The sequence below is a fragment of the Corvus hawaiiensis genome, chromosome 4 (genome assembly GCF_020740725.1).
Source record: "Corvus hawaiiensis isolate bCorHaw1 chromosome 4, bCorHaw1.pri.cur, whole genome shotgun sequence".
NCBI lineage: Eukaryota > Metazoa > Chordata > Aves > Passeriformes > Corvidae > Corvus > Corvus hawaiiensis.
In genome coordinates this window covers 18281041-18351818 of record NC_063216.1, presented here as the reverse complement: position 1 = coordinate 18351818, position 70778 = coordinate 18281041, and the positions used below count along the sequence as shown (strand labels likewise).

Below are 70778 nucleotides of genomic sequence, written 5' to 3'. Positions count from 1 at the left end.
TTAGAGAATTTGTCATCTTTTTCTGTTGTTCTTGCCATAATCTATTTCATCTGGAAAGCATAGGAAACTGGGCTCTTTAAGATTTATTTATTTTTAATCTGGAAATTTACCCTTTCATGTATGTTTAATATACAGCCTTAATATCTTATAGAAACTTAAGTAGATCTCTTCTGTTCCTTTTCCCTCTTCCTCCCTTGCAGCTGGCTATAGCCAGAGCTTTTATCCACACCCTGGTTTGCTTCTCTTTTCTTTAACTTGGAAACCAGATAATAGAATCAAATATCTGAGATTAATTTAAGACAGCACCCATTCTGAGTGAACTTTCCCAGGCCCAGGCTGGAGAATTACTTCTCACAGGCAGCTGGTGCCCCTCATAAACCTCATCATCTTTCACCTACATGCAATTTCTTTTTTGCCTTTCTCTTCTCTTCCTATAAGGGTGAATATGCAGTTGTGTAGGAGGGATCATGTGTACATACAGACAGTCATAACAAAGCATTCCTGGTGCCCCTCAGCCCTGAAGGAGATGAGCAGTTGGGATGTGAAGGAAAGGCTGCAGATTTCACGAGGCACTCTGCCTCTGCAAGACTGTTTCCTGTGTACCTGAACCCTTAAATCTCAGGAGGATAAGCCCCAGCTACCCACTTGCTGTGTGTTTGTGATACATACATTCTCAGTGTGATAGAAATGTTGAAATACAAGACCACAGCTGTATTGACTGTTCTCCCCTAAACCAGTCTGATATGGCACAGTGGTAAAGCTTTCCCTTCTCAGTTTTCCTTATTACCACACTGGGGATTAGGTGTTCCCATTATGGTTCCTTTATGAGATAATGCTTCATTCTCCACCTTTGGTACTGATGACTGGGGCTGCGGATGATTTGGTGGTAAGAGTATGGCTCAGCTCCATCCCCACTATTCCAAATCTGCTTCCCAGCTTCAGGCACCAGGAGGGTGGTACCATGTGCTCTTCTCTTACGTCAAGAAACCACACACATCTCTTTATCTCTGGGCCTCACCGAGTTAGTCTGCTTTGTGTGCCAACAGCTGTCTGCTGCTCCAAGAATCCCAGTTTAAGGAATGAAGTGCTGTAGTGGGATTTGAGCGGGCAAACATCTGTTCTCCAGTGTTGCGTACCCTGACAACAGGCACTACCTGCAATTACAGTTTTGCAGGGCCAGAGGGATCTGTTGTGCTCATTAACCCTGACTGGAGGCACTGCACAGGCCATGGCCGGGCACTGATGTTCTGCATCTCATTTAGCAGTCAGCTCCTTTGCTGGCACAGACTTATCATGTGTAATTACTTAATTTGATTGATACGATCTAAAAAGAGCCCGGCAAGAGTCAGGGATTTGAACATACATCAGTGAAAAAAAAAAAGCAAACTTGGTGCCTTCTTCTCCAGCATTCTTAAATGCAAGAGTCCCTCCTAATTCCCAAGGAGAATGGGAATTCTCCTAGGCTCCTTAGGAAGTAGAAGGGCTCTACAAAATACCTAAAATGTAAGAGTAGAACTTCTTGGATGACATCTGAAAATGTAATACAGTTTCCTTGAAACTTTATACTGGTGCTGTGTTAGAAGCTTCTTTGCTTCTGTCCTAACTTGTGTCTCTTGGTCACAAAAGACTTAGAGAAATTCCCTGTGATTGAATGTTACCTTTGGACAGTTGTACATGTTTAGAGTGGGACATATTTTTCATTGGACCTGAGTAGGACTTTATCCAGAAAACTAATAACTGTGGAGGAAGCAGATTTATGATTGTTGACCTTGCTCTGTTTGTAATTATTTCATGATCTAAAACATTGCAGCAAGATATTTAGCACGGGCTTTTTTTATGTCAGTTAATTTAACAGGTCTTAAACCAATGTTTTCTTAAGCCTGGATGCAAGTACTTGCTCAAAGCTGTGAAAATGCTGAAGTGCACAGGAATGCAATTACTCCAGTAAATAGAAGAGCTTCCTGTTTTTAGACACTTCTGAGATGACAAAGATTTGCAGCACTGTGAAACTTGGGGAGAGCCAGGAGAAAGGACCAGATACAAGTGAGCTGAAGCAAGCTGTGAAATGCTGTTTCACTGCAGAGCATTGTTGGCTTTCCAGCAAGCTACTGATTTCTCTTGTCCCCAGGAAATTAAAATGCACCCAGTGTTAAACACTGGAAGAAAGGAGTGGCTGCTTGGGACTGCAGGTCTGGTTCCCTCAACATGTCTCATGCTTCATTTAGTCATCCACAGTGTTGTCCTGAGCTGACCTCCCACTTGGAGCATTCCTTGGAAGACATCAGCATGTGGCGGTACCAGCACCTCTGTTCCCTTCCTGTGCCTGGCTCTAGCCCTCCATCCTTGCTGGTGGAACAGAAGTACAAGCACCGTGTGTCCCCTCTCTCTGTGAGGTTGGTGTGGGTGGGGGAGTCCTGCATGGTGAGGCAATTTCAGTGGGTACTGCTAAACCCCAATGGTTGGATTGCCTTAAGAAGTAAAGAAAATAAAATGAGTTATTTGAAAGAACTGAGCTCAGGAAGGTTTTGGTAAGTCATTACATGTCCTTCCATTCTGAGTGAGTGGTTTAGATAGGGAATATCTCCAAATGTGCCCCTCACTTTGGAACAGAGCTATTGACAGTCGAGCGTAAAGCATGTAATGGTATCACCAAAGGCTGAGGCAAGTGGAGCTCAGATGGAAGTGACCTTATTAGTGGATTTGCTTTTCTAAACTTTAGATGACCAGTCTCCCACTGTTTGTGGAAGCCAAGGTTACAACATTTGGATCAAAAGTTTATTTGCTATTTGAAATGGACAAAAGATTGATTCTTAACAGTTTTTGTATCTTACATAGGTGTAGGTAGACTTACTTTATGTATATATTCCCCTGTATACTCTTGTATACCCATACATTGTTCCAGCCTGTACCTTTTCCTGTCGGGGAAATGAATTTGCGCTTGCCGCTCGTCAAAAGCGGCAGAGAGCTGAACCTCGGCCACTGTTCATGGGAGACTTCTGCTGCTCAGCTGTGTTGAATAGCAGGAAATCCTGGAGTGCAGCACAACTCCAATATTCAGTTTTTATTCCATATTAGGAAATATTTCCTTATCATTACTGCGGGTGTGTTGGAATGATTTCCGAGATTAATTTCTGCGAGCCAAATTAAAAGACGAGGAGGCCTGGCCCGCTTATTTCCCGCTTTCAGACAGACTCTGTGGGAAGGGCTGAGCAGGCTCAGCCTGGGGCAGGGCAGCCATTGTCAATCCCTGCAGGTGAAACCAGCCTCACCCAAACTATTTTTAAAAGAATTAATTTCAGCCTGGTAATGGTTCCTCAGCGTGGGTCGTACAGCTTCTTGTGCTGGCACAAAGCACGGAGCGGCAGCGGGAGGGAAACAAACAGATGGTTGGATGGAAAATGGGATGGCTCCTTTCAGAGACAGTCCTGGCTCATGCCAGCTTATGGCATGCACACAGCCTGGGCTGGGAGGGCTTCCTGCTGTCTGGCAGAGGGTTTTTTTGCCTGCTCTAATCAGAGCCCCACACTGACATTTTGGGATGTTTTTAGCTTTAGGAATCTACCCCAAGGCAGGAAAGTACCTTCCTTCATCTTGAAAGCATCTTTTTTGGGTGCATTAAACTCTTCTGGAGTTTAGGGAGCGTGTTGGAGCTGGCTGCTGACATCCCAAAATGCTTTCTGGGTCTCATTGTCCCCTGGGTTTCCCTGGTGTCATCAGCAGCAGCAGCATCACCACCGTGGCTGCAGGACTCGTGCAGTGTTTGCATTCAAAGTCCTGTGTGCCTGGGAGTGTCTCCCCAGGGTTTTCTCACAGCCCTGGGGATCAGGCACTGGGAGTGTCCACTCCTTTTGGTTCACGAGTCACGGAGCACTTTCTGCTTTTAGCTGTGACTGTAATGGGTGCCTCACCCAGATGCCCCATGGGGAAAGAATGACTGAAAATGGCTAAAACATTTGAACATCTTTGGCTTTTAAATAGCAAAGCCTGTTCCAATGGGGCTAATTTTACTCGGTTTCTTAGTGGTACTTTAAATAGAACAAATATAATTAATTTTGTAACTTCAAAGTAGCAATGCATGTTGGGGAAGGAAAGCTAAAGGAGATGAAGTAAATAAACAAAGTAAATGAAATGCTGGAGTGTCCATGATGCCGTGTTGCAGTCTTATTTTGTTCCCCCTTTCCAAAGGGGGACTGTTGTAAACACTGAAGGGTATCAGAAGGATCTGGTCATGGCACTAATGTTGAAGAAGAATCTGCACGTGAAATACCCGATTTGTTTTATCTGGCAGGGAGTGTTGCCTCCTTTAGGTAGCAGATTAGATTAAACAGGGGCTTGTGAATGGTGGAACTACTGAAAATAGGAATTATGGAGGAACTAAATGTTTTATTTTTCTGTCTGAAATGTACCCCAGAGCGGTGCCTGGCAAACATGCTGATCTGATAATTAGGAACCTCAGTTACGGCAGGAAGCATCGTCCTGAAGCTGGAATGGGAATATTAGGTCAAAACCTATTGAGCTGAAGGCTTTTTTTGTTGACATGAGTGAACTTTGGACAAGGTTCTGTTCTAAGTACAAAAAGCTGTATTTAGAAATAACACAAATATTAAGATCACACCCCAAGAGTTGAAAAGTACTGGCCCATGATTGACATAGATGGGACTAGTGGGGTTTTCTTGTCAGCCTGCTGCTTGGAGACTTCAGAGTCCTGTAGAGTTTTGGGTGTTTCTGGAGGTTAATCAAAAGCTTCGGAATTGGATTTAAAGTGGGTTATAGAAAAATAAGACAGAACCCCCCTGAGCTGGGCTGAGCCCCAGCGTGGGCAGCAGGGGAGGGGGGGGGTTCTGTCCCTCTGCCCCGCTCTGCTGAGACCCCCCTGCAGGGCTGCATCCAGCCCTGGGATCCCAGCACAGGAAGGACAGGGAGCTGCTGGAGCCAGTCCAGAGCAGGGACACCAAGGGGAGCAGAGGGATGGAGCAGCTCTGCTGGGAGGAAAGGCTGAGGGAACTGGGATTGTTCAGCCTGGAGAAGAGAAGGCTTTGGGGTGACCTCATTGTGGCCTTGCAGTGCCTGAAGGGAGCCCACAGGAAAGATGAAGAGAGACTCTTGACAAGGGCCTGGAGTGACAGGACAAGGGGAATGGCTTCACACTGACAGAGAGCAGGTTTAGATTGGATGTGAGGCAGAAATTGTTTCCTTTGAGGTTGCTGAAGCCCTGGCACAGGTTGCCCAGAGAAGCTGTAGCTGCTCCATCCCTGGCAGTGTCCAAGGCCAGATTGGACAGGGCTCTGAGCAAGCTGGGATAGTGGAAGGTGTCCCTGCCCATGGCAGGGGGGTTGAAACTGGATGATCTTTAGGGTCCCTTCCAGCCCAGGCCATTCTGTGATCCTCAGCAGGAGGAGGTTCAGTATAAACAATTGGGTGGTGAAAATACGCACAGCACAGTTGCCAAATCTGTGCTAGCAGAAACTGTAGTGCAAAAAGTAATTTTCCCTCTGGGTTGATGGTACTTTCTCTTTCTGTTCCCTCACTGGAACTATCAGCTGTTGTACAGCATTTTTATCTTTGCTCTTTGCTCACCCTATGTACAGCTGCAAGTCTCAGAAGCTGCTCAGGGTATGTCCCACCACATCATCCTGCTGAGCCTTGGGCTGTTTTTTTCATTTGTCTGGCCCTGCCCACTGCCCCTTGGTGTGAATCATGCTGTTATTTGTGTATGGTGGGTTGGTTTTTTTCAGTTTTATATATATCCTGTCTCTCTTTAGGAGAATTCAAACAATTTGGAGACAGCAGGGCTGGCGCTCGTGCTCGAAGCTTTGCCGTGTCTGTGCTGCTTTCCTAGATAGCACCTCATTTTTTAAATATAATCCTTGTCATTTTTTTAATATAACCCCTTGTCAGCCGTGGGTTTCAGTGTCCAGCTTGGTGAATTGCTGGGCTGTGTTGTTTGGAAGGAGCCAAGCAGAGTCTGCTCTCACTTCTCACCCAGAAGAGCCCCAGCACTGGGCACAGTGGTGACAGCTGGAGTTTCTGAAGGTACCCACTTTATTGTGCTCTATGTGTTTGCTTCATCTTTCCTTTCTCTTTCACTTCCTAATTCTTGGAAAATGCCATTTGTATACCTCATTTCAGGAGCAAGTTCAGTGTCATGCTGAAAAAAAACGGGAATTTTGAAAGGCAGAAATATGTTTCGGTATCTGCCTTTTCCAGAGGCTTTCATTCAAGAGGCAAATTTCCTTGGAACGCTAAATGGAAACTTCATAAACTTGGCAGTTTTTACTGTAACAGCAAACTGCTTTCCTAACTGCTGGGCTTTAGGGGTGTGCTTGGGTGGATAAATGAAAATTATTATCAGTGTTTCTGTGATGTCATTTTGGAGGGAGGGTTACTCTTCCCTGTCCTGCTGAACATGTGTGTAGCTTGACATTGTAAATCCAAATCGGAGGCCCAGCAGCATCCTTCTGTCGTGTGGGAAAAGGGTGTTTTTCTCTCTGGCAGAATTGTATGTGGGGTTTGCTCCCCAACTTAAATATTCACTGAGTCCTGAGTAAATCTATTCTAAGGCTACTGTATAACTATTACACACGTGGCTTCAAAAAGAAAATTGTGTGACATAGGTCCAGATTAGTTTGATAGTATAGATCCAGCCCGATTTGATACATCCTGTGGCTTGTCTTAGTGACACAGCTGTGCAGGAGACCTGCCTGTGCAGGAGGCTTGGATTCTATCATCTTATCCCTTCCTGATTAGAAAGCCATCCCACAAAGCACTGTGTTTCAGGGCAGAGCAGTTTCCATTTGCTTTGATTTCTTCCATCTCTCCTCTTTGGAGCTGCTGCAGCAGGTGGGATTGGATGCCTCAGTGATTTTTGCACTCATTTAACAGGAGACTTAATCCAGTAGTCTAATGAAAACATTAATGACAGGCTGTGGGACCTGCCAAGAGGTGCCCCAGAGAGGATGTGGGGTTTGGAGTTACCAGTGGTGTAGCAGAATCTGGGTGTGGGGGTTTAAATGGTGGAAACTCCAGGAAAACAGATGCAGAGTTTGATTTAGAGCTGTTGTGACAAATGGGAGTGCAGATTGAAGTTGTAGTCTGTGCTGCTTGGCTTTTTGCTGCTTCCCAGTCAGGAAAGATCTAAGAATAAAAAGGTCAAACGCATGCTTTGATTAGGCAACATTTTTCTACCAGGAAGGAGAGGACCCTTCCAACTGAAATATTGTATTCAATGATGGATCAGGAGAGACTTGCTTGGAGACATCTCTTCAAAACTCCAGTTCAGTAGCATTTGGCTGCTCTCGCCTTTCTGTAGCTGTTCCCTGCTCTCCCTCATCCTTCGGGAACGCCCCCCCTCTCCTCCCCCCTGTGCTGTTCTCCCTCCTGCCTCTGGTGGCAAGATTTTCCTCTGTTGCTGCCCATCCATAACTGCTTATCCCCATGCTGCAGGTGCCGAGCAGGCATCAGGAGAGCTCACGCTGGGAGTTCAGCCATCCCTGCGGGAAGCACGGGCTCATTTTCTGGGCCAGGCAGCACATATGGCATCCCCACTCCTGGCAGCTCCTAGCCCTGGTCCTGCGGGCTCCGCGGCTCCTGTCGACTACATCCATTTGATGTCTTTCTTCCTCACGCTTGGGGATGTTCCAGGCCCTTCAGAAAGATCCCTGTCAGCCGGAGGAGTTTTGGCTAAATGTGGCCAGCTGGTTGAATATGACCTTCTTCGTGGTCCAGGGAGCCAAAAGTAATTCTGGTGATGCAGCAGGAGTGGAATGGTTCCATTATGGAAGTGGCATGAATTTGGGTGAGCTAGTAGGCTTGTGAGGGCATTTCCAAGAATTATGGGTGGCACCTTTTCAAAGCATTCCCGTTAATGTGGTGAGGTCAGTACAAGTAGTGTGCTGTCAATAAAAGGTCCTATTTTGAAGCTCCTTCCTTCCCGCCCCCATCCCTCTGCATCATTTGTTTATAAAGGTCATGCTTAAGGACTGTACTTGGTGACTCCCAGCTGAATATTTTGTCTGGGATGTGGATTTGTGCTGTGTTTGGGGGCTCCTTAGTGGAAGCAGACACAGGAGGAAAAAGGCTGAAGAGGTTTTCTGAGCTGTGAGTTCACATAGGATTTTGTGGGATATCTTGTGCCTCCTGCCAGGTCTGTTTTCATTTACTTTGAGGATGCTGGAGAGCTGAAGGCGTCTCTTGGTTTTACAGATATTTTCTTTGTGGTGGTTCTGGGTTGTTTTTTCCCCCACAGTGGCAGAGCTAACTGGGGACACTCATCTGTATTTCCCTCCTGTGAAGCACATGAGGGTCAGTCCTGCTGTTCATAGTGTGGGGTGCCAGTGCTGGCATTGGGATCTCCTTTTTACAAGTTTAACAAAGCCCAGTGACATGGATTTGCTGTCTGGCAGTGCCTGCACTTGTGAGTGTAGAGCATGGGGAAAACAAATGAACAGGAAATCAAGTTGCAGTGTTGTTTTATCCTACCAGGAATACAAGACGTGCAAAAGAGAAATATCCGGTGCAAGAGCGTGCCCGCTATGCCTTAAGTAAAGGTTAATCCATTTCAAGCCTGGGTTAATGCTGCTCTATCCTGATGTTCCAAAACGATCAGAAGGAAGGTTTTTACTCTGTTAGGTCATTTCTTGAAATAGCTTAATCACAGATACCAGCGTGTGGTCAGCAGTTGCTCTGTTTGATTTGCTCTTACCAACTTTTTTGTATTTATCTTTTCCCACCTATTGAGGGAAAAAATGTAAAATTGTACAATAAACACAACAGTGAGACCAGTGCTAAGTTCTCAGATTTTGGAGATGTGTCCAGCATGGAGGATGTCTCTGTGTGAAGAATAGAACTGCCTACTTTTTAGTAAACACTACTCAGAATTGACAGATCTCATCTTTCTTTAGTAGAAAACTGAAGGGGATAAAAAATTGATTAAAAAATAGAAATATTGGCATCACTTTGAAGCAGCTGTAGTGCTATTAAAACCTCTTTGTGCCTTTATGGAGAGACATATTTTTAATTCTCAGAATTCTGGTGTCTTGTGCACTTCCAAATAAACAGCTAAAATAATATCTACATGATGCTATAAAACGCCTTTATTTGGGACACAGCAGCTGCGTTTCTGGCAACAAATATCCTATTGTCACATCAGATGCCATGAAAAATCCACAGGGTAAAATCCCACCCTCTGAGTGCAGCAGGCAGAATCAAAACAAAGAGCCTGGAGCAGAGTTCAGCAATCCTCCTGCCCCAGTGTGGAGGTGCAAGTTTTCTTCTGTATGAAACTCCTAATCAGTTCGCCTTAAAAGCTGTTAGGATCTGCTTAAATTAAGCCTAATTCGGGATTTGTCTTCTGCACAATCCCCTGGTGAAATAGAAGGATTAAGTAAATAATAAAAAGGAAGCCCAGTGCCTGAAGGGAGCCCACAGGAAAGATGGAGAGAGACTCTTGACAAGGGCCTGGAGTGACAGGGCAAGCGGGAATGGCTTCACACTGACAGAGAGCAGGTTTAGATTGGATATGAGGAAGAAATTCTTTACTCTGGAGTGGTGAGACCCTGGCACAGGTTGCCCAGAGAAGCTGTGGCTGCCCCATCCCTGGCAGTGTCCAAGGCCAGGCTGGATGGGGCTCTGAGCAAGCTGGGATAGTGGAAGGTGTCCCTGCCCATGGCAGGGGATGGAACAAGATATTTGAGGTCCCTTCCAACCCAGGCCATTCCATGGTTCTGTGATGTGTACTTCTGTGTAATTTTCCAAAACTAACCTCTAAACAACCTGACCAAATGAGATTGGGGCTGAGATGCTGCTCTTCGTGCTTTTCTTCCAAGAGGCTCTGCTAAAGTGCCTCAGCCCACTTCCAGGCAGGGCATGAATCTTAGAACAAACTGTGCTGGTTTTTGGTTTTTTTTTAATCTCCCCTGGCTTTCCTGGATCAGCTGCAGGGCACTTGGAGCTGCCCTGAGATGTCTTTTTCCAACATTAAAAAGTGTTGTTCCAGTACATCCAAATTCTTTGGGTTCAGGATGAAAGCTCTCAAGGAGAGCAGACTTTCTTCTTTCTTCTTTCTTTCTTCTTTCTTCCCAGTTTTTAGGTGCCCAGTGACCATGTACCTTAAGCCAAAAGTACCACCTGGACAGATGTAGTTTTGTGGAGCAGCTTTAAAATTCAAATATATTTGATGGTTATCTTTATCCTTGAAATAACTTTCCCTCTGGACTGGGGTTAGGGATTTGGTCCATTCGCTGTCTCATTTTATCCCATCCTTTTTTTTAGCATCAAGAATTTTTGGAGTTTGAAATTGTCATAGAGTTGTGACAAGTCCAGCTCTGGGAGCTGCCTGATCCTTCCCCCTCCTTCCCCTTTTCGTTTTCCCTCCCCCAGGCTGGGCCCAGGTCTGCCAGAGGGACCTTTTCCTTATTTGTGGACAAGCACAGCTGGGTGAGCTGCCCAGAGCATGCAGTGCTCTTTGCTATGATTCACTCTTTGTTTTGCCAACATGTTATTTTTTAGAGAGTGGGTAGCACATTCCCCTGCTATCTTGGGATAATTTTATAAGGCAAGTTTTAATGGAGTTTCTTATATCTAAAGAACAGTGCCTTTACTATGAATTCTGGAGTGCCTAAGAATTTGGAGCTGGAGGGTGGGAAAGAGGAATATATATTTTTTAAATTTTCTTTTTGAAGTGAGTAATGATTTGACCTGCTCTGTTTCAGTACATGTTACCATGGCGATGACTGCAGGGACTACAACATCCTTTCCCATGAGTAACCACACCCGGGAGCGAGTGACGGTGGCCAAACTCACGCTGGAGAACTTCTACAGCAACCTAATCATACAGCACGAGGAGAGGGAAACCAGGTACTGCCTCTGCTTCCTCTCACCCCTCTGCAGCTGTTCTTGGTGTTTGTTCAAGGGCACTTCAATCCACAGCAATGGGACAGCTCTGGGAAGTTTCTCTATATGTGGTGGCAGGGAGTGAATTCCTGGAGGGCACAGGCTGTCTTTGGAGGGACCTGTGAACATCCCAGTCCCTGAGTGATCAAGGACCTCCACGTCTGATGTTTTCATGCAATTTACCTCCTCAGAGTTACCTTGTAGAAACTGCTCTGTGCAGAGTCTTATTTTGCAGTACATGTGAGGTTTCCCCTTCCATGTGGGGTTGAGGACCTCTGATTCCTCTGCATGTGCCCCAGGGAATGAACTCTGCAGAGCTGCTGAGGGGTGGGACCTTGGTTTGGGGTAAGGCAGTGGCTTGTGGTGTCTGTTCCTGCTCTACACCATGGAGCTCATGCCAGGACTCCTAAACCCTGCAGGAGGGAGTGTATAGGAGATGGGGAACAGGACTGAGAGGTGTTTGATGGGGTGATGGGGCAAGGAAAGGAGGCAGAGAGCTGGTGTGGAAATCGGGGGAAGCAAAGAAATAAGGGGTTGATGCTGGAGGGTTTGAGAGGCTCTTGGGTGGGCAGGAAGACTTTTGGGAATAATGTAATCCTCATCTGTAAATTCTGCTTGGGTGGTGCTGCCTGGTACTCCTTGCATGGGAGTATGTGATGGTCATCACCAGTCACCTTCTCCCAGCAGTGCCCAGTCCTGTCTCTGAGGTGGTGTAAGTGCCACTTGAATTAAGTGTCAAAGCACCAAGTGTTTGATTATAATGAATGTTGTGTTGGATTGTCATCATTGTGTGAAATTATCATTCCCCTGGTAATATGTTTTTAATTGAAGGGTTTTCAGTCAAGCAGCAGGGTTTCTCTCTTCATCATATTTAGTCATTATTCCATGTAATGGAGTTGCTTCTAGTTAGGAGAATAGACTGTCTATCAAGGGCCTTTAATTTAGAGGATCCTGCTGTACTTGCCAAAGTGCAGAGAGGCACCAGCAGCCTCCAAGCCTTTGAATTCTTGCCTGCTGCTGGGGGTAACCAGCCTTCAGAAAGCTGCACCCTGGCAGCTATAAAGGAGCATCCTGTGGGTGGATAAAAAGGGGTCCTGCAGCCACACTGCCATGTGCTGACCCACTGCCACCTGTGGGGTATTCCCAGGCTTTGCTCCCCACTCAGAGCCTCCCAGCCTGGCATGGCACCAGTGGAAGAGTTGGAGCTGTGAGCCCTGCCCTGGCCAGGACACTGGGAGGAGAGGTGGTGCATCCAGGGGAGTAGGGTTAGTTGGCATGGGAGGAAGGGGGGCAGGACCAGGTGTGTGACCAGGGGGAGGTGGTCACACAGAGGGGATGGAAGCTGGAGCGGACTCGGGTGTGGGAGATGGAGCTGAGATAGAAATGGTGAAAAAAACCCATTTTTATTCTAGTTTGTAATCCTAATGGATAAAAACAGCTTTAATTCAACAAGATGTAAACATTAAACATCCTTTTTCATGTATGTTTAATGCCTGATTCTGCAAATACATAAGCATGTGCTTAAATTTGCTTCTACATTTTCCACAGCTTTGTTCACAGATGAGTAACTGGGTGGAGTGGGGCTGTCTGCCTTCAGATTTCCATTTGAGGCAAATTCTTCAGTAACTGGAGTATGTGAAGCAAAGGTGTTGACTTGCTGTGGTGTTGTGTTTGGTTTTAATAAATAATAAAAGGTGCAATCCCCTATTTCTCCCCTTGGCAGGCAGAAGAAGCTGGAAGTGGCTATGGAAGAGGAAGGCCTTGCAGATGAGGAGGTAAATACTGCTTTAAGTAACCTTACAAACTGCTTTGCTTTTGTCCCACTGCTTCAAATGGGCATTTGAGGAGCTCACAGAAACATCAGCCAGCATGACAGTAAGTTTTATTTTGTACATGAATGTTGCCCCTGTCAATAACCTGTTTATTAGGGAAGCTGGGAATATGCTTGACTGATACTTGCAAAGCTTTTCATGCTACCTGTAGTTCTTATAGCAAAAGCAAGTATATAGCAAGCTTTTCAAATATTAAAATTGTTTGCTATTGTATTTGGCAAGAAATAAAAAAATGTGGCATGTGGTTAGAAGTGGGTAGAAAGCAAAATGCTGCACCAATTTTTCTTGATTTAAACAGTAAACCGTCACACTTTTGCTCCGTTTGGACACGGATGAGGAGGGATCTCAGTCTGGTTGCCATCTCTCAGAACTTTGGTCAATAAGTTGCTTTTCTGAGGCCCATTAACACCATGCCTGCCTTCAGGATAGGCTGGGAAATAAGTAGGAAGAGTGTCTCAGTCCTTTTTGAGTTTTTGTGACTGCTGTAACTAGTGGGAAGTGGGAAAATGAGTGTGGGTGTGTATTGCCATCTTGTGGCTTTAAGGGATGCTGTAATCCCGGCACAGAGTCTGGCAGGTGCCTGATCGAGGCTCCTCCTTAGCAGTCTCTGAGATCTCAGCATTTTTGGGAGCAGCGTTTGTCTTCTCTCAGGGTGAATCCCGGTGACATTTTCATCAGATGAAATATATGATGGAATTGGGACAGATTTTTCTTTCAGAATTGAGTGCCTGCCTGCCATAAACCAAATGGACTTTGTTGTAGATCTGTAACCAGGACCTCTGCTGCTTGCTAAGCTCCTTGTTGCCTGTCATCACTCTTTTTGGTGGGGTACAAGTTTCAGCTTTTATTGATCCTTCATGCTGCCCAAAATGAAGAGTCCTTGTCTCAGGCAGTGACTTTGGCCTTGGGACTGATACACTGTGGACCAGTATGATAGTTTTTCTTAATTATTTTTCTTCTTTTTTTTTAATAACTAAGTAATAAAAATAAAATACCACCACCTACCAAGAAAAAAGGTGAAACTGTGCCTGAGGCTTCTATAGAAAAGACCATATTCGAGGATCATACTTGGAGAAATTCAGAAAGAAACGTAGAAGGAGAAGTTTTTCTCCTGTTGGGATTCCAGAGAAGAACTTCCCAGGAAGGGAGGGTGCATATCTTGACTCTCTACTGCCAAATGCTTGATGGATTCCTGTGTTTGTGTCCTCAGAAAAAGCTGCGCAGGTCACAGCACGCTCGCAAGGAAACGGAGTTCCTGCGGCTCAAGAGGACCAGGCTCGGCTTGGATGACTTCGAGTCTTTGAAAGTCATAGGAAGAGGAGCATTTGGGGAGGTTTGTGGCATTCTTGCTTGAACAGGAGATTGAAATGGGACCGACCACTGTAATGAAGCATTTTAATTCCAATTTAATGAATTGTTTTATTGCAGAACGGTCTCTATTTGTGTCATTCTCCAAGCGTGATAAATGTAGTGATTAATCACATGCATTGATTTCCCAAGGCTTCTGGGAAGATGCTTAGTTTCCCATGGCTTCCCACACTGATGTTGCCCACATGGCCCTCTGAAATTACGGATTTGCAGTGGCACAGCTCCTCTTGATAAACCTCCTTTCTGCCCTGTGTAACATCAGTTATTTCTCCTCCTGAATTTTAACCTACACAGTCCAAGTTACCTGGAATTCACTGTGCCTGCTGACTTTTCCTCAAACAGTAACTGTTCCTCCCTAGTGTTAGTGTTGTACATGGTGCAGAATAATTCCTTTTTCAGTGTGTTTTTAATTTAACAAGAGACCTTTTCCATGCCTGGCAATTGGGAGCTGTCCAGTGGATTTCTGAGGCAGAGAAGACTGACTGGGCTCTCTCTCTCATTCAAGGTCCGCCTCGTTCAGAAGAAGGATACAGGTCACATTTATGCAATGAAGATACTGAGAAAAGCAGATATGCTGGAGAAAGAGCAGGTTTGTGATCTATAAGTCCCCTAAACTTCAAACTTACCCTGTCAAGAAAATATTTTCCACCTTTGAAAGCCCCTGTAATGGTCTGGCAGTCCAAAGGGTCTATGAGTTGCTACCACAGCACAAAAGAAGCAGAAGTTAGGAAATAAGGTCATGTAACTGCATTTTTAAAAATACTTTATTTACAACCAATTTGCAATAGTGACAAAGATTTTATTTTTCTCCCCTTATCAACATGGAGCTGATAGTACTGAATCTGTAAAACTGCATTTCAAGGAAAATGCTTCTGGAAAAAAAATCCTGTGCCAAAGTAAAAACAGAGGTATTTAATGCTTTCTGTTCAAGAAAGCCAGCAGAAATCACATTGTTCATCAGCTTTGTCTTCCTTGGATTTGCTTTATAGTTGGATCTAATCTTGTTGGGGGTTTATTTGCTTTGATTTTGTTTGGTTTGGTTTTTGCTTTTACTTTTTAGCTAACAATTCACTGTGAGGACACAGCAAGTACTTTAGCGCCACAAAGCAAAGAAATCAAGGGTGGGTGTCTCCATAGATAAAAGAGGACTTTTTTCATACTAGACCAAACCTTACCTATCATTTGCACATCATTTTCCTGCAGTAGTGGTACTTTTCATTTTCCTGGCACAGATTATTTTGTCTCCTGCAGCCCATGCCCTGAATTTAGGGAACCAGAGGAGCAGCATGGTGTGCAGAGCAGCCAGGATTTGTGTGGTGCTGCCCCCATTGCCGAACCTGATGTGGGAAGGAGTCCGAGCTTGTGCTCTACATTCAGTTTGGGACAGTGATCTTCCATGGAGAGTTTTTATCTGCTGGAATTTTCATTGCCTGGCTTGTTCCATGGAGAGCAAGAGGACACACACATAAAAAAAAGAAATCTAGTATTTTTTTTTCCAAGCATGGCAGCACTGGGAGAAATCCTGGCTATTTTGAAGCAAAGTTTTCTTATTGTATTTTAGAGCTGCATTGAGGAGTGGAGGGTGGAAGGAAATACTTTCTAATGAGACTAAATAAAGGCAGATAAATCCCAGCTGGAGTGTCTCCTGCAGAGGGAGAACCTTTGTCCCATGCAGCCTTGTGACAAGATTCGTGTAAAGATGTTCCTCACCAGCAGAACTGGGGCAGAGATGCAGAAGACTGTTTGCTGCTTTTCCTACAGCTGTCAAGAAATATTTTTCCATGCATATGTCTTTAATTTTTCCTCCAGGATGAGGGTACATTGTAGTGAAAACACACACCCCTCCTCCAATCTCCATTATTCTTAATTTCCAGCAAATTATGGGGTAGCAGCTTTCCATATATTTTCCAAAGCCTTAGCTGGAACCAGCATATCCTGAGCAAGGTCAGATATTCCTGAACTCACTTGCACTTTTTCCACCAGCTCTGTCAGTTCTTTCTAACAAACAGAACCATCTTAACAAGCTGTGCTTTGTGTTTCTAGAGAAACCCTAGGATCTAGTAAAAAAGAATGGAAAATATGAGCATGGAAAGAGCTAGGAAAATAGTTCCTTGGCTAAAGGTCATGAAAAGATGCGGTGGAGCTAAGAGTGTAATGTGATGTTCTTTGTTGAAATATTTCAATATTTGTCCTTTAATAATAATAATTTAAAAAAAAATTTTAGGTGGCCCATATCAGAGCAGAAAGAGATATTTTGGTTGAAGCGGATGGAGCGTGGGTAGTGAAAATGTTTTACAGCTTCCAGGATAAAAGGAACCTTTACCTGATCATGGAGTTCTTACCTGGAGGTAAGCTGGGTGCTGTGGCATCAGGTGATAGAGGTACTTCTTCCTTAGCTTTTGTTGGCAGCTTTATAAAATGTTAGAAACAAACATGCTGTATAATTTGTGAAAATAAAAACGTTAACATGCTTTTAAGTGAAGTTCCAGTCATGTGACCATTCCTGATTTTTAGGAGAAGGAAAAAGGTTGTGAAGTGGTATTAAATAGACTTGAATTAAATAATTAATCTAATAGAAATTTCTGCTTTTTACAGCTGAAGCTATTAACAGTAAAATCAAAACAAAAGCCTTTGTTCAAACAGTTTGTGCAGTAAATTTAACGTGTGTAAAAATCAACTCTATTTTCCTGGGCTATTCAATTAAAATTCCTGTTTAGGATTTTCAACTAAAAAAGTAAGTTGGGTTTGTAGGTCCTTGCAGTAATAGTTTTATAATTAGTAACTATAAGGCTAGTTACAAGGTTAAATTTGGATTCTACTGGGGTTTCTTATAGTCTTGTGATTCACATCAGGCTTGTGATTTAAAATGTTCTGATCCCTAAGCTGTATTTTCTTCTCTTTGATGAGGTGACATGATGACCTTACTAATGAAGAAGGACACTCTATCAGAGGAGGAGACCCAGTTTTACATTTCTGAGACAGTGCTGGCCATCGATGCCATTCACCAGCTGGGATTTATCCACAGGGACATCAAGCCAGACAACCTCCTGCTGGATGCCAAGGCATGTACTGGGCTCACCAACTGCTGGTGCTTCCAAGATCTCAGGCTGCACATCCTGCTGCTGAGCAGTGAGAGCCACTGGTGCCACCCCAGAGATTTAAACTGGCTGGAGGGAAGGCAGGGAATGGCCACTGTGTTTTCCTTGGAGAACACCAATATGCTTAAACAAAGCCAAATCCTACTGAAAAGCCTTTTAACTATTTAAGGCAAGGCTTTTAAGGGAGAAAACCTACTCAGGGTGACCAGATGCTCATATTCATACACATTAAAAGGTGATACTCTTCCTTTCATGCATCTTGAAGTAGCTATGGACAATTCAGACAATGCTAAATGTTCAATTTCTACAGTTACATTTATTTAATCACCCACTCACCTGTGGAAACTCCCTCAGTTAGACTGACCATTCTGGCCATGAAATGCACTCAGTAAGCATCACAGAATCATGGAATTATCTAGGTTGGAAAAGGTCTTTAAGATGATGGAGGCCAGGCATTATCACAGCATGCACAGGTCTGTCAGGTTTGATGGGTTCTATCTAGCACTGATGTCTGGGAACCTGATTAAAGCCAAGGTTACCATCAAAACAAAGCAAAGGAATTTTGTCCTGGAGGCTTTCTCAGTCGAAGTGGTGTCCAGCTCAAAACAAAAGCAGGCAAAGTAGCTGCCCTCAGCTGTTGGGAAATTGTCGGTATCACCATTCCTGGGAGGCCACAGCCTGCTGAAGAGAAAATAGACCCTTCCAGAACAGCAAGGTTCAGTCATTGCTTCTCTGCTTGTCCTGTGCCTGTCCATCATGGCCTGAGAGGGCATGTGCAGTGATTAAAAGTCTTTTTTTCCAAGCACTACCTATCTAAATAAGGGTTTCACATTCTCTGATGATTTTTTTTTTTAGGGTCATGTAAAGCTGTCTGATTTTGGGCTCTGCACAGGTTTAAAGAAAGCCCACAGAACAGAGTTCTACAGGAACCTCACACACAACCCACCAAGTGACTTCTGTGAGTATGAGCTGTCCTAGTTTAACATGTAAATGGTTTTGAGCTGCAGCTGTACATTGTACCTGTGTTTCTGCTGGGATAAGCAAGATGGGGCAGGCAGATTGCATTTAATTGGAAAACTGGAAATGCTTGTTCCCTGGGACATGGGAGCATTTCACAGGCAAGAAATTATGATTTCTGCAGTAATCATGCATTTTTGCACGTTCATACACAGATATGAATGCACATAATGTAATGTATCTATATTTTAATGTGTTTTTCATAGTGCTAGTGAAGTTACAGAACTGCTCTTTCAGGAGGGACATGGGTTTCATGTGCCAAAAGACTGAAGTCAGTGACTTCAGTCTCATGAATCTTTTCAGAAGCTGATCTAAAAATTTTAGCAAGTTCCAATTTAGAATTGCTGATGAGGTGTCCTACTTACATGAGTTTCAGCTGTGCATTGGACAGTAATTGTTCTCATGTTCCCATTTTCAGTTATAATCAAGTATTTCTTTCCAGACTAAAGGATTCTAAATATACAAAATAGTTATTTAAAACTGGAACCCTATAAATGTTTTTTCTCTTCATTCTCACAAATGCAATTGTTATTTAATAACTATTTTGTAAATTAGCATTTCAGAATATGAACTCAAAGAGGAAAGCAGAAACATGGAAGAAGAACAGGCGACAGCTGGTGAGTTAATTAAATAATGTATAATTTTTGTTTTGCTTTTAAACTATTTACACAAAATGTTAAACTAAAACTCAGTGCTAGTGTTCCTGGTTCTTAAAACCTGCAAGGCCCTCATATGTCACTCTCTACAAGCTCCCAAAATGACAAATAACTCAAAAGAAGGGGGTCCAGGTTGGAATAGCAAGACCCTGCTCTTCTCTATGCCTTTGTTTCCTTGTGAGCACGTGGCCCAAGACCTCAGGTGTCAGCAGCCACGTGGCCAAGGTGTGTCTGGAGCTCTCTGCAGCACTGACCTGGTGTGGGCAATGTGGACTCCTGGCTCTGATTCCTGCAGCTTGGTCACAAGCAGATGTGTGGCTGCGGGATTCCTTTCTAGAGAATTGTGGGGAATTCCCATTCTGCTCAATGGGAACGTGGTGGAAAGGCTGTGGGAGGGTGTTGGCACTGGAGTGCTCCAGCCTGGGTTTGTGATGAGGAGTGGTCACGTAATAGGAGAAGTTGTGGCATGAAGTGATTTTCACCAAAAAAACCTCAGCTGTCAAATTTTGGAACCTTTTATTTTTCCACACTCTTTTTAAAAAGTCATCTACTGCAGTATTCCTAAAAACCTTCAGGGTTGTCTCTTCTTTCCTCATGAGACATGAGATTACATTGCAACCACCACACTGCCTCATGGGGCTGTATTTCACAGCCTTATTCCAGCCTGGAATTAGATCCCTGAAAAGACACTTTCTCAAGTCCAGTGAAGGCTGATGTGGCAGAACTGTGTGGTGAAGAACAGTCCCACAGAGACAGTGAAAGGCCAGAATGACAATTTGCATCAACACTGTTGGAAAAGGAGCCACGTTTTCACTTTTCCATTGGTTCAATCCTAAATGTCTCGGGTCTGTTCAATCCAACAAAGTTTCTTTATGGTCAGACAAATGAAAGTAAAGTATTTTTGTGGGAACACTGCTTTTGGAGGATTTTTTTGGTCTTGAGGGGTTTTTTTGTCAGGTTTTGTTTTTTTTTCTCTCCCTCCTGCCCCATGGAAGATTTTTCACCAGTTAAGAGAAATTCCCAATACCCAGCTTGTGTATCGTGTGTGTCACACCTGGGAATCTACCACTGATTATGCCTTTAAAAGTAAACAAAGACCACAACAATAGAACTTCTTGGGTATTTTTGTAAAGCAGCTACCTGAAACTTTAGCTAAGAGGACCTTCTGATATTGCAGTTGCAATATTCTATGGTTTCATCACGTTAAAGAGGATGATTTCCATTTATTTTCGAGGTTCTCTCTGTTTATTATAAAAGAATTATAAAAGAATAATATTATTGGGATTTTAGTTCCTGTGAATTCTCTAATTAATTCTTGCTCACCTAAACAGCAAGATCCTGTATGTGAATCCCCAGGAAAAGGTATTGCAAAGTGTAAACCCACAGTATTTATCTTTTAAAGAGATTATACTTGTTTTCCAGGCATATTCTACTGTTGGAACCCCAGACTATATTGCTCCAGAAGTGTTTATGCAGACTGGGTACAACAAGCTGTGTGACTGGTGGTCCTTGGGAGTGATTATGTATGAAATGCTAATAGGTATGTGAAAAACCCCAGCTTAAGAGTTGTTCAAAGGTAACAGGGTCCATTTGTTAGAAGAGAAAACCTCTGGCTAATATTTGTTAGATTTGGGAGCCCCAGTGACAAAAGCAGAGGTCACTGCTCTTCTGGGAAAAGTTTATGAATTTTTTATTTGTTTGTGCAGGGTATCCACCTTTCTGCTCAGAAACGCCACAAGAGACTTACAGGAAAGTTATGAACTGGAAAGAAACGTTGGTATTTCCTCCAGAGGTGCCCATTTCAGAGAAAGCAAAGGATTTAATTCTAAGGTCAGTAAGAAAAACCCAATTCTGGCCTCTTGCCCAGCCAGGGTCCTCTTCCATCGGGGTAAATTCCTGTTCTGTGTGAAGGAAGCTTTATGTTGGAGGGAAGGCTGGTTTCTTCTGTCACCATCCTTGATGGCTTTTTTTTAAGTCTTTTTCTCTTTTCCATTTGTTTAACATGAAGAAATAAGCTGGAATGATCTTGATTTGTACCATGGTATAAGGAGAAAGAGAGCAGACCAAAAATAAAGTGATTAACACAGAATTTTTCTCTTCTCAAAGGGGGCAAGAAAATAACCACTCACCAGCATTTAATGCACTGAACAGAAATCTTTGGATGTTTTGGATTTACTCATTTCTTTCAAAATCCCAATTTTTAATTTGCATTGAGGTTTTTGTGAGGGTTTTGGTGCCAAGGTCAGGCAGAAATGCTCTCTTGTCCTGGGAGGGTTTAGGGGGCACACTGGTTTTGGGTTTGATATTTTTTCCTTTTTTCCTTTTCAAAGCTGATGTTATAGCCTTATACAGTTTTGTTACAGGCAAAAAGGGGAATGCTTCACAAAACTAGAATTTATTATTAGTTCAAGCAGTGCTCCAGTAACCTACAAAAACATAACAAATACAAGAAACAGTTACCCTGCCTCCAGTTAGTGATACTAACTGCTCAAATAATTCAATTGTTGCTAACCCTCATGAATAAGTTTGTGTAAAACAGTTATATTGCATTTTCGGTGTCTATTTCTCTAGTGTTCTGCTCAACCTTCCTTGTCAGCATCCCAAGTTCTCTGCTGCACAGAGTACAGCATTACTGCTGAGTATTTCTTCTTCCTCAATCCTGGCTGTGTTTGGGGAATTTTTAGAGATTTCAGTGTATTTGTTAGCATGTCTTGCTCATGCATCTACTTACATGACTACTTGAATTTATCAGTTTGTCTCCACAAGGAGAAGGGTTAAAATTGGGGCAAAACATCTTAGTTATAGGTAATCTACTAAAATGAGGTCAAAACAGGTTGGATAACAACCAGCTGGGCATTTTGGGTACTTTGTCCATTACAGCTTGTACAAGTTGGACAATGTGTGTTTTGGCTTAAAGGGAGATGCAGACAAAGTTAAAGGTATTTGTTATGGATACAGATAAATCCAAACTAAAATAAGCTCAGGTTCAGACAGAGCCTGACAAATCCTGTGGCTGCTCTGGCTGGGTGTTGTTACAGGGTTTGAGGTCTGCTGTTAGTCCTTGGGCACCACCCAGCCTGCTGGGCTGCAATACAAATAAAGGCAGGTTTTCTTCCCCAGTGACACCCAACTACAAGCAAAAGAACTTTAATTTATCATTGGAGACAGTTTATAGCCTAACCTGCTGTGCTACACATGCAGAAGATGGCTGGGATTTAATGAATTTCTGAGCAAATGCTGGTATTCCCATCTCCTGGCTGAGATACTTGAGAGGCTTTTCCAGCCAGTTCAGCATCAGTCCAGAGGAGAAGGGTCAGCCTCTCCTGTTCCCTGGAACAAATCCCTGAGGTCACTGAGTTGCTGTCAGAGAGCTTCCACCTCCCTATTTTCGTTCTTTAGGACTTTAGGCTTTTCCTGTCTGGCCTGCTCGAACAGGTAACAGTCCCCCTCTCACCAATCCTGTCTCTGTCTCCAATTTCACCTTTTTCTTCCTGCTATTTCACGGCTGCTTCTCATAAACTGACCATTTCTTCTGGGGTCTGAGCTGAGGTTGTGCAGCAGGGCTGTATCAGAACAGACCCCCCGGGTCTTTGCACCACCTGCACCTCTGAGGAGAGGGAAGGGGGAGAATAGGGCCATGGCATGTTTGGAATGGGCTGGCTCACTGGGATCCAAAATATGGCAACAGAGAGCAGTCCTGATTTACTAAGTACATCCATTCTTCTTCATTTGACTTTGAAACATGAACGTTTAAGTAGTTGAGAACATGCAGAGGAGTTCTCAGTGGTAAGGATTTAAGCCTCCATTCCAAACTGATCTTACTAGAACATGCAGCAACTTTTCACAAACCTGGAAAATGGGGATGCAGCAGTTTAGAAAAGATGTTAGTCATTGGCATCATCAAAGCTTTTTGTTTTGGGATTTAACAATGTTCTGCTTCTGGTATTTCCCTTCTCTCCTAGACGCAATGGGCTGCTTTGAGGTTACCCCAAGTGGTGGGGAACAATTGAAAGAACTTCTTGAAATTCTTGATACTGGATACTGTTGCTTCTGTCTGAATTCATCATAACATTCCCTTTGTTTTTTCTCCTTTTCCAGGTTTTGTATCGACTCAGAAAATAGAATTGGTAGCAATGGAGTAGAGGAAATAAAAAGTCATCCATTTTTTGAAGGAGTAGACTGGGGACATATCAGGTAGGTATATACACACATGTTTTACAGGGAGAATAAAAGCCATGAAAGCAAGAATTTCATGAAATACGATGTCAAAGACAATTATTTCCAATTTATCTTTCATTTTGAAAGGCAGCTACTTGCAGTAGGTGGGTGACACTGAAGGTTTTCAGGCCTTGCTGACATTCATAGAAATGATCCGAGTTTAACTGTCTGGAGATACCTCAGATTGCTCCAGACTGCCCAGAACATAAAGAAATTGTTGTAGGGTGGCTGTGGATTTAATTGTAAGTGTAGTAATTAGAACTGTGATGAGTTTACAGGTGTAATTCACTGCCTTTCCCACAGTGCTCTGTCCCAGTGTGAATGTTTTGGGGGGACAGATTCCTTGGGCAGTTTCAAAAGCCACCTTAAAAGGGCTCCCTGACTGTGGAGCTGCTAAAGCAGAGCCAGTGTGGTTTGAGAGAGAGATGCTGAGTGTCACAAAGAGGAGCTGCAGTCCAAAGGTTTTGGATGAGGTCCAGGCTGATGAGCATTGGAATTATAAAGCTCTGGCTGCAAGTGCAATCCTGCTGGGCTGTGTTTGTGAAACAGAGTAATCACAATGGTGGCTGGTGACAACATCACGGTGATGGCTGTGTGGCAGATAAGTGTGGAATGTTCTCTCCCTTAATGGGAAAATGATGTTTGCCCCAAGCCTGCCAGGAAGACACCAATAGGGACAGGGAACCAAACAATCTCCCCATGGTGTCAGCAAACAGCAGAGTCAGATTCATCTGTGATGCACTCAGTGGAACCCTTGTGCTCTGCATTAAAGGAAGTTGTAAGTGTAAAAAGCTAAGTTAAAGCTGGAACCTAATGTCTCATTTCCCAATATTCACTCTTCTGGCATTTATCTTTATTTGCAGGGAAAGACCAGCTGCAATCCCTATAGAAATCAAGAGTATTGATGATACTTCCAACTTTGATGAATTTCCTGAATCAGACATTTTACAGCCAGGTGAGACTGCCATTGTAAATTCCAAATTTCCATCTGGGACATGCCAGAATACTCCACAGATACCTTTGTTGTTGTTTATATTCATTTTTCTGATGCCCTCATCAAGTTAGTCTCTAGATCAAGTCTCTATGTTTTCTTTGAAATATGAGTGTAAACCTGTGATCTCTCATAGCTGCAAAGCCCAGGGATTTTAAGCGTCAAAGCCATTGGTAAAAACAGTTTGCACAGGTAGTGAGCACAGAAAGCAGTGGAGTTTTCTGCCAGGCAGTCTGTCTAACCAGATTCTGGTAAAACATCATGCACTGATTTGCTTTTCATCTTCAATGACTTTCGAGGTTTGTGCCAAACATAATTGTTGAGATACTGTGGGTGAGAATTTTCAGACAGTTGATTACCTAACACAGTAATTCATGAACCTGAGTGGCTCTGTAAATCACTTCAGGGTTTTTTTTAAATTGTTGATTTCTCTTGGCAAGTTGTAGGAAATTTTCATATGTAAAGGGCTTGGTTCTCTGACATAGAAATAGTCCCAGGTCGCATTGTTTTCAGTTACTTGAAGATTGGCAGATGTTTAACAGTGATTAATTGCTGTCTGTTAAGTGTAGTTGTGTTACCAGCCATAAGAATTATCCAAAAGCTGTTGGTTATTTCTTTTCTGAAATGGCTTTTATGTAATGGTGAGGAAGTTTGTCCTTTTGGTGCAAAGCAACTCATCTCCAGTGCCTAAGCTGGTTAAGCCCATATTTGCATAATGCCAAGAACATCTGTATTATCTTGGCATTTCAGACCCACTGAAAACAGTACTGTACATGTAGATAAAAATCAGAACATCAGAAATGTCAAGGGGTTTGTAATTGTGTATCCTATGGGTGTGTTAGGGGCTTCTGTCAAGGTATGGAAGCCTGATAAAGTGTGTAGATGTAATAAAGAAAAAGAAAGCAAAACAACCCCCCTACCCCCACCTTTTTCTGCTTCAGAGTTCTATCCTGAAATTGTAACTCAGACCATTGACAAAAGGCAACTGACCTGATTAGAAACACGATTTCTTCCAGGAGTTTCTGCTGACTAAGGAAATAAGAGCTCAGAGCTGTTTAGCTCTGTGAAAAGTCCTCTCAGAAGCAGCCTGGGTTTAACTGTTTTAATGTGTGTTTGCTTTTGTTTCTGAATTCTAGTGCCAAACACGACGGAACCTGACTACAAGTCCAAAGACTGGGTTTTCCTCAATTACACCTACAAGAGGTTTGAAGGGCTCACCCAGCGTGGCTCCATCCCTTCCTACATGAAAGCTGGGAAGTTGTGAAACAGAACACAACCCCCCAAAGGAAATTGCAAACACAAACCTCAGGTAGCTGCATCACCAGGCCCACTTGGCATTAGTTATCAACACATCGACTCTGGTGCGCATCGATTTCACACAGAAATTCTACAGGATTAGGATTTCTAAGACTACTACAGGAATTAGTTGGCAGTGCCAGCTGGCTTTTTTTTTTTTTCTTTTTTTTTTCTTTCCTTTCTTTTTTTTTTTTTAATATTTGAATATTTTTGTTAACTTTATTATACAAAGGTACTGGAATAAAAGGAACGTGCATCCCTTTTCCTGCACTGCCTACGTGTGGATAACGGTTAATTATGCCTCTCTGTACTGTGGCTTTGTTTGTACTGTAAACCATCTAATCCACCCAGGAGGGAAACATATCATTTGATGCAGCATTGTTGTTGTACTGCTCACCTGGTGGGGTTTAGATATGCAGTATAAAAAAACTGTCCACATTTGCAAACCTCTCTGAGCAGTTGCTCAGGGGTGTTCCATTTGTGGTCTGCAGATCCCCCATGACTGTAGCACATGGAATTATTTTAAATAGCAGTGTCCTCTGGGCCTCCTTGTGTCCTGTGTGCCCTCTCTTGCCCCCAGTGCAGGATTTTACCAGCCCTTTATCGTCATCCCTTTTGTCCCTTTTCCCACAGTGTGTGGCAGTGAGGCAGTCCCTGTGATCTGTTTAGTGGTTTTTCTGCTTTAAATGATAGTTGGCAGTATTGCTGTTTGAGGTGATGATGCCTGCTGGTAATTTCAGAAGAAAAAAGGAATCTGAATAAAAATTATCAGTATTTTTAGCAGAAGGGAAACATTCTGATACGAAGTTTTGAGGAGATGGCAGAGTTTCCAAGACTGCATTCCTGCCTCTGCTCTAAAGCAGATAATCTTTGAGCTGCTCATAATTCAAACATCCTCTTTTCTCTCTGCAAAATGTGTTCTAGAGCAGTGATCAGATTGGTGCTTTTTGGTTTTTTTCCTCCCTGAGCAGCTGCAGGCAGAAGGGATCCTGCTCTAACCTCTTCTCTCCGGAACAGCAGCCTCTGCTCACGTAGAGGAAACGGAGTGTCCCACTAGACTCAGACTCTCCAGTGGGCTCCTTTTCTTCCAGTATCTCCACCTGGCATGGCCATGGGATTACAAGGGATCAGCTGAGCCTGCAGCCCAATTTCCAGGGACCACCTAAATGTTCTTGTGGCCAGTCTGCAGGATGGTGACAACCTGGCAGTTGAGCCAGGTCTCCTTCCCCTGGGCAGAGGAAACAGAAGCAGAAATACCTCCATGAAATACCTCCATGTGCAGGCTCTGGTTTTGTTCATCAGCCCAGCAGCAGTTCAGGACTGACTTGCACTCCCTGAACAGTTTGCAGTTATCTGGTCACTGGTGACTTTCTCTGCCTCACAGGTTATCTGCAGGGCTTTGAATCTGTCACAGTACAGCAGAGATCTCTGCTGTCATTTTCTGGTCAAAAGAGCTGTACAGCAATGAACAATTCTCCAGCAGCTGAACAAGCAGAGTCACTGTTGCTGTCTCCCTCCTCTGAGCACCAGTGAAAGGCACCCTAAAACGTCTGCAGCCCCCTCCAAGTGGAGCACAGGATGTTTTGGCATACAGTAGGAAAGATTCCACTGGACAGGCTTTTGCAGCAATATGGAAGCTACTGTTATAAAGCTGTTAGAGAAATATTTATTGCTGTTAGGCACTGTGGTATCAGCTGTTCTGTATTATTTGTATGCTCTGAAAAACACAGTGGTATGTTCATCTGCTGCATAAGAGCCCATTTGCCTGCCAGATTTCTGTGCATCAGTGCCTGTGATGTGCAGGAAGTCTTCCCTGATCCAGCCAGGTTCCCTGATCCTGCCTTTCCTCCATGGTTTTGTTTCCCTTCAAGCATCTAATAACTGTTATTTATACCAAACAGTTTCAGTCTTCAGCTTCTCAAAGAGGAGTAGCCAGTGCCTCAGGGCTGTCCAGTATTACACCAGAGCAAAGCTAAGCTGAACTTCTGCCTGAATGCTGGACTGAGGTGGGAACAGCTCCTTGATCTCCCAGGTTTGCTTCCCAGACTTTACACTAATTAACATCCCTGTACTGCTGCTGGGGCAAGGTCCTTAAAAGTTCTCCAGTGTTGTTATTAGCCTTGTCAGTGTGGTGAGGCTCAACCTGTGGCCATCCAAAGGCTGTACAAAAACAATAACTCACTTAAATCCACCTTTCAGACATCGTTCTGCGAGTGCCCCAGCAGCTCCTGAGGCTTCTCAGGAAAGGAAATGCCTTTCCTAAGGCCTTGACTCCAAGACAGGGAAGCTCAGGCAGAAAAAAAATCCTGAGATGCAAACTTGGCCTCAAAAGACACTGCTATTCAAAACAATTTTCATTGGTTTTAATTTCCAGTCTCATCCATGGGGCAACGTGTGCACTGGAATTGGAATTCCTGCAAAAACCACCTTTCAGAAGAGCACAGTAACCCCATTAACGTGACCTACAAAGAAGTCTTTGCTCAAACTTGTTGAGACAAGTTCAGTTTCATGGAAACTGCAAATGTGCAGTGATACTGGTGATTTTTTTTTCCTGTGGGGCTTAGGGGAGGGCAGAGAAATACACACTTAATTTAAAGCTATCTATTAAACAATTAACGTCTGTACATACTCACTGGTTTACAAACTCGGGAAAAAGCTCAACCCTTCTATTTGCAACACTAAGGATAATACTCATTTAAAACTGCAGATGATTAATCATATCAGTGCTCACATAGGAGCTATATCCATAAGGAAACAACAGCCTGCAGCCTATCTAGCATAAACTCCTGTATTGTGGTAGTTGACTTTTTAAAATTTTTTTGTAAACATAGCATTATTTTAATCAGTAAGTCAAGTTAAACAATATTAACTACAGCTTTTAGGATGATAGGGGTTTTTTTTAAAGGTGAAACTGTGACACTGTAATGGATTAAAGAGAACAGCAGGTTAATCTACACTGGCTTTCAAAAAAAAAAAAAAAGAAAGTGCAACATATCTTTAGTTTTGTTATTTCTGTCTGATTCCTTTGGATGGTTGTGTGTTTTCCTTTGGCAATGTTTGTCACTGTGCCATTTATTTTTCTTATTCTTGGAGTACCAAAGATCCTGAAATGGCTTGATGATTGCAACCATGTGAAAATTTATTTTCTGGAAGTATGTTTTGTTAAGCTTTTGTTAAAACGTGGAATTGTGTATGCAAATTGTTATCAGAGGTTTGCTGGGACGTTTACCTATTCCTGCAGGGGAAACTTGAGTGCATCGATGGAAGTGGAGAGCCTGAATCCAAATTCTGGATCAGAATTCCCTGAAAGTGGGGAGGAAGCTTGGATTGGGAACTGCAGCTGAGCTTTCGCACTTCATTCCATCTCCAGTCAGTGTGAGTGAGTGGCCTTAGGTACAGGACATCAGCAGCGGTTGTCTCGTGTGCAGAAGGAGTTAAAAAAAAAATTGCCAGCATTCAGAAATCAAATCTTGTTGATACTGCATTTGCACTGTTCAATTTGCCTTGCTGGAGAGTTATAGAAGTGTTATTTTTATAGGTCAATTGTTCCCCACCTGAGCCGTTGGAGACAGTCTGGGATAAGGGCACCTGCTGGGGGGAGATCAGCTGGGGGCACCAGGAATGGCACACAGCTCTGCTGTCAGCTCCTTCCCTAGGGCTGACATTCCTCCTGTGCCCAGCAAGCAGGGAATGCTGCAGCCTAGCCCAGGTAATGCTTAGGAAGTGCTCTCACTTTCTCAGTAACAAGAGCAATTACAAGCGTTGTAACACACCGTACCTTGTCCTTTTACTGTTGGGATCTCACAGCAGCTCGTTCTTGGAGTCAAAATGGCAACTGCTATATTTTTCCTAGACTGTTTCATTAGTTGTGGTTGGGAAAGATACATAGAAGCATTATAAAAATTTATATGAGGCTTTTTACAGCATTTGAAAATAAAAGTAGTATTCTTTTTGTAAAGTCGCAGTTTTTGTTTCTTTCACCCCGGTGTACTGGATTTCTCCTCCAGAATGGGAGGCATCTAAGGAATTGAGATCCTATTTTGTGGATTCTCATCTTGAATTCCACAGACAATTAAACACCCCAGTGTTGTTACACTCAATCAGAAAGCAGAGAAAGCAAATACTGTTTGACTTGTCCCACCTGCACTCACGTGAAGAAGCTACTTCTCAAATGGTTACTGATCTCCAGAGTCATACCTTCCCCATAGGCTGTAATTTATCCAGGAAAGGCTTCCACAGGCAGTTGTGTCCTTTGATCCACTATAGAAACCTTTCTGTCCTACTGTTCCACTTTCCCTGCCAAGTTCAGAGCGGCAGCAGCAGATGCAGTGAAAATTGTGTAAAAAAATGATCAGAGTGGAGCAGCTGAAGGCCAAGAGAAGTGAGTAGCCACTGCCTGGCCTTGTCTGGAGCCCTCCTGAGAAGAACAAGGGGCATCCCTCCTTCCAGTCCAGAATTCCTGCTCTCAGTAAAGGTAAAAATACAACAGAATTTTGCAAGTTCTGTTTAATGGGATCACCCTTTTCTTCCCTTAACTGTGCGTGATTGTATGGCAGAGCTACACATCATAAGGAAATACAAGTTTCGTTCTTTACCTCCTTGTGTTTCCAAATCAGGTATTCCTCAGAAAAAGCACTTGAATGGAAAATATGAAGGCTATGCCTTCAGCATGAGTAAATCTCTTTTAAAATGTGATCTTAATTTAGGGTTTATAAGACATACTGCAAACGTCTACATTTTTCATTTCTTTGTTCTTCTACAAAGTGTGCCTGGTACCTAAGCAAAGCAATTATGCTTTGGGCAATAAAAGGCTTTTTCTGACAATCTTCCTAAGGAAGGAGAAGGGGAGGAGTATCCAAACAGTCTATCTTGGGAGTGAGGACGATAGTGGCTCCCAGCTCTGGACTAGGCAAGGATACATTTGTAGTTCGGGAAGTGCTTAATGTATTTGGTAATGAAGAAGGTTGTCAGGGGCTGGCCAGGGAGGTTTGGAGTCCCCATCCCTGGAGGTTTTTAAGGAAAGATTGGACGTGGCACTCAGTGCTCTGGTCTGGGTGACAAGGTGGGCATTGGTCACAAGTTGGACCCAAAAAATCTTGGAGGTCTTTTCCAACCTTCACAGTTCTGTGGTTCCATTTCTCTAAGGTAATGTGATTCATTACAGGTTTGAATTTTAAATGTCAGAGAGGTACTAAAATGCCTGTCCCACAGTTGGATTTCCCAAGTGAAAATGGGTTCTAAAGGTGCATGCAGGCCCTGTCCCCTGTGAGCCACGCTGGGTTCAGCCATGCCAGGCTCTGCAGCATGGAATGCCTGCTCCTAAAAACCACCGGGTTCCAGGTGCATTGATACTGGGACAGCTGAAGGGAAAATTGGTGTGGCTGTTACGCACTGAACTGGCACCAGGGTTTGGACACTTCATCACTCAGGAACAGTGGGTGTGAGAGGAAATGAATCTTTCCAATGCAGAGAGAGCTTATCCTGCTGCCTCCTGCTCCTCCCAGTGCCACTCCTTAGGTTATTGGAGCCCGTGGAGGTCCCTGTTCCCAGGGGAGATGGGGTGCACAGACTTCAACCTTCTCATGCTGAGGAGGGAATGAGTGCAGGTTTCTCCTTTCCCAACCAAGCCCCAGCTCTGCTAGGAACAGTTTGTTTCGGATCTGAACTGACCCTCGGTGCCATATCTTGTTTCCGTACCAGCTGCTTTAATCTGTTTCTAGTGAGCCACCATCTGCTGCGGCTTCTCCCTCCTCCAGGAATATGTGCTGGCTTTCCATGCTGTCCCCAGGCAGTTCACTTCCACTGGCAGCAGCTCCTTCCCCTCCAGGTGCCTCTGCCCATCCTCCCCGCTCCAAAGACAAAATCTTTGCCCTTGCCTCTACATTTCCTGCCCTTGGAATTGAATGATGAGAGGGCAGCTCATGAGCAGGGTAAGCTGTTGTGCAAAAGTGTAACCACAGCCCCTGCTCCACGTCTTGCAAGAGAGACTGCAGCTACAGAGAGCAAGTGTTACAGACACATGGAGCTAACACCTTCCCTCCTTCCTTCCAGAGATGTGGGCAGGATCTGCCCCCCAGCATGGCTGTACAGGCTGGGAGATGGAGGTGATGGAGCTCCAACAGGAGGCAGATGCCAGGACATTCCCCCTGACCTCGTCTGTGCATGTGTGGCCATGCACAAAACAGACTGGACACAGGAGCAGTGACTTACTGTGAGTGCAAAACTGCAACAGTTTTGGACACTTGGTTTCCCTAATTCTACTTCTGACTTCACTATACCTACTTAATACTAGTGAATGATCAGATAAGAACTGCAGTAACTTTTCTGGTCAGGACAGTGTGAAATCACTGGCAATCTAGACACACACGTCAGGATCTTCAGTCCAGCAGGCTTTCTTTGAGGTCTCATCCAACTCCCACTGATGTCAGCAAAAGATCCCTATCTAAAGCCCAAAGAAACCAGGAACAAGAATGGTCTTCAAAGCAAACTGGTTGCTGATGCCATGCTTTGGTGTTCCTTACAAATGAGACAAAAAGATCTCACTGTTTATACAACTCAGCTGGTTGAAAAGCAGGATGCAGAGAGGAGGCCTTTTGGCTTCAAATGCAGTGGTGTAAGAAACTTGCATGGCACTTCTGCTGTTAAACAGGACAATATCATCTGGTTTTTAATAAACAAAATCAAACTAATGCCTCGAGGAAACTTTGCAAAATGTACAATTTATTTAAATGCCATTTTTAGGTTCTCATTAGGCATTCAGAAATTACCAGTTTCTGCCAGGAACAAAAAGGCTGTTTCAAAACTGAAGATTACTTTGTTTTTAAATCAGAAGCGGCACCATCAAATTGAGAGACTGTGGGGTAAGAGATTTAGAAGCAAGTGAATTGTTTTGTGGGCACAAACCTTGCCAGCCTCGACTCCAAAATGAAGCAGGCACTTTGGAAAATGTTAATCCTTTTGACTGTCTTTAATTTTGTTAGAAGATCACACACTATATTATCATCCTGGTGGCTCCATTACTGAGATTAGAGAAGGAGAGCAAGTAGGATTTGGATGCTCTTCTCGAGTTAAACTTGTTTCATCATGCAAGGAGTTTGTCCAGATTCCCAGATATCCAAGGCCAGAGTATATCCCTATCACAATCTGGTTGGATACTGCAGAACATAATCCATGCCAGCACAGCACAGTTCGTTGTTAGTGAAGCCTGAATTGGGGTTTTTTTGGTTGGGTTTTTTGGGGGGGTTTTGCTGGTTTTTTTGTTTGGTTTTTTTTTGGTGGTTTTTTTTTTTTTGTGCTCTGTTTTGCTTCTTTGAGGGGCTTCCATAGTAATTATTGAGCAGAAATAATTTTAAAGAGCTTATTTTTACTGTTGGCTGATGACAGTGTGATTATGCTATTTATATAATTTTTGAAGGAACTTTTGGGGCAGAACTTCAACTTTAAAGTGACAGCAGATTTTACTAATACACAGACACAGAATTTATAGCAAAGTCAGCAAATTGCTTGTGGTGCCCTTAAAAGTAATCCAGTGACCTTCAGGCAGAATAAAATACAAATAACAGACGGAAATAGATTTTTTTAAAAAAAGATTAATTCTTTTAACCAGCTAACTTGTTCACATGTCCTCTACAAAAACCACACTTGATTGTGTACTTTCAGCCATGTAAGACCGTGGTCTGAGGAGAAACCATAAACATTTGTGTTCTGGGAGAGAAGGTTATGAAAAATCTCTGATTGTACTTACAAAGCTGAGTCACTTCAGTTTCCTGCTATTAAGTTTCAGCAGAAAAACATTCTCTGGCTCACCCTGAGCAGTCACCTAGGGGTGTATTTGTGTGAAGTAACACAAGTCACCCTAATAATGGAGAGTGACTCCCAGTGTTCCCTTTCCCAGGTCTTGTTGGTGAGGTGTGTGTGGGGCCAGCTTGGCCCCAGCAAATACACAAAGAAATTCACATCCTCTTCAGGACAGCATCTCCCATGTCCTGGGAAACAGCTAAGACATGCTATGCTTTGGCTGTGACGGAAGAGAAAAAAGGAGGAATAATACAGACCCTTTAACTGCTCAGTCTCAGGCTATTATTTAACTGCCCCGAGGTTTGATTGTTATTTTTACCCCTTTAGCACGTTGTTGTATAAGTTGTTTGGAGAAAAGAGGCTATCCGTGGCTTACATAAAGCATTCTGTTCCCTATTTTATAGCTGAAAGCTATTCAAGAGAAAGTGCTCACCTGAAAATGGGGCAAAAATATCAAGTGTGGCCTACTCAGAATCAGTGCCTTACATAAACTGGGATCCCACTCTGCCAAGACTCGAGGCAAACTGTGCCATAAACACCAGTTAATGTCATGTATTAAAGGTTCAGTGAAGAGCCCAATCATCACCTTTGAATAAGAAACAAGTATAATAAATGATGTCTCAAATCTGTGGTAATGATCTGGCACCGCTTTATGTTTGTAGGAATTATCCAAGTGCCAGGTGACAAGACACTGCACCATGGATGAGGAACACAACAGGCAGAGACTGATCTGATTTTCTGACCTAGTGCCAAAAACTTCTGCAGTGAATTGCAATTGCACTAAAAAATATGAAATAAAATGCAAATAAGGTACAGTAGCTCTGTTTCTAGTGAGTCAGTTAAAAGAAATAAAAATTTAAAATGTCCTCAATAATGTTCCCATGTGGAGAGAGTTTGTATTTAATAGCTGTTTAGCTATTAAGCTTGTTAAAACAGTTATGGGGAGCTATTTAAATGTTTAACTCATTGAGCTTTATAACAACAGCCATCTTCAACTTTCTGTGGTTCCTGAGTCCCTGAAATGTTTTCAGTCAGTGTGGCTGACTCACTTCTGAAATCCCCTTAACATTTGGGTGTCCACTGATGATGCAAACCTGGAGGTGGGAGCTCCCAGCTTCAAAACTGGGGCAAGACAGTATTTTAGCAGGACAAAACATGACATTTCAGCTTCCTGGGAATAAATTCTCAGACAATTTTCTCAGTATCAGTTGTGGTATATGAATAAAATTAATATGCATTAATGCTAACGGTTTTCTCAAAGACAGCAACAGCATCTAAACTCCTGATTTTTAGCTCTCCCTGCTGTTTTTTTATTTCATTTAGGGCAGAAAGGGTTTGTAATTCCTTCTGTACAGTGCTAATTCTGCAAGACCAACTGAACCCAGCATGATGGAGACTATATATATATATATATATAAAATTGCAGTAGTAACAGTGGGATTACATAGAACATAAAGCTCTAAAATGACAAGTCAGATTTCCAAGAGAAAAAAGTACCTTATGAATAAGTGTGCACTGACACTGTCACAGAAGCACAGTGGGATTTCTTCAGCAGCATCCCCAGCTGGGAGCCACGATTCCCTGGCCTGTTCCCTAGAATATTCTGTCAGAGCCATGCATACACTCCTTCCACGTGCTCTAACCCTTGGGCTCAGCCATGGGCAAGATGCTGAACTGCCCACTCCCACACAGACAAGGAGCTTCCACATCAGATGGGAAATGTGTTGGGAGCTTCCAATTATAAAAGATGTCATGAATGGAGTTCAGGACTGCGTCTGAGGAATCATCCTCAAGATTATAGTTTGGAGTTTAGACAAGTGAATTCTGCATACATCTCTGAAATCTACAAAGGAAACACATCCCTGTTTTCTGGTTGGGTTTTTTCTTTCCCCAACTCTACCTAACTAGGTGAGCTGCTGATTTTCCACCACATTACATAAAATTCATAGGTGTTCGAATGGATTTGGCTCGCAGTGTTTTGTGAGGATTTGCTTTCTCAAGCCCTTAGAATCACAGAATCATTTAGCTTGGAGAAGACCCTTGAGATCATCGAATCCAATTGTAACCTCAGCACTGCCAAATCCACCACTAAACCATGTCCCCAAGTGCCACGTCCACATGTGCTTTAAATACCTCTGGGGTTGGTGACTCCACCACTTTCCTGACAGACTGTTCCAATGCTTGACAACCCTTCAATGAAGAACTTTTTCCTAATATTTAATCTAAACCTTCCCTTGCACAACTTGAGGCTGTTCCCTCTTATCCTATTGCTTTTTACTTGGGAGAAGAGACTGATCCCAACTGTCTTTTTGTGTGTATTTAGTCACATTTTCTTATTCACTTTTAGCAAAGGATGTTTTTATCCTAAGAGTCTGCCCCCATGTCTGAAAAGAACTGATCGCTTGTCTGCAGCGACATAAATTTTAACAACTTAGATACTGACCACTAGAACTGATGATGAAAGAACATAACATCCTTTGAAAAACAATACATCTCCTTTTGCCAGCTCCACAGGATCCCTACTACTAATAACAGACAGAGGAAAGCCCCCGGAACAGTGGGAGAAGAACACCTGCAGAAGGAGCTTCCTTCACATCTCACCAGCTGTAGCTCCGGCGTCACTGGTGAGAATTACCAGCTGCGCTGTAAGTTCCCTCGTGCCTGAGTTCATAGAATCATGGAACATCCTGAGTTGGAAGGATCACTGAGTCCCACTCCTCCAACAATCCCATCCTGTGCCTGAGAGCATTGTCCAAATGCTCCTGGAGCTCTGGCAGCCTTGGGGCTGTGACCATTCCCTGGGGAGCCTGTTCAATGCCTCTGGGGGAAGAACCTTTTCCTGATATCCAGCCTAACCCTCCCCTGACACAGCTCCAGCTGTTCCCTCAGGTCCTGTCCCTGGTCACACAGAGCAGAGATCAGGGCCTGCCCCTCCTCTTCCCCAGGTGAGGAAGCTGCAGAACTGCTGTGAGCTCTGACCTCAGTCTCCTCCTCTCCAGCTGAACAGACCCAGTGCCCTCAGCTGCTCCTCGTGTGGCTTCCCCTCCAGGCCCTTCACCATCATCTCCATAACCCTGCCTTGGACATTCTCTGAGAGCTTTAGATTTTTCTTATATTGTGGTGCCCCAACAGAGAGAAGCAGCACCTGTGCAGCCCATGGAGATGGCACAGGTCAGGATTTGTGTCTTTGAGCAAAAGCCTCTTCTGTCACACCTGCGAGTGGAACTGAGAGAGCACAGGCTGCACCAACACGGGGCAGGACAGTGAGAGAGGCTCTGTCATGTGGTAGAGGCACTGCTGAGGTCCGTACATGTTGTAGAGGTTTCATTTCGGACAGGTTCTAGTGGGATCTGCTGGAGGGAAGGAATGCCTGGGAACAGCTGGAACACACTCATCTTTTACAGGTGCACCTTGAGGTCTTTCTGCAAAAGGAACGCACCTCGCTCACACCAACAAGGTGTGAACCAGAACACCGTGATGGGCAGGTTCACTTCAAAAGCACGCTCCTGGTACTACCAAAATCCAGCTACAGGTCTGCTAACACAATTCAATACACTTGTGAAAGTTAACCCTGGTTTCTGCTGCTTTTCACTGATAGGTGTGACTGCTCTCTGACCACTTGTAGAGGCTTCTGCCAACCAAAACTATTCCAAGATCCTGATACTTCCTCAGACAAAGTGTCCTCTGCACAGCACTCAAAGAAACACTAGCCCTGCCCAGCCTGGGACGCGGGCAAGGTGCCAGCCTGAGTGTTGCAAAATGGGGAGCATGTCAAGATTATCTTAAATCAGGATATTCTTTCATGTAAGGTCTTTGTATATTTCCAAGCCTAACCAGCAAAAATGGATATCTAACCATTGGAAGAGGCAGCTGCCAGCATCCCTTACTCAAGGACATCCTGGAACTAACATGAAGTAAATCAATGTTGTTGAGTATGTCTGTATATACATTGCTAAGTTGGCAAAATACTCCGGGTCGATGTGTTCTACAGCTGAATTATGTTCATTATAACACAAAAAAATCACATCTACGTGTCAAAAAGATCTTGCCCAGGTGAAGACACGCGTAGAAGTCAGCTGCACAGGAAACTTATATGGAAAATCCTAAACAGTCCTAAAAGATGTGCTGTGCTTGGAAACTTACTAACTCTGAATTTCCGTGCATAAATAATGGCACGAAAACTCCAGTGGTAATGCCTGATTTGCGGTATTACCACAGAGTAGCCAGGCTTGGGCAGCTCTGAAATAAGCCATGGGTGTGTCTCTGGACTAACTGCAATTGGAACTATTGGGTCGTGGCACGCCGAGTATCGAACCCGACGGGGCGCGGCGCCATGAGGGGCCCGGGCGCGCCGCCACCGCCCCCCGCCCGATGCCCCAAATCTCGCGAGAGGCGGCGCGGGGCCGGGGCGGGGCCATGGCGGGCGGGGGCGCTGAGGCGGGGCTGGCGGGGCAGCCCGCGGTCCCTCCCCGGCGCCGGCGGCTCCTCCTCGGCTCACCTCAGCTCACCCTCTGCATGCCGGCGGTGCCGGGGGCGCTGTGGAGCGGGGTACGGGGCCCCCCGCCATGGCCGAGGCAGGAGCGGGAAGCGCCGAGGGCGCCGAGGAGGAGCGGCGGGCGGCGGAAGGTGGGAGCGGGTCCGCCCGAGGAGCCGGCGGAAGGGCGGGCGGTGGGTGCCGCGTCTCCCTCTCCCCTCTTGCGCGTTGTCCCGCGCGTGGGGGGCGATCGCGGGTGCCGTGTGTGGGGTGTGTCTGCCTGTCTGTCTGTCCGTCTGTCCGCCCGCCTCGGTGTTGTGGCACGGGTGGGTGTTGTGGGGCTGGTGCCCGTGAGGCACTGCCGTCTTTCTTGGGGGGCGCTTGGGGCTGGTCCTGTGCTCGGGGCCGCTTCGGGGCCGCTCGGGTTTATGTCTGATTCCCGCTGGGCGCTCCTCGCTCGCTGCTCCCGCTCAGTGGAGTTCAGTGCAGGCACCTGGAGCCCTCGTACGGAAACCACAGAATCACGGAATGGGGTTGGAAGAGACCTCTGGAGATCGTCCAGTCCCCCACCGTGCCAAGGCAGGAGCGTCTCCAGGTGGGTTTGGAATGTCCCCGGAGAAGGAGACTCCAGGCCCTCCCTGGGCAGCAGCTCCAGGGCTCTGCCACCCTCAGTGTACAGAAGTTCTTCCTCTCACTGAGGTGGAACTTCTTGCGTTTAGTTTGTCCACTGCTCTTTGTCCTGACACTGGGCAGCAGTGAAAAGAGCCTGGCACCGTCCCCTTGGCATCCGCCTGTGTAGTGGTCAGTGTGTGCTGTATTGCTGTTACACATGTGTCGTCACACTGATGTGATGTGCACTAAAAATCTCGTTTGGTGTTTTTTTTAAACTTAGTTTGTAGTTCACTGTTTCTGGTACGCACTTAGCCTTGCTTTCCTAAAACTCTAGTATGATTTTTTTTAGGTAGTTAACATAATTTAGTATTTTAGGTATAGTGGTTTTGGCTTTTCTCTGTGTGTGTGTTCATGCCCACGCTTGTATGGCGACCAAGGTTTGATCTTTCCTTGCTTTTAATCATAAGTTTCTGGTACTAAATCAAGGCTGGTTGTAAACCACCAGCTGCTGCTCGTGTTCCTGCTTGGAAACGAGTACGTTGCTTCCCTTCTCCGAGTAGAAGGGAGTGTTTTGCACGGGGTATGGGGAAACAGAAGTGGTCCAATCCCTCCTGAGCCATCACTGCAGTTCTGTGTAGTTAGCACCAATTCTTCTAGGTTTAGTAGTTGTTTTCTAAATGCCTGTTGGGTTATGTGTGTTTTAATGTATGTGGGGATCCTGGTTGTGTCAAATCCTTGGCATGTTTCTGTCTGTGCTGCTTGATTGTTTAAATACTGTTGTAAAAATTTGTGGCAAATAATGTAGTGTTTGAAAACAAAGTGGTGGTGGTGGGTTTTTTGTAGTGCTTTTGAAGGCGCAAAACTGTGCTTAAAACTTAGGATTATTGTTTCTGTATCATGCATATACTGAAATGAGAGAAAATCATCAAAATGAAGAAACCTCCAAATGCAGAGACACATCCATTTACAAGTGGATTTGGGAAATCAATGAACCATAGGCTTTCACATTTTATTGTGAGACAAACCCTCCTCCCTGCTTTCTTTTGCTACCTATGTTTATACCTGTTCTTTTAGTGGATTTTAAAGAAAGAAGTTTTGGGTTTCTTTGTTTTTAAGATAAAAGTATCTTAATTGTGGAATAGGACCACACTAAGGTTACCTGCTTAATAGTTTTTAGATTTTTTTTTTTTTATTTGAGTGTACACCTTATTGTTGGTACATTTGCACATTATGAAAAACAAACTCTAAACTGGACAGTTCACATCCAAGAATCAAATTCATTGTAAGAAGAAATAATTTGATGGGTGATTTTGGAAGTGAATCATTGTGAACTGTTGAAAATTCCCTGTTTGGACCGCAGGGCCAGCTAAAACCATGGAAGCTCTGCAGCAGGCTTGATAGGACTCATCATTTTGCAGTCATATAATTCCAAAACTTACAACAAAACAACTACCCATCATTCCTCTAGGAGTATATAATTGGAGAGGATTTATGGTTTGTTTTTTGTTTGAACTTTTTTTGCAGAAACGAACTATGATATATGAGACTCCCAATTCCTATCAGTGCTTTCTACCTGGGGTGAACACGAAAGTGCCTGGGAAGGCAGGGTACCTTTTCAAGGCCTTGGGGAATATCTTTTCCTTAGCTGGTTTCTGCCTTATTATACTTTTAAATACACTTTAATACACTAATAGCTTTGGCCAAATACTTGGTGTTTGAAATCTGTTAAGTAAATGTGTCATTTAACTGGTAAATTGTGATTCTTGACTGCTTCTCTTCCAGGTGATGAAAATAAGTAAAAATAGAAGCAGAGAGTAATCAGTTGCCTGTGTTATTATTTGATTTAAATGTCTATAATTCTGAGTATTATAATTTTTCCTTTTTTCATTTTGTGATATTAAAACCAAATCCAATGTTCTTAACATATAAGAGTTTATTCTCTGTATAGTGTTGTTCATAAGATGGTTTCATTACTGAATTCTCTGTATCTTGTTCCTGCATTACACATGCGTATAAAATTTGGGGGAAGAATAAGCTGCTTTGGTTCCTACCTTTCAATAAGAGGTACTGTAGGCAATGATCTTGATGCCAGACTTGCTGTAAGTAGTCTGAGGATGCTTTTCATGATCTATTTTGAAGGTCTAAAATAAATAAATTCAAAGAAATAGTATAATGCTCAGCCATGTGTAGAAAATACAGTTCTTAGTTTTACAGGTGTTCAGATGTGCAGGACCTTGAACTGATACCACAGCACCTGTAACTTTCTTTTTCATGCACTACTGTATGTATATAGGCTATAAGTGTAGTTTTCATGCTCTCTAATGAATATCTGCAGCGAGAATTCATTAAAATAAACTAAAATTTTAGAAAAGTAACTCCATAATAAAATAAAGCAGTTTACATGGCATAGAGTTATTTGACTGTCAGTGTGAAGCCATTCCCCCTTGTCCTGTCACTCCAGGCCCTTGTCAGGAGTCTCTCTCCATCTTTCCTGTGGGCTCCCTTCAGGCACTGCAAGGCCACAATGAGGTCACCCCAAAGCCTTCTCTTCTCCAGGCTGAACAATCCCAGTTCCCTCAGCCTCTCCTCACAGCAGAGCTGCTCCATGCCTCCACCTCACATCTCAAAAAAAAAACGACAAACAAAACAAACCCCCAAAACCCATGTTAATTATGACAGAACTTTACGATCTAAAATAAACTCCTCTGGCTGGGCTGCACAACACTCAAGTGCCACTTCACGCTCGCTTCTACCAGAATTTGGAGTTCTTTAAACTTGACAGACCCTAGCTGAAGGGTTTTGTGTGTACCAGGAACATACCTTTCGGAATACACATTTTAATAGTCTGTGGTATCCATGATCTTAGAAATCTGAACTCAAAGCAGCCTCTCTCTTCTTTCCTTTGAAAGTGTTTCAAAATACAAAGCTGGATTAAAAGTTCCTTATTTTTGGAAAGGTTGTGCCAGTGTTAACACATTATTAATTTAGGCAGCTGCAGAGCTGCCACATTTCTCCAAGTCTCGCTTATTCCCAGACTGTGGAAAGTGTCACCATAAGTTTTATAAATGTACCTCTTTAGTGGTATTTTATTTCAAGCCCATTTTACTGTAATATCTTGATAGCTGAATTTGGATGTTCTTTTTTAAACTGGCTAAATGAGGGCTGACTGACAGCTCTTTTAATCAATTAATGCATTTATTAATACTACGTGACTTGTATCTTCCTGCTGATTTTTGGAGTGCTAATATGTATGCTGCAAACCTAGACAGAAAAGCTAACCTTGCTAGGGGTGAGTGGTCTTGAGGTAGTGCATAATTAGGGCAATAATTTTGAAAGACTCTCTTGGGCTTGAACTTGTTGCATATGATGCAAACAGGTGCTGTCTGTGGCTGTTATAAGAATTGTGTGATATTTCTGTACTTGGAGTGGGTTTCATCTCACTTATCTTCAGATGTCCAAGTCTGAGCCAGTTCCTTTGGTCCCCGTATAATTACGGACTAGAGGTAGGCACTCTTGGGCTGTATCTCATCTAACCAACTGTAGGAATCTATTTTAGATTGAGATGAATCACCCTAGAACTGTTTTATTTCATCTAGCCAAATGTAGGAATCTATTCTGGGAAGAGATGAATCACCCTAGAAATGTCTTCCTCCCTCCACGAGGGACCAGAATGGCTACTTCAGATGTGGACATCGTTACTGGTTCAGATGAATGTCCCTTTTTGTGGCTGGTGGAGTTTGGCCATAAACCTTTTCTAATAGATTGTGTTTGCTTAGGAATTGAAAACCTTAAAACTGTTGGTGGAGAAAACAGCTCAGGAATGTGGCATGGGATTAGAAAATATTGTCAGTAGTTGGAAAAATGTGGAGTCTCCCAAGCCTTGTTTCTCAGTGCATTGCATGGGATTGACACAGAAACGTTGCTGACACAGGAATGTGGTTGATTTTGGTTGTCTTTATATCTCCCTCCAAACAGAAGTTTTGTGCAGCTCCTTTGCAGTTGTTCCCTTCTTTGCAAACTCCTTGGGGACTGTAATTATTATTTCTTTTCCCTGTAGAAAAACACAAGAATAGGGGATGCTCTTGTACACTGATGTTATGAGAAATATATATTGATAACAATCCCTTAAATATTTTGTTTGCTCAATTATGAAATGCACTAAAATTAGTGTTGAACTAACAGGTTTTTTGTTTCTGATACATTTACTGGGAAGGAGCTGTTTTCCATATGTATTTGTACTGCTTGGATGGTCTTTGCATTTTCACAGAGGGAATGATTCTGGGGGGGGAGTTCCTGTATTATTCTCATTATTTTCATCTGTCCCAATGTGCATAATATGCTTGAAAAATATTTTTGATTTTTAATACAGATAAGCATATAGGCTTAATGCTGAGAGACAGACATAGATCATAATAGACACGTATTTGAGGAACTGTTCACTTGCCATTAAATTCTGGTTATCAGTATTAGGGCATTAGCATTGGAATAAGAAGTAATAAAAATGTCATTTCTCAGCTGGAATTTTATTTGGCTTGCAAACCAGACTAGTGTAAGTAATAGCCTTTGGGGTGGTAAAACAAAACATCTCTAGTTGACTTCAACTGTTTCTAGTAATTTTAAAATTGACTAATGATTTTGGTTTTATAGAAACATCAACTTGTAATAAAGATTAGTCCTTCAGGATATTGTTTTTCATGAAGCAAGTGTGTTACGAAATGGGGAAATATTTCATTTTGCTTTGTGTGTTTTTAGAGGTGTTTGGTTTTGATGTCAATGGTATGAAAATGTTCACAGGAAATGTGAGTCTGAGAAATTCAGCCAGCTTAAATGACAGGTAAAAATTCAACTTTTTTCCTATCACAGAAGCCTACCCTGGGTATTGGGGTACATTCTAGACCATTCTCTTTGTGAACCCAAAGATTTTTAAATCCTTTATGCAGCTCTCCCAAAGTGGTATAGATAGCCAGAGAGGGAGAGAAATCTTTCCTCACAGCCTACACAAGGCTGGGACACTCTCCAGGGAGAGAGTGAGCTCCCTGGAATCACCCAGTATCATAATGATGGCTGTTATGGAGCCCTCAGAGATTATTTTCCATCACCTTTCCTGACTTCTCGAAGCTGCCTTGGCTTTAGGAGCTGTTTCTGCCCACTTCTTCCTCAGTGAGTGATAGGTATTAGAAAGATTTGCTCTCTCCTGTTAAACTCCACATAATCACTGTTCTACTATGCCTGATTGTTCTGAAGCTTTAAATTTATTTGGTTCGTGGGTTTTTTAAGGAAAAAAAAATATATATATAAAGAATATAAGCTTCATGCTGAGCATATCAGGGATCAGTACAGATTCTTAGCCTTATATTTTTGTCCAAGATCAACCACCCATCTTACTGGCATTTAGTTTGTCCCAGAGATAGTGATAAGGATTCAATTCATCACCTAATAATTGTAGTTTAGAAGTTCTTAATAGGTCACTGTTACTGGTAACGTGAACATATTTTGTTTTCTCAGTTAAGAATAATGAAAATGGGTGTTGTTAGTAAAGGTAGAAGAGGTAAGTGCAGTAGTCAGAATTTGTTGCTTGGGTGTGAGGGAAAAAAGCAGTTGTTTAATAATACTGAAGATAAATTGGAAAACCTGTAAAAGAGGCCTTGGATTTTGTTCCTTTAAAGGGAAGTGTTCCAAAAGCAGGCTGGCCATCTGTGTAGAGAGTAGTATTTAGGTCAGTGGGTCTGTGCTGTCCTGCTTTGCTCCAGGACGAAAGGATCTGTTGTGCTGAAGGCATTCTTGTCTTGGAACCATGTAGGTTGCTGTTTATTAAGTACTCTTTTATGAATATTCATCAAGACTGATTGTACTTCAATAGCTTAATCAGTAATTACCGGATGCTGTGACCTGGGCAGATTAAAACGACTCCTTTTAAATAAACAGTTCCTTTGGATTTGTTAGCGTTTTTTGTTTGTTTTGTAATTGTGTTAATAACAGAAATATAAAATGAGACTTCTAGGGAAACTCATCGTAAAAATATTTCAGACATCTACCACTGTGTCCTTATAGTATTTATCATGTAATTTCTTTTAATATATTTTTAACATCCCTAATTTGAATGTGATGTGTATTTGAAATAACTAAATTGTCTTGCTGTTGCAGATGTCCAAATGTTGTCACTTATTTGTCAAGTATTTATTGGTTCTTTGTTTCCACTGCTTTTTTTTGGAACTTCCTGTGGGACTTAATGAGTTAAAGAGCTTTCTAAAATAAAACAGGGGCTGACTTTGTGTTGTCTGATGTGATAGAGAGAGGATTAGTGGAAGACCAGGCAAGCTGTCGTTTGAGTATTATCCTCAATTATATATAATTATACTCAATATAATTGAGTATTATATTTTTATTTAACTCTCCAGAGCTGTATTCCAACACCAAATGAAAACCTAGAGGGTCATTTTTCTGGTGTGAGATGTGTTTACATCCAAGAGGAAAAAGAAAGTATGCATTTTATTATTGTTCTTGCACATTTCTACATTTTTACAAACAGCACAGATGCTAAAAAAAGAGAGAAAGCTCACAAGAAAGCGTCCAGTTTTTCTTCTTCTGCATTTTCAAAGTACTCCTCTTGGTTTTTGCTCCCTGCTAGAAGCAGGAGATGCTCACTTCCTTAATTGACATCTCTTAATCTCTCATCTGTGCTCACTGGCACGTGAAGCCTAAAGGAGTTCCTACATTTGCTGAAACAGAATTAATTCTGGCTCTTTGCCTAAACATCAGCTGGGTGATTCTTTGTGATAGCTCTGTGTTGGGGCAGCAAAACAGTGTAATAGTGCTTATGTTCCTTGAGACTGTTCTCCTTTCCCCGTAGGTTGCTAGGATTCCTTTGGCTTGTGACTTCTCTTCTGTCCTTTCCAGAAACAACAGTTTTCCTTAAGAGGAGAATTGTGAAGGGAACTTGACTAGTTTTTGAGACATTTCCAACTTCCATGGCAGATGTTCTGTGTAATTGTGGATTTTATGTCAGAAATATGATTATAGCAAACTGCCATTTTTTGGATATCCAGCTTGATTAAAAAACATAGCTCACAACATATTTTTTAATGTTAATTTAGTTTGAGCTACAGTATTTTGATCTGCTGACAAATGGCACAGCTGGTGATTTTGCAGCAGGATGTCTGAGGTGCTGGGAGGATTTAAGTGCAGAGGTTGTGTAAGGGGAGAGCTGTTTTATATTGCCTTGGTGTGTTGGTTGGGTTGGTGAGATCATTACAGCACTGTGGGAAGGTGGTGCATGCTTTGCTGGACTTGGAGCAGTGCAACCTTCGCTTTTTGTGTCAGAGACACAGAAGCCACACACAGATGACTTTTTGTCGCAGTGAGGATCAGAGTGGGTGCACAGTGATGCAGCTTTTGCTGGACACTGAGCCTTTATTCTCGTTGACAGATCAGTTCTCTGTGGATGGAAGCCCATGCATTGCGTGTGCAGTGCCCAGCCTCATGAATCCAATCACTAAGCCTGCCACCACCACTTCTTTCAACGCTGCTGTGCCTGACATTCCAAGGAAACGCAAGGGAAGTGATTCTGATAACCAGTAAGTGAATCAAATCTCTGTGTCTCAACTGAAATTTGAGACGTTCATCTCTTATTTATGCAACATGGTCACTGTCTTTCCTTTTCCTCTTCCTTCCTCCTTTCTAATCCTCTTTCCTTTGTTGATTACCATTAAATTTACAATATCTTCCAGATGTATTCTTTGACAGTCCCCAGTTATTAAAAATAGAAAAAATAATCCTTAAATCCAAGGGATATATGTAGGATTCTGTAATGCCGTTTCCTGGCCTGAAGTGTCTGGATAATGTGTTTCTAATGCTGAAATTTCAGTCCTGATTTTTTTTTCCTCCTTCTTTGCCTACTAGTAAAGGCAAGTTCTTAAGTTGCTTGAAGTCTCCCAAGTACATACTAGAATTTTACCTGCAAGCAGGAGACAAGATTACTGGTTGTTTGATCTAGAACTGCTGCTTCAGTGACCAGAGCAGCCATTTCCTTAAATGTGGAGACAGACCCATGACCTAAAAATGGGGACTGTCCTCTTGTAGTGCTCAGTCTTTTTAAGTGGGTCATACTTGACTGCTGAGGTGACTCTCAACTGTTTTATCCTGTTCTGTAACTGCCAAACAGATGCCAGTTAACAAAAAAAAGGGATACAAAGTGCAGATGAAGTGCACTACAGATATCTCCAAACTAGCGTGGAAAAGCCATATTTAAAAAGGTGGGGAATAGGAGATTTACATGTATTTGTGATTATTAAAACAATTCTCTTTAATCACTGCTTCTTCCATATGTAGTCCATTGATCTACAGAGTGTAAGCTGTACTGTGGGTGTTGATGTAATTGTCAACTTGGAGATTCAAGTGCATCATGTGGATAACTGAAAACTCCAGCAATATGTTAGTTTCTGGGGGAAAAAAAGAGTCTCCATTCTTTTCCAGTAGCACTTGTTGATTTTTACCTGTTCAGTAAAAGTGTTGGTTCCTCAGCAGTGTTTCCCTGAAGTTTGGATCTCTTTGATAAAAAAAATTAATGTCCAAGTTGAAAAATTAATTGAAAAAGTACTGGCTTATAAGAAGCAGTAATTAAATTCTAAGACTAATGCTCTTGCCGAAAAGAACCCATCAAGTAGAGTTACCATTAAAATTTTTCTGACTTTGTTTTTTTGGGTCTATCAAGTCATCTTGTTGTGCTTCAAACTCCATTTTGCTTACTTTATGACCTGTTTCTGCAGGGATACAGTTGAAGTTGATGGTGATCCTCAGAAAAGGTACTTTTTATGAGTGAATCCATTTCTATTTTGAGTTCTGTGAACACATCACACTTTGCTGTTTGGCTCGGTGAGCTGTGGGGTTCCTTGAGGAGTGCTTCATCCAAGGGCAGGTCTGTGTACAGCACAAGGTGATAAACATTCAGCTAAGGAACAGGATGGACAGGTCTGTCCAATGTTAAGGGTTCCTGATAGTTCTTTCTAAGATGATGCTCTGCTTCCAGCTTTACCAAACTCGTTAGTATTGAAGTTTAGAATGGGAAGGAGTGAAAAGTACCAGTTCAATAAGAAGACTTAGTGAGGCGAAGGAAGGCTCTCCTATTCTTCCAGGACTGGTGAATGTTAACGTTTTTGTTTGGTTGTTTTAAGCTTTTAAAGTGCTTTTTAAATTAGAACTATAATAACTGTGTTAAAATAATGCTGTTACAAGGTGGCTATGCAGCGTCAGCAAACCCTTTGTGGAATATATGTGCCAGGATGGTTGTTAATTACATGATTATTTTGTTGCATTTTCTTTTTCTGTATCTGGATACCTTACTTGGGTAATATTTGTTTGTAAGTAGCCGTGCAGTGTTTTTATAGAATAGACTGTTGCACTTGGAGGGGACCTACGATGATCATCTGGTCCAACAGCCTGAGCACTTCAGAGCTGACCAAAGGTTAAGGCATGTTTTAAAGGGCATTGTCCAAATGCCTCTTAAATACTGACAGGCCTGGGGCATTGACCACCCCTCTAGGAAGCCTGTTCCAGTGTTTTCCCACTCTCTTGGGAAACAAATGCTTCCTAATATCCAGTCTAGACCTCCCCTGCACAACTTTAAAAACCATTCCTTGTGTCCTATCCTTGGATACCAGGGAGAAGAGCTCAGCACCTCCCTGTGCACTTCCCCTCCTCAGGAAGCTGCACAGAGCAAGGAAGTGGCCTCAGCCTCCTTTTCTCCAAACTAGATGAACCAGGAGTCCTTGGCCGCTCCCCACAGGACATTCCTTCTATCCCTTTCATCAGCTTTGTTGCCTTCCTCTGAATTCATTCAGGGACCTTCACATCTTCACCAAACACCTTTTCGTATTTTGGGGCCCAGAAGTGCACACAATATTCCAGGTGGAGGCACACCAACACTGAGCAGGATAATCACCTCTTTGCCCATCTGATGTTTGTTTGATGAGCCCAGGATGTGGTTTGCCCTCTGACTGCCTTGAACTGGGCCTGCTGTCAGCCAGCACCTCCAGGTCCCTTTCTGCAGGGGAGTCACTGTTTGGTACATGGCTTAAAGGGCAGAGTAAAAATCTTTCTTTGGGCTTAAAAGCGGTTGTTTCTTTGTGGATTTTTTCCATGGTGCTCATGATGGAAAGTGACTAAAAATCCTCCTTTTCTGCCTTTAAAACATTTGCTTCCATTTTAGAAATAAATGGGGAAGTATATTTAATGAATCAATTGAGAAAGTAGAGAAAAGGTGGTATTCTTTATTTTTTCTGATTAATACCCGTTCTATCCTTTCTAGTACCAATTAAGTATACCCACATTATAGCCACCAAGTGGAATTTCACCCTCTGTTCATGTAGTCAAGGTAGTTTTAATTTAGCTATTCATATCAGCAACACCACAACTGTAGGACAGAGGCTATAAAAATCCATTGAAGGCTGGGACTGATTGCTTGAGCAGCAAATTTGTGCTAGATTTTTTCCCCAAGTGGAGCTCCTGAGAGAGAAGGAAAGTTAATTAATAGGGCACATGCTGCATTGCAGCTGGTCTGGCTCCTTGTTACCTCTTCTCATATGGTCAGAGAATGTAAATTCAGTTGGAATTCACAGTATATGGATATTTCAGGTAAGCTTCTTTTAAAATGGAAGGAAAATATTAGTTATTGATAATTTGTCTAAACCTGAAACAACTTCAATGAATAAAAATCTTGGGGTGTTGTGAGTCAAACTTCCTCCTGCGTTTGGGTTTATCAGACTGTCTAGAAGATTGCTGGGTTCCAGTGAGATCCCAGATTCTGCACTGTGTGTTAATTTGGCTGCTGGATCCTCACTGGGGTCAGTGCTCAGTTACAGGTGGAAGCAGCTTTCCTAAAGCTGTAATCTCCAAGATCCTTCTGCTTCCATTTCCTCATGGGAGACAGCTGCTGCCTGCTTGGCCTCCCTCCTCTTGATCCTCATGGTACCAAGGCCACGCTCTGGAGTTCTTCACAAAGAGTGGTGAAGAGTGCAGTGGTCATAGGGAAAGAAAAGCTCATTGCCCTTGTTTGAATCATCCTTTATAGTTTCCTGTTGCAGAGTGTTTATTGTGCTACAGACACTTATGACTGTTTCATTTACAATTTTATTACTTTATGACTTTCCAGTCATTGCTGTAGGGTATGGGAAATAGCTTAGGTTTTTTGGATTGTTTTAAATGTTATTTAGGATTTTTTTTTTTTAAATTTAACAATAAGATATTAGAAATAAAAACATAAATAGATAATATCTCTTATAACATTTTAAACAAAAAAATAAAATCAAGCCTAGTCTTAAGTTATTTGAATGTTCCAATAATGTTGTCTCCAGAATAAAAAAAGCCCCATAATTATGAAATATCCCTTTAATATGTTCACACAACTGTGAATATTGCAAGTTCTGCTTTGGTCTCTTTCTGTTATGCATCACTTGCTAGGTCAGTTACGGTTTAGGGATTTTGTGGGTTTGCTTTTGCTGGAGCCACAGTAAATTTGTAGCATTTTCTATCTTCTGGAATTTGTGGGAGGAAATAAGTGCCTAGTATTAAATACATAATGTAAAGCTCTGTATCTTGTTTTTTCTAGGAGTGAAGATGAAGAACATGTTAAAGTAAAAGATTTCAGGTACTAATTTGCAATAGAAATACTTTTTGCTAGTGAATACTGTGATTCACAATAGTAAAATATGAGTTTGTGGGTAACATTCAGTAAAACTATCCAATATTTAACAGTAAGCTTTTCCTTTCCCTTGCTAAATGTATGATAATTTTTAAAATCTCCTTGAGGATTTTATTTCCTACTAATTTTAATAAAAGTTGCTGCAGGATATCTCAGAGGGTTTAGCAAAAACACAAGGTTGAAGTTTTTAATGTGAGAAGTAAATGCAGTACTCCCAAGTCATGTATAAGGAGCTGATTCTTCATCTATATGAATTTGAGAATTGTTTTTTTCTAGATTTGTTTTCTAGATTTTGATTTTTTTCTGCTTCTGGAGGTATTTAAAATTTATTCCACATGGAAATGGATTTGGCTAAAGCACGACAAAGATTTCTTCTTCTGGAACTTGTATAGGGAATTATTCAAGTTTTGCCATTGAACCTTGAATTCACATTAATTGAAATTCACATAGAGCACTTGCAGGATTTGAAATGTTGCGTGACCACAGTTCAGCCAAACAAATATTTCAAGTTACAAACAAGCTACATAGTAAAACCAGAGCTGTGCCATGATGTCGATTTAAAAATAAGGCTTTCATTTTGCATGTGAGCAGAGATGTCAAACCAGAAATACATAATCCACTCAGCATGCTGTCAGAAGTATTATTTATATAGTATGCTAGCTAGTAATTATGAAGTGTTCCTGTAATTGCAACAAAATTAAAGAAACTAAAATATTCCAAGATATATTTGCAGTTTCACTTCAAAATTATTTTTTCTTCACAGAGCATCCCAGATTGCTCTGTAAGATTGTTGTACATTGCTTTAATGGCTTTTATGTGGTATTGTTAATTTTTTTCCTTACTTTTTGGTGCATTAGTTGGAGGGAAAAAGAATCAGTACAAAGGTCTCTGGAGGTTTGCTTATCAGTTATCTCCTTCCAGTGTTTTTGTCTCAAGCTTGTTGGGAAACTTGCTTTTCTCCCTTCCCCTTTGTGGCTGAGGCAAGCAACAGAAGGCTTTTTGAATTATCCAGTCATCCCCTGAATTTCTGCACCCACCTGTTCAAGTTTTTTATAACTCCTTATTAACCCTCAGAGATGTGGAAGGTTGTTTCCTTTCCTGGAATGCTTGTATCTTGTCTTCCTGAGGTTCACAGTTCAAGGAGCAAACACAGGATATTACTTGATTGTTCCTACCTGACATAAAGGAAGAGCTGGGTGAACCCATAGATCTGAGCATAACTCAAAAAATTAAATCTAAAAAAAGGCTTGAGAGAGAGAAAAGCTGAATGCTGGGCAGAATGACCCAGAACGAACTGTGTGGTGAAGGCATTCTTTTTTTTTTGAAAAATAATAAAAATAGTAGGCAGGTAGATCTTTAACACTGTACTTTGTTCTTTCTCAACAGGCCAGGTGTAGTTAACTTTATTACCTTTAATAACTTTTGTTGCAGGAAAAGTTTTGGATATCAATTAACCAAAACTTATTCCTCATTTTGCATAACTATACTACTGTGTCTGGCCTCAATCAGAAAGAAAAATCATCTGAGTTTTAATTGAGTGGCTGGCTTATCTTCTGGGTAAGGAGGAAGAGAGTGAATTAAACTTCCCTTGATGTGCTGGAGGATATTAGAGGGGAGGAGATGGGCTGAAAAGCTGACATACTGCACTAGAAGGAAGCAAAGAAAAGGTGACCTGAGCTATAAATACACTTGTGCAGTGTATGTGCACTCATGTGCCCTAGAAGGAGTTTTCTGATGAAAACTGGCCAAGAAGAAAAGCTCTTTCAGTGGCTGAATTCTTGACAGGCTTACCAAGAGATGAAACCTGAGGCAGCCCAAAGGCTGAAAGTCTTTGTACCACCCTACCAGGACAGGGAAAGCTTTCTGAGATACTTCTGGTAAATTACATGAGGGCACAGCTTTTTCTTTCAGTTTCCACTCCATCTCTTAGAAGCATGTGTAAAAGTAATGTTTATTGCTGTGGGTTTTTTTAAAAGGCAGCAGAATGAACACCCCATCTTAGGGGTCAGGCAGAGGTAGGAGTAGGGAGCAGGAATGTCTTCCAGTGATTCCCAATGACATCAGGAGTTCTCTGGGATACGCTGAGGTGTCCAAGTCATCACTTGCATGGCAAAGGTTACAAGAAGGGTTGAACTTCTATAAGTCTTCATAACCTCTTGTTCCTGCCAAATATAATCAAATTGTTGCTTGTGATATCTTTTCTCCTCAGCATTTCACGTCATTATTGGGACCATTTCATCTTTGTTGAAGTGAATCCAATTCAATTGTCCAATGCAAGCAGCGTATGAAAAACTGTTTCAGTGCAGTAGTACCTGTGATAGTTCCATTCTCAAAACTGAATTGAATATCGTGGTGAAAATCTTCCCCATAATCTTCCTTAAAAAATAATTTTTCTTCTTAGAGAGGCTCACAGTCAAACAGAGAAAAGAAGAAGAGACAAAATGAATAATTTGATAGAGGAGTTGTCGGCCATGATACCACAGTGCAATCCCATGGCCCGAAAGCTGGACAAACTCACAGTGCTACGGATGGCTGTGCAGCACTTGAAGTCTTTAAAAGGTGAGTTTTGGTAAACTTCATCCTGTAAATCCTTGTTCTAGTCAGAGTGTGTATCTTCCTGGATTTTAAATAAATCAAGAGTATTTTATTTTACATTTCCTTACTGTATTTACTTCCGAGTCTGCTCCTCATTTACATGTACATGTCTGTAGCTGTCAGAACTTAATTTTAAATTTTTGCTTAGTATAACAGGAAAAAAAGCCACCCTTCAGTGTCTGATATTTTCTGTCTGCTCAGGGCATGCCTTGCTCTTGGGTCACTCCTTGATTCTTTTTAGAAAGCACAGGAGTCAAAAGGAAAGCTGCAGGACAGAATATACTTTAACAAAATGGTCAATGAGTTTGATTACATTAAAGTCTTAAATACCCTCACATATTAGAGAGTACCAAGAAACAGAAACTTCTGATAGCCTCAGTCAGCTAGCAGAGTTAATCATGGATCTTAGGGAATGGGTTAGTGTGGGGATCAACCCAGGAAATACTCTTTGCTCTCCTTTAGCTATTGCTAGGTTTTGGACGTTTTTTTCCTCTCCTGCCAAAAATACATCCACATACAAGTTGCATATTGCATAGTCCATCAGCTGCACACAATATTTGGGGGTTTTGACACCACTGTTTGAGAATAATAATTTGGTCAACTCCGAGCAAAGATCAAAGACCCTCTGCATTGCAAAACCAACTGATTATAAATAAATAGATCTGATGAGAACCCAGTTAGTTTTGGGTCAAAGAAGTGTAGAAAATGAATTATGTTGCTACCTTGACAGTAACAAAACCATAGAATGGCTCAAGTGTGATGGGTTTTGAGGGTTTTCTAAAGGCTCAAGCAGACTGAGAGTTTTGCATGAAGGAATGATGTGACAGACCAGCAGGGCAGTAACTGCACTTGCAGTTTAAACAAGAAATCTTCAGCTCAAGCATTTGTATTTTAACAATAGGATGTGAAAACTGGACTTCGCCCAGCACAGTTACATTTACTTCAAAACAAATGGTTTAAGGGAATACAAGCTACTATGTGGAGTTACAGTGAATGCTGAAATTGCCTGAAATGTTCAACTGCTGCTTACATCAAAAAATGTAACGAGAAAAAAATTATAAAAATTTATTGGATAAAAATGTAATGGACAAAAATTATTTTAGAATACTTGCCATGGGTGCTAGAACAGTACATGCAGTGAGTCAGCCTCACTATATTTAGTGAGACATTTGATTTAACTACAATAGTCTGGTTTTTTGATTGTTGGCCTTGTAATATTAATGAAGCATTATTAATGCCAAAAGATAATTGATAATATTGGAATTATTCAGTTTCAGCAAAGAGAATTTAGTTAAGAGGTCTGAAATATACCTACGAAATGTTTCTAGAAAATTCAGTTCTCATAATACCATTTCTCTAGCAGTACATTAATGATATCTGAACAGAAGTTTCCTTGGTTTCTGTTAAGTAAAGGGCAAGAAAAAAAAAATGGTTATGTGTCTGTTTTCATTACCAGTGTATTTTTGAGATTTGTTTTGTTTTTATGATTTCCAGAACCTTGAATTATTTTTTTAATTCAGCTGTTGGGGTCACAGAGAAAAGTTCTGAAAGACATAACAAGTATAACTCTGCTAAAAGTGAATTTAAAATGTTACTTGTGACGTGATCTCTATGAATAATCCATTTCCCAGGTTCTAGTAGCTCCTACTCAGAAGTCCGGTATAAACCTTCATTTTTGAAGGATGATGAACTGCGACAGTTAATCCTTAGGGTGAGTGGAAGGAAACTCTCAGATAAATCATGTCCTTATTAAAGCTTGAGTTTTTAGTTGGACCGTGCTTTTTCTCCCATCTTTTCCTTTAGGCAGGTGTTTTGTTGTACAGGTTTATAAACTCTGTGCACTACCCAGGCTTTCAGGAAGGTGTGCAGAGATGGTTTGGGAGCATGGCAGGCAGCAGCCCTGGAAGGGACAATAATCTATGTACAGGCTGCCTGTTTAATACATCCATTATTGAAATCTTCATGCAACTGCAGAAAATGCTGCCAATTATGCATAAACATCCTTGTAGTTGTTGGCTCTCCTTCATGTACATTTTTAAAGATGTACTTCAAAAAAGGTGCAGAAAATACCTGGAGTAAAATCTTTCCTCTTGTTTGCACACTTCACCATAAACCCACATAACCTCATTCACAGCTAGGTTTGTGATTTTTTTCCTTTGCTGCAATAATGCTTTGCCAAGATCTGTGAATGGCTCCCAAAAGAAGCCGTTTTGCAGCTGGACTTTTGCCAAAGCTGTGTTTAAGAAACTTCAGCTGTGTGTGGTTGAAGGCATCATTTAGTCCTTGCAATCTTAATTGCCTTTTTTATAGAATCACAGAATGACCTGAGTTGGAAGGGACTTCAAACACCATCCAGTTCCACCCCCTGCCATGGGTAGGGACACCTTCCACTATCCCAGCTTGCTCAGAGCTCCATCCAGCCTGGCCTTGGACACTGCCAGGGATGGGGCAGCCACAGCTTCTCTGGGCAACCTGTGCCAGGGCCTCCCCACCCTCACAGGGAACAATTTCTTTCTAATACCTAATCCAAATCTGCTCTCTGTCAGTGTGAAGCCATTTCCTCTTGTCCCTTTCCAGCTTTCTTGTATTTAATTTTAAAGAAGCAAGTTTAGAAATGTGCTTCCTTGTAGTCATTAATATTCATTGTTTATTTTATGTGTGTTTTTAAAGACAGTATCTTTATATTTTCAGGCTGCAGATGGATTCCTGTTTGTGGTTGGATGCAACAGAGGAAAAATTCTGTTTGTCTCTGAATCAGTTTGCAAAATACTTAATTATGATCAGGTGGTTATTGTTGTTTCTTGTTCGCTTTTACCTTGCATTTTCTTAGAAGTTTTAAAACTTCTATATTTTATTCTATATTACATCACACCAGTCTTTGTGTATCATTTCTTGGAATTTCTTTGATTTAACCTTATTCAGAGCAAAGCTGAATGTGGTGTAAGAAAATATGGGCAAATACAGTCAGTGTTCCCAACCTGAGGAACAGCGCCAGATTTCAACTGATCATCGTCAAGAAAACTGCCAGTCTGAGAGGAAGGAATAATTCAAAGATGTCCTAATTTCTGTGTGCAAGAGGTTTTCTTTCACATAGTGAAGTGATTTTGGGGTTTTTTTTTTAGGCCAAGGAAAATGGGTAGTTCAGCAGTGGAAGTTAATTAAAGCTATCCTTGGTGATGCCTTTATGCTCAGGTGCACCACATAACACATCATCCACAATAACTATCTGAGTGTGTACCCTTAACCTGAAAGAAACTGAATGGGAGCCAGCTTAGCCTGTAGAATAAGGGAAATAAGAAAAATAGAAGTACTTTCCATTAGCTGACGTTTAACAGCATGGGCAATTACCACAAATAATCAAGGGATGATAATTTGTTCCTGTATCAATGACTTCTGTTTCACAAACAGAGGCTAAAACAGTTAGTGCTGCCATCTGTCTACTTTTGTAACTTTGAAACCATTTGTGCTATCTTCATTTTCTTTATAAATGTACAGATAACCAATCTGGACTCTTTCATAGATTTATTTTTATCTCTTTTTTTTTTTTTTAAGTGCAAAACTATCTTTTTTAATTAAAGGGAAATGAATCATCCTAGGGGAATAAGCATAAAGCAGAGTTAATTTTTTTTTTAACTTCTACACTGATTTTGCTCAAGAACTAAAAGTGCATTTCTAGAGTCACTCATGTTACACATACCTAGTTCCAGACCCTTAAGATCTCCTTCATTCCAGAGGAGATTCAGAGGACTGACTTTAATAAAACAATGGATTTACTAGCTTATTTGGGAATTGTTCTAGGTTCTGAATCCCATGCTGCAGCTTAATCTGGTTTGTTACACCTGGATGTTTTGGTAAGGCTGCTGTTAGCCTGTCTCAGCAGCACTCAGCATTTTCCCTTTGCATTAGGATTAGATGGGGACTGGGAAAAGGCAAGAGGCAAGGTGTTTATCCTGAGTTTGAGTCTAGAGCTTGTCAACACAGCTCCTTTCTAGCCTTTGATTTGGCTGCTGTGCTGAAGGTAAGCAGTGGAAAACCCAAACCAGCCCACTTGTGCGAGAATTCCTTTCTGTTCCAAAAGAAAGTGGTGCAGCAGGTCAGTTACTTGGGATAAGCAGAGTGAGCAGGTAGAATGCATCCCAGCTGGAGACATCTCTGTAAAAATCCTCTACTAAGGAGTGCTATAGTGAGCTGACCCCTCCTTCCAGCCTGCTCCTGGCTCAATGGTGCCAGTTTGTCCAACCAAAGTAGAGCTCAGAGTCATTAGACAGTTGAATATTTCATCTTACTTCCTATTTCTTCCCTCCTTCCCCAGTAATCTGAGAGTTACTTTGTGCATAACCTTCTTTGGCTAGGATCAGGAATTGCATTATTTACATAAATAAAGCATTTGGTTGTACAGAACTTGTTTAATCTCCAACGAAATCTGCTGTTTTTCAAAGGGACGTAGCAAGCTATGTTTTTACTACCCTTTTTAATAAAAATTATATTAAGCAATGACAAATGAAATGTAAATCAAAATATTGATGTTTGGAGTAACTGTGGTATTGACTTTTTTCCTGAGATAAGTAATGTGTGGGGTCCTGTTCCAAAATGGTGTGGTTCTCATCTCTTTTGGGTTTTGTTGTTTTTTTTTTTTTAATAGGCCAGTTTAATTGGACAAAGTTTATTTGACTACTTGCATCCAAAAGATGTTGCAAAAGTTAAGGAGCAACTTTCTTCATCGGATGTCTCGCCTAGGGAAAAGCTTGTAGATGGAAAAAGTAAGTCAGAGCTGAACGTGCTCAGATTTTTTCAAGAGTTGTTAATAAATTTAATTATTAGTCAGGATGTATTCAGGTGTTTGTATGGATGTATGGATGAACAAACCTGAGGTATTTCTATGAAACAAACATTTGAATGCGTATCTGCTGCTTAAAATGCATTTAGAATTGAAAAGCTGGCCCAGAAAATACCTGATTTAGATCATAAGAATTACTGAAATTCTGTTAAATTACTGAAATCACTGTTAAGCATTTACCAAGATGTGGTCTGACATTCTTCCTACCAGCATACTACTTTTTTTTCTTGTATTTGCTAGGTCTTGTCAATACAAAAGACCTGATGTAGTCGAACATGGGATAAAATACTTCAATATCAAGAATCACTGTCTTCTCTGAAAATGCTAAGTGTCAATCCCAATGTAACCAAACCTTCTTTTGTTTACAGTTGTTTCTAATAAGAAAGCATTATGTACTGTGCAGCTAGTGGCTATTTTGTAGCTGGCTTTTACAAGCATCTTTGCAGTTCTTCCTTGTACCAAATACAAGTTGAAAGCTGATAAAGCATATGTAGTAAAATACTATTCAGAATATCAAGAAGGGTTTAAAAGTAGTTTAGTAGTTCTTTCTAATTTTGAAATCTGTGTCAATCATGTTTTCTTTGCCCTATTTAAACTATTAGACTTTTCTAATTGCAAGGACAAAATTTAGGCAGCTAAAAAGGAGAATGTACTTGGGAGGTAAATGAAGAAAGCATCTTGTTTTCTGAAGTTTTATTGCTTGATTTTGGTTTTTTTAAACTACTTTACTAAATCTTTGTAAGCTGGCTTGCAAGTACACACAGATTTCCAAGCTGGACCAGCTCGGCTGAACTCTGGTGCTCGACGTTCCTTCTTCTGTCGGATAAAGTGTAGCAGGACCACAGTCAAAGAGGAGAAGGAGTGTTTGCCCAACCCAAAGAAGAAAGGTATTCAAAGAGTGTAGATGAAGTGGGGGCTTTCTCTCTTGAAACTTGTTTAAATTCCGAGTCAGTAATGGCCTTCTAGTTCTGACTGATCTCACCAAGTAGCTGTAGAGCAGTGTAAATGTGAACCAGGGGCACCTTTTGAAAAACAGTCTAATTGTACTCTTTCTCCTCCCTGTGGCCTCCTGGAAAGAGGGAGGAAGGAACCTGAGGTACAGTGGCTCTGTAGGAGCATGTGGTCTGTTGTGGTCAAATTTTAGAAGGTACAGGGAAATATTTGAAAGAACTGGAGCAGATCAGAAGAATTAAACTAAATAACTTATGTCTTGAAGATAACTGAGTGAATAAGGCCTGCAAACTCTACTATTTTGAAGGAAAAAAAGCAAGTAAACCAACTTTATTTTCTGATATACTTTTTGTGTTGTGTGTATTTAAAAGTATGAGTTTTCCTGTTTTTCCCCTTTTCATAATAAATTTAATTTATCAGTGTAATTCCATTCATTTTCCCAGTAATTTTAATTTAGTTCATACATTGGTATGCCTGTAGAGCAGTATAATCTCGTCAAGTTTTCAGTGAAAATTTAAATTTCAATTTTAAAATGCAATTTCCAGCTTTTGTTTTAATTCCCTAGTATTGATTTTTGCAAAGGTGTGCTGAAATTGTTTGATCCTGAAAAGATCCTCCAAGTTCTGTTTTTCAATGTAACCTGTTACTGTTGAGAGACACCACAAATTTTAAGAGGCCCATGATTGTAAGTAAGTAGAATGTGGTATCCCTTGATGTGTCAGATAACTCAGTGAGATAAGAATTTAACTTCTGTAAATGTTTCTTGGGAAAGCAGTTTTGAGGGAAGGCACCTGAGAAACTGTGACAAAATCATAGTGGGATAACTCGGCTTCTCATTTTGCAGAGTTGATCTGTGTTTTTTGTAGTAGAGAGGAAAATGAAACCTATGGAAAGCATCCTGTTCAGCATACAGATGTTAAGAATGCTTTGGCCTTTTTTAGGAAAGGCAGCTGCTGTAGGACACATAATGTCAAACCTTGATGCTTATAGGGTGTTTGCATGTTATTTAGGGAGCAGAAAGGGATGAATGACAGTGTATGCTGGAATTTAAGATATTTAAAATATTTGTCTTCCCATAAAACTTCAGAAGCCTGAGGTAAATAGAAAATAAGCTGGATTGCTTTGGGTTGTTCTTGACTGATTCTTTCAGCAACTGCAGTGAGCATTTATTCAGATCATTGTGCTCACCAAAGGTAAATTGATTTGGAAGCTACAGAGGGCCTCAGCTTAATTTTAATTCACAATCCATATGAAACCATATAAAGACAAAGAGATCTGTGGGTTATTTCTTTCTTTTCTGTCTAACTTGTGTTTGAACTGCCAACACCCATAACTCATCTCCTAAATCTTACATAGGTTTAGAAGCTCTCTCTGCAGGTAAGCCCAAATTGAATAGAACAAAATTTATTTTAAAAAACTCTGTAAAATTATGTATAGCTTTGTACAGGTGGTGTAGGTAAGCATGAAATGTAGTTGATGGTCTCATGGCCAACAGAATAAAATAAGTAGTTTGATTTACTCTTTGAACAATAACTGCTTCTTATTTAATTTCTTTCTCTTAGATCACAGAAAATACTGCACCATTCACTGTACTGGGTATTTGAAGAACTGGCCTCCTAATGAGGTGGGAGTGGAAGAGGAAAATGATGTAGAAAAGGACAGTAGTAACTTTAACTGTCTTGTTGCAATTGGGAGGTTACACCCTTATATTGTTCCACAAAAGAGTGGAGAGATAAAAGTCAAAGCAACAGAATTTGTTACACGATTTGCCATGGATGGAAAATTTGTTTATGTAGATCAGCGGTAAGCGTTTTGTTCTTTAATGAAGAGAAATGACAACATTGCTTCCATTTTCTGATCCTCTGTCAAAGCTGTAATTCTCAAAATTCTAATTTTCAGAATTTTTTTCTGCTCTACACAAGAAGCAGTTAACTCTTAATCTATGTGCACTTGGGCTTTGTTTTTTTGTCAAATAATATATAATGTATAGAAGTGTATTGTCCTATAGAAAATGGTGAGCTAGCAAGGTTAAAACAAGTTATAAAATGGACCCATTTATTCATAAAGAAAAATCTCAAGTTAGAGCTTCATAGCTCTGCATATGACTGAAGTAATAAAACATTTAACCAAAAGTTATTGCTTCTGAGAGTCTTACCATTTGTAACAAATACATTCTATCTAAATGAGGCACCAAATTATTTCATTAGAAGTGAGAACTCAGTTCCCATTTTCTGTACTTTCTGAACCAGACTTTTATTTGTTGTAGAGACCTAGTTACCACTCTGCATTTTGAATTTCATTGTCACTGGAAATGTTCTTGCTTTCAGTCTTCTTTTCTTTCAACTAAAAATGTCAGTTTAAAACCAGTTCCTTTGAGTGGAAGAGCAAAATTCAACTGCTGAGTTTTTTATTGACTCTTATGTGTGACCAGCACTCTGACTGGCCAAGGGAAGCCCCTAAGCAGAAGTATTTTGTGTGTACATATGGTTTGCATGTTTAAACATTTACTTTACCTTTGAATTGTCATTCATTGAAAGGAATAATTTGCCATGAAGAATACTTCCTGTTGTTTTAGAGCTGTACTAATGCTATATTTTTTCCCCCAAACATGAACCCAGGCATCTGTTTGTTTAAATGTTAATGTTCTGCTTTATCTGATACAGAAGAAAACAACTTTGCATCCGCTGTAGTTCACATTTTTATTTCTAACAGCGCAACAGCAATTTTAGGGTACCTGCCACAAGAGCTTCTAGGAACTTCTTGTTATGAGTACTGCCATCAAGATGATCACAATCACCTAGCTGAAAAACATAAAGAAGGTACAAAATAGTTGGTCTTCCCAGACTACTTACAGCTACATGTAACTGCAAGTGAAAACACTACAAACCCAAACTACCCAACCTCAGCATTGCCCTTTTTGATGCCTGTGTTAAGATGTGCCTGTGTAAGGCTTGTAATAAAAGCAGGGAGAAACTTCTGTTGTCTTGGCTCCTGGTGCAGGGTCTTAATTGTGGGGGAATAATGTCAGTGCATCTGCCAAACCCTCTGCTTCCATTCTTTATGAGGAAGAGGAAGGAATTCTGAAGAGCAGATGTGTGTGATAACATAATTAAAGACACGAGTTAAGAAAGCTCACCAAGTCATGAGTCTCCTAGTGGTTTGCAGAAACTTAGTATTTGGTTTTAATGTAAGATTTATGACCCTGCTGAAACTATAATTTGATTTTAGAACAGGTCCCAGTTTGTTCTGGCATGTCATTCTGTGTCTGGCCAACAAAAACATTTTGGGTTTTATGGTGCTATAAAACATTTATTATTTTTAACGTTTCCTTTCTAAGCTTAAATATGGTGATTATAACTTTCCTTTTCTTATCTAGTGTTGCAGAATAAAGAAAAAGTATTTACAAATTCCTACAAATTTAGAGCAAAAGATGGGACTTTCGTTACTTTAAAGAGTCAGTGGTTTAGTTTCATGAATCCTTGGACCAGAGAGCTGGAGTACATTGTATCAAACAACACGGTGGTATTGTAAGTAATTTATATGACTCTCTGTTTATTTTTTGTCATAACTACAGTTAGTACTAACAGAAAATAACGTGCTTAGGGAGCAGAACAAGGCTAGAAAACATCAACTCTGCACAGAAATGGGCTGAACAACCTGGACAAACAGTTTTTTGATATTTACCAGCTATTTTTTTTTCAGGCCTAAGTTGTGGATTTGACTCTGAAAACTATGCTGCTTCCCAGTAGGAAAAAAATGAGGTGAAAGAGTTTCTTGTTAGAGGAAGAAGGGAAGGATCTTGAAGAAAAGTAGATTAGAATAAATGGAACTGTCAAGTTAATTCTGCTTGTCCTTCTGGTCTTTACAACCCTCTGTGTGTCAGTTGACCCAGTTCCAAGTGCTGCCCTATCCCACAGGTGTCAGGAGGTGGAGAAGCACAACTGATAGATGGTGGGAAATGCAAGGCAGGACAGAAAGATCCTCTCCAAATTGATTGCAAGGGTGGAGCCTGTGGGACAGGAAATGCGTGTGTTTAATTGCTCTTTTTATTTGTAATTCTTTTTCATTCTCTGCACCTTGCAATGGGGCTGTAATCTGGATTGTTCCAGTGGTACTGAGGATCTTTGCCAATGACTGGGGTTTTGAGAGGGGACAGAGAGGATTTTATTTCCATGAAATAAAGTTGTTGAGGGGGCCTTTTGCCCATTCTGTATCTGTTTCATGCCTTAAGTCAACATCACCCACCTCTTTTGCCCATGTCCTTTTTCCCCAAGGAGAGAGAGAAGAGTGGTTCAGACAGTCTGTGCTGGCCAGTAGCCCAAGGACACTTTTTTGCCCGTCCTGGAGATGTGGGCGGGCATTTGCAGCTGCAGAAGGGAAGGAGGGCAGCAGCTGCTGGCAGGAGGCAGACACTGACCTGTTCCTGTAGCAGTTGTTCCTGGTTACCTGATTTCCCTGCTAACAGTAAAAATGACAGCCCTCTTCCCTTGTCATGGAGCACAGCCAATCCTATTGGCTTTCCTTTTTACTTGGAGAGTACGTGGCAATTAGTATTTCACCCACTGCTCAGAAACATTGCAAAGGACTGAACATGCAAATATGTGAGGAATATCTTTATATTTCCCTAGTTCGAGGATGTTACCTTTGATTCTGTGTAAAGTATTATTGAAATTAAACATATGTTATGGATTTTGCTCTTGAAAAAAAACCTGCTGACTTTTTGTGGTTTGATTTGGGTTTTTTTATTTCTTTAAATCTCAGAGGTCATAAGGAATCAACTGAAGAAGAGGTCCTCTACAGTTCCCACCCTGCAGAAGGCAAGTGTCACTTCTTACGGTTATCACAGCTGCATCTCCTGATCAGTCAGTTTAGATTTATCCAGTCTAGAGATTTTATTCTAGGTTGTGTGCAAGGAAGGATTAGGTTTTGTTTTAAGACTGCTTCTGGTGACAGTTTCTAGTTACTTACAGAATCCTAATTGATATAAGTCACAGAAGTCTAAAAAGAAGTGTCTGTAACATACTTTTAGTTTCTAGCAGCTTCTGTTAGAGCTGGGGTTTTGGTTGGTAGGATATTGTGCTTCTGTCACAGACCCTTCATATTTTGCCCAGTTTTCTGAGCAAATGCAATTATGCTGAGTTTATCTATAAAATACAGGGCAATACTGATACAGGACATATTTTTTATTATTTTTCTGCTATGTATAGGTTCTGCTTTCTGCATGCTGTTCTATCATCTTGCTGTGAAGTCTTTATTTTTGCTTTTCAAAATGTTTTTTCAATAACTCATTTCAGTTGGTGAGAAATCCAAGGGTTTTTTTAAACTCGTGTTCTTTGCAATGTCTGTGAGAGACACTGGAGGTGGCAGTGATTAAATATATTTCACTACTGGAGAACTACAGTTTTCACAAACAGATTATTCATTTTATATTGCAACACCCTCTGCCGTGAATCAGTATTAAAAGGAATTTCTGAATTATGAAAATACAAACTTACATAGTGTATATATATATCTAGAACAAGAGCTGCTTTAAAACAAATCCTTGCTCTGCAGTGAAACTGCTCTGGGTTAAGGTTTTGTTTGAGCTTTTTTTTTTTATCTACAGATGCTGTAAAACAGTCTTTAGTAAGTGTACCTGGAATGTCCTCTGGAACAGTTCTTGGTGCTGGAAGTATAGGAACCGAAATTGCAAATGAAATATTAGAATTACAAAGGTAATAAACGCATATCATCATCATCAGGCTTTTAAGTAAAGACAGGGACAAGGGGTATGTGATTATGTGAGGGTTGCTCCAGTTTCACTTTTATTGTATTATATGTATAACATTTTTTAGGTTGAGCAATAGCATTATGAGATACTATTGTAATCTAATGTCAGTCTCATGCCTGGCAGAGCACATCACTGTGCTGGTAATTCAACAGACAGAGAAAAGTGTGTTTAAGGAATTGTGCCCATGGCCTTTTCTGATCTCTTCTCTGTTTCCTGCTACCAAAACTCGGAGCAGGATAATTTAGAATCTTCTGGAGAATTTAAGACATCATTGTTTCAAATTAGCTGGCTCATGCTTTGTCACTGGGGAAGTTTGGTGGGTTCTGCAACACACAGTCTATTTTTCAGTATTTGATTAATGTGACCTGATGAATCAACTAAATATATGCAATTTTAGGTTGCATTCCTCACCCTCTGGAGAGTTAAGTCCATCACATCTCCTGAGAAAATCACCATCTCCAGCTTTAACTATAAACTGCAGCGATGTGAGTATGCCCCTGCTTGTAAAAATCCAAAATTCAAAGGTTAATGTCAGCTCAAAGCCTGTGTTTGAGCTGGATTGCCCTGATTCGTTTTTGAGAGAGAATGTGCAAGGTATTGCACAGCCTGGCAGCTGTGAGAGTCTTTGAGTGATGTGGCTGCAGTTCCCACCTCATTTACACGGGCATCAGTTCAAGCTTAAGGGGCTGTTCTGAGGCTGCAGTCTCCACTCAGCAGGATCTGCTGAACTCCACCACTGTGCTCAGTGTGAGTGTGATTCAGGGGACGGTGCCTCTCCTGGATTTGGAGCTGAATTGAAACTCCTGCTTGAAAACCATCAGAGACTAAAGGTCACCTGTTGTGATTGTTGTGAAAGTTCTTGTTTTCTCTCGCTTGTCCTTTTAATCTTAACGTTTTTGAAGAGCCTTTTAAAAAAATCTGTGCTGTTTTGAAATTTTTAAGATTGTGACTTTGAAGGTATTTTATTGGTCTTCTAAAAGTTGATAGTTATGCTAATCTAGTAGTGCTTGTAAATATACTAGTGCTTGTAACACCACAAACTATAACTAACATAGTTATTGCCCATAGCAATGGAATAATTAACATCTCTTTTTACCTAAGTATGTGGTATGTTTTGTATTGGACACTGTATGAACAAACTTCCCCATCAGCTCTTCTTTGAATGTAAATTTCTTTCCTGTTAAAGACAGTTTTTCACTGCAATTCTCATTTCCTATGAAGAAACCCCACTATTCTGGTCTAGGAACTGCTTTGATTTCCCCTGGTTTTTTATGATCTGTTCTCCCCTGTTACCACAGATCTTCCTCCTTAAGAGTTGTTTGACATAAATATCCTGAACTCTCTAAATAATGTAATGTCTCATCATAAGGATAATTTTATCATAATTCATTGAAGATTTTTCTTTATTCTGGGCTTTGGTATCCCATTTATTCCTAAAATACTTTTGGAAAGCATTTCACCTTTATTAATTCCCTGGTAGAATATACACAAGTCAGGCAATCCTAGGAATCTCTCCTGCTAAATTGCATGTATGTGTTAAATAAAACAAATATCAGGAAAAAAATTATCTTTTTTTTGGGTTAGGATGACTTCCATCTCTTTTGCTATGATTAATATACTTTAATGCATATAGAACCTGGGAGGTATGAGGGCTTTTTTAATCTCTTAACTAGAATGTTTTGACAGGGACAAACATGATGTCACTGGGAATTTGTAGTTTATGATAGTAGATGGGGAAAGTGCAAACCAGTACATTCTGTGCTGGATTTATTTACTGAACAGTGAATTAGACCCTCAAGCAGTGCCACCACTGTGAAGTACCTTTGACAGCTGTGTAAGTCACAGCTTGTATTTAGACAAGTCCAGTGCTATATGAACTTCTAAAAAAGTTGTTTCTAAATGCAAAATACCTGCCTGATGATGCATATTTTTCACTTTCTCTATTTAGTTCTTAATAATTTGACAGCAGTCTATGAAGTTTCTGTAATGTAATATTTGTTACTAAATTTAGGATCTAATTCTGTCCTTTCTACCGATTCTGCTCTTTCAGGTGCCAAATAAAGAGTTGATTCAGTTATGTCCTTCAGAAACAGAAGCTCTAGAGAATTCAGAACAAACCCAGGGTGCTATCCCATTTCCCAGTAATGAACCTCTCCTCAGTAAGATTCATTTCTCTTGGGGATATTCTGGGAGTTGCAGGGGCTGAAATTTCTGACCAGTGGTGTCATTTCTGAGTGCACCACTTTACAACCACGTCTAAATTGTAAAGAGATTTGTCTGTCTGTCTGTCTGTCTGTCTGAAGATGAGAGCACTCTGAAAATGGGTGTGTTACTGCTGCAAGGCAAACATCAAATTTAAATTTAATCAGTGAGGCAAGCTCATGACCAAAACCAACATCTCTAACTAAAGTTTACCATTACATTCTTGCAGGCCACACTTTTCATGAGGCACTATATTGTTCTCTCTCCAGGATAGAGATGGGGAGGGAAAAGTAATTCAGTGCAATATTAGGGAACTGCTTGTAATTTGAGAATTACTGTCCTTTAGCACTTTGCCTCTTTCTTATCTGCAAGCTGGGAGCAAGGACTGCTCAAAATGGTTCAGAAAGAATTTTTTTTTTTTTCCTCTTGTTAAGTTTGTCTGGATACAGGATTCCCTGGCCCTGTATGGGAAAATGCCACTGCATTATGTTTAACAAAAAAAGGCAAACTGCTGTAAAAGCATATCCTGTATTTCAGCTCTAAGAAACTTTTCCATCTCCCTCTTCTCCCTCATTTACCATTATTTGTTTATTTATAACCTGCAGTTTTCTTCCAGTTGAACTATGAGCCTTTAAAAAAAATTTAAAAACCCAGACCCTGACAACCCCAAACCAACTAACCAAAAAAGAAAAACACTGAAAAAGAAACACCAGAGGAAAAAAGCTAATCCTCTGATAAAAGTTTGGGAAAAAAGAATGAAAAACAACCCCAACAACATAGAACAAGGAGTAATGGCTTTAAACTAAAAGGGAGTCAAGTAAGGGTTTTTTTAACATAGAAATATTTGCCTTGACTTCAAAGGCAGGTGCTGCTTCAAATCAATTCTGTTTTGCAAGTTACCATGTTCTCCATGCTTCATAGTGTTCATACCTGCTTCAAACGTCCTGTTTTAATCACTTTGCAGGTGGCAATTCTCAGCTGGACTTCGATGCCATCTGTGAGAATGATGACACTGCAATGACAGCTCTGATGAATTACCTGGAGGCTGATGGAGGCCTGGGAGACCCAGCTGACCTCAGTGATATCCAGTGGGCTCTCTAGAGCTGCTTTGGGAGACAGGAATGTCAAACCCCTCATGCACAACAATGCTACATCCTCAGTACTGTATTCGAGTTTTGTAATGGTTCCTTTGAATTCAGACTTGCTGTCTCAAGATTTTTAAAGACTGAAGCCTTGTTCAGAGAGAGACATCTTCTGCTGCACCTATGGACAAATGCAATATTTTTTTCATGATGAGGAAACCTTGAAATTTTAATATTGAACCATCAATAACTGGAATGCTTAGAACACATTAGTATATTTTTGCTAAGAAGCTTTAACCAAAAGGTACTGTACAATGTACAGGATTACTTTTTCATAGTTTTAATACTTCAAACTTTTATTTATTGTTTTTGTTTCAAGTTGAAGAATATTGGTTATCCATGTTACTTTCTGTAGAACCTACTGTATGTAGTTACATGGTTTGAGAATATTTGTAACTATTAAATTTAATTGAGATAACGATTTGCACACACTACAGTTGTAAAATAAGGTATTGTAATTCTTAAATGATGGAGTTTGTGATTCCTTGCACTTCTCAGCAGTGCAGTTTTTGCAGTCAAAGGTGAAAATGAAGCCTACAGGTCTGGGAGCAGGGATTGGGGTTGGATCACACCCTAACAAACAGAAGAGAATGTTTTGAGTGAAACAGTCATTTTCCCAGTACACAAACATGAGAAGGGTGTAAGAAAAGAGCAACAAACTCTTAATTACTATTTTGTATTACTTGTAATGTATTATTAGAGAGGCAGTGCACAGAACCAGAGAAAAATAATGCTCTATTTGTAATAAAGCACTTTGGTCTTGTCCCAGGTTCTTTGCTAACTGGAGAAGTTTGGATGGATTGCCTTGGCTCCAGAGTGAGGCTTGCACTGTCTGTCAGTGAAAAAATGTTAAAATTCTAGAGCATCTTTTATGTTTTTGGAGAGATTGGGAGAATTTTCTACTGCTTGAGTGTGTGACTTTTTAAAATCTCTTTGTACTATAGCTCTGTAAGTAAATGCTATGCAGGATGATCTTTTGGGAGCAGCTTTTGCAAGGATTGTATCCCAGTTACAGCAAATGACTCAAGAACATGGCACTTCAGAGGTTGCATTAGAACAACATGGCACTAATATAGCAAGTGGATCTTTTTATCTCTGGTATTCAATGTTTAAACAAATTTTTGTATAGATTATATATCATAAAATTACAGATATTTTCCTGTTTTCTTCATGTTTGGGTTTGTTTTTTTTTTTTTTTAAATTCAGGTAATGAAAGCATTTGAAGATATCTGATACATGTGCATCTTTTTAATACAGACATTTAAACATAGGTACAACCCTAACCTCTCTCACTCCAGGTGAGGATGGCAGCCCGTGTCAGGTGTTTTTAGGAAGGCTGGAGTTGGCAACAGATGGATGTGGCCATCACTAGATGTCACCCTTGTACTGCTGGGGAACCGCCCTGTCCTCATGACGACACGATCAGGACATGAAGTGGCTTCCTCTGCTTGACAGAGCAGCTCTGTATCTTATAGATATGACTCATTTTGCAGACGACGCCTTTTTGGTGATGGTGCTTTGCTAGAATGGCTTCTTGGATTGATTCTTCTTTTTTTTTTTAACTCTATAGACCTTTGGGGTTTTTTTCCCATTTAATTTGGATGTAATTTCCTGCATTCAGATCTCTTTTTTACAGACATGGGGCCAAAATGATCCGTTCTCTTGCTTTATTAGAATGAAGTTTTCTGCTTTTTCTGAATTTTGGGCTATATCATGGAGCAAAGTGGGAGAAATAAACAGGCACTTTGGAGATTCTGCCACAGTAAAATGCATTTTCTCTTTTCTATTCTAGAAATAAATTCTAAATAAACCAGCAAATACTGTAGCTCATAGATAAATGAGTAGATAAATAACTTAAAATTATACAGACTTTATTACAACAGGTTTTTTTGACTGGATTAGTTTGGAAATGGGGCAGCTGTTGTTACTGAAGGAGCAGATTAATTCTTTCACAAGATTTATATGTCTAGAGTCAAACCACTATTTTTGGATTCTTGGCTATCCCTAAAAAATAAGCCCAAAAAATGTAACTTTGATTCTTTTGCAGCCAATGATCAATATTGTGACTTTCAAGTCATTTATTAGATTGTCTCTTTACTATTTGTGAATTTTTTTTCTGGCCTAAAGCAGCCTTTTCAAGAAAAAGTGTCACTTGTAAATATTTCCAGTGAAATTAATATTTTTTAATACTGTTGAGATGGTGTGTGCTTATCTGTGTTTGTGTAGCAGCACAATTCTAGTGAGATACTGACAGTTTGTTCCTGGCATGGTGCAGGTAATGGGAGGATGTGGTTAAACCAGGTCAATAAATATTATTTTGATGCCCTGCTGTTAGTCTGCTGGCAATTCTGTCTAATACTGAGCTGAAATATAAAGTACTTGTTCTTTCAGATCCCAGGCTCCTTTCCTAAAAACATAAACAGGGATGTGGAACTCCTGTGGATTTTGGTAGCTCAGTTTGATGCTCCCCAGGCAGGGAGAGCCTGTAATCCAAGCTAATGTGCATTTTTGGGAATTCAAACAGAGCTTCAGAACACCCTCATGTCCTCCAGGAATGAACTCTGAAGGCGTCCACACATTAACCCTGAACTTTTCCACTTCCTGTTGCAAGCACAAGACCTGTGAGGAGCTCCTGAGGGAGCTGGGAATGCTCAGCCTGGAGAAAAGGAGGCTCAGGGGAGACCTCATCGCGCTCTACAATTCCCTGACTGGAGGTAGGTGGGGGTCAGGCTCTGCTCCCAAGGGACAGGATGAGAGGAACTGGCCTCAAGTTGTGCCAGGGGAGGTTTAGATTGGATATTGGGGCAAAGCTGTTCACTAAAAGGGTTTTTTATTAAGCATTGGCAGAGGCTGCCCAGGGCAGGGGAGGAACCACCATTCCTGGAGGTGTTAAAAGATGTGCATGTGTGGCACCGTTGGACGGGGTAGTGGTGGATTTGGTGGTCCTGGGTTATAGTGGGACTTGATCTTTGAGGTCTTTTTCAACCTAAACAGTTGTGTGACTCTATGAACATTTGTCACTTGATATTCTGGGGGCAAGGAGGATCCTTTCTGTGCTTTTGGGATTCCCTTGTAGGGTATGCTCAAGTACAGTGCTGTTGCGTGAGTCTAAAGCAGAGATTGAGCGCAGATTTCTTTCCTGTGGTGCTTTGTTGTTCTGGAATTTGCTGTGGATCTTACACTTTTTAGAATACTGGAAAACTTGGTTTACTCACAAGCACAAAAGGCTAAAGTCATTTTAGTGACTGCTCACAGCAATGTTTCTGTTCATGATCCAAAGTGAAATGGATTTATTCTTAAAGATGTGCTGCTGCTGCTGCTTCTCCCCAGACCCTGA

The 70778-nt window shown here is 41.4% G+C and overlaps 2 protein-coding genes across 5 annotated transcripts; both read left to right on the top strand.

The window, feature by feature from the left end:
• Window positions 1–10709: 10709 nt before the first annotated feature.
• STK38L (serine/threonine kinase 38 like) lies at window positions 10710–29324 on the top strand. Its single transcript, XM_048302583.1, has 13 exons — window positions 10710–10854; window positions 12614–12665; window positions 13933–14055; window positions 14596–14679; window positions 16315–16438; window positions 16998–17152; window positions 18044–18146; window positions 18761–18822; window positions 20284–20401; window positions 20568–20691; window positions 22960–23055; window positions 23943–24034; window positions 25207–29324. Exons 1-13 carry the CDS (start codon window positions 10721–10723, stop codon window positions 25332–25334), a joined length of 1395 nt encoding a protein of 464 aa, XP_048158540.1. The 5' UTR covers window positions 10710–10720; the 3' UTR covers window positions 25335–29324.
• An 8307-nt stretch (window positions 29325–37631) lies between these two features.
• On the top strand, window positions 37632–69770 carry ARNTL2 (aryl hydrocarbon receptor nuclear translocator like 2). Of its 4 annotated transcripts, none has more exons than XM_048300562.1 (17): window positions 37632–37789; window positions 45676–45823; window positions 47015–47050; window positions 49852–49890; window positions 52346–52503; window positions 54171–54250; window positions 55231–55323; window positions 57182–57299; window positions 58120–58263; window positions 59890–60130; window positions 61040–61146; window positions 61704–61854; window positions 63089–63144; window positions 63933–64041; window positions 64495–64582; window positions 66133–66256; window positions 67264–69770. In XM_048300562.1, the coding sequence occupies exons 1-17, from the start codon at window positions 37729–37731 to the stop codon at window positions 67398–67400; spliced, it is 1890 nt and encodes a 629-aa protein (XP_048156519.1). In that variant the 5' UTR covers window positions 37632–37728; the 3' UTR covers window positions 67401–69770. The 4 variants fall into 4 exon arrangements, with proteins under 4 accessions (XP_048156519.1, XP_048156517.1, XP_048156520.1 ...); XM_048300560.1 differs by having other exon boundaries at window positions 37633–37831; window positions 66148–66256; XM_048300563.1 differs by having other exon boundaries at window positions 37634–37789; window positions 66148–66256.
• The last annotated feature ends 1008 nt before the right edge of the window (window positions 69771–70778 follow it).

Coding starts and splice junctions, on each gene's coding strand:
- ARNTL2 (XM_048300560.1), top strand. CDS start 37,729: ATGGCCGAGGCAGGAGCGGGAAGCGCCGAGGGCGCCGAGGAGGAGCGG. Junction 57,300..58,119: donor AAAGCTTGTAGATGGAAAAA/GTAAGTCAGAGC, acceptor AATCTTTGTAAG/CTGGCTTGCAAGTACACACA. Junction 61,147..61,703: donor AGCTGAAAAACATAAAGAAG/GTACAAAATAGT, acceptor TTTCTTATCTAG/TGTTGCAGAATAAAGAAAAA.
- STK38L (XM_048302583.1), top strand. CDS start 10,721: ATGGCGATGACTGCAGGGACTACAACATCCTTTCCCATGAGTAACCAC. Junction 12,666..13,932: donor AAGGCCTTGCAGATGAGGAG/GTAAATACTGCT, acceptor TTGTGTCCTCAG/AAAAAGCTGCGCAGGTCACA. Junction 20,692..22,959: donor GCAAAGGATTTAATTCTAAG/GTCAGTAAGAAA, acceptor CTCCTTTTCCAG/GTTTTGTATCGACTCAGAAA.